The sequence below is a fragment of the Silene latifolia genome, unplaced genomic scaffold, assembly GCF_048544455.1.
Source record: "Silene latifolia isolate original U9 population unplaced genomic scaffold, ASM4854445v1 scaffold_79, whole genome shotgun sequence".
NCBI classification, from domain to species: Eukaryota; Viridiplantae; Streptophyta; class Magnoliopsida; order Caryophyllales; family Caryophyllaceae; genus Silene; species Silene latifolia.
Window position 1 is genome coordinate 2,259,871 of NW_027413701.1, and position 71,402 is coordinate 2,331,272.

At 40.8% G+C, this 71,402-nt stretch overlaps 5 protein-coding genes and 1 long non-coding RNA gene across 11 annotated transcripts; all 6 read right to left on the minus strand.

Annotated features, from left to right (window-relative positions):
* Positions 1–13,078: 13,078 nt before the first annotated feature.
* On the minus strand, positions 13,079–13,849 carry LOC141640424 (uncharacterized). The gene has a single exon (XM_074449228.1). It carries the CDS (start codon positions 13,847–13,849, stop codon positions 13,079–13,081), a length of 771 nt encoding a protein of 256 aa, XP_074305329.1.
* A 913-nt stretch (positions 13,850–14,762) lies between these two features.
* Positions 14,763–17,692, minus strand: LOC141640372 (F-box protein At4g22280-like). The gene is made up of 4 exons (XM_074449177.1): positions 17,533–17,692; positions 15,836–16,814; positions 15,591–15,740; positions 14,763–15,465 (listed from the first exon to the last, which is right to left on the minus strand). Exons 2-4 carry the CDS (start codon positions 16,793–16,795, stop codon positions 15,157–15,159), a joined length of 1,419 nt encoding a protein of 472 aa, XP_074305278.1. The 5' UTR covers positions 16,796–16,814; positions 17,533–17,692; the 3' UTR covers positions 14,763–15,156.
* A 37,158-nt stretch (positions 17,693–54,850) lies between these two features.
* On the minus strand, positions 54,851–58,043 carry LOC141640360 (uncharacterized). 2 transcript variants are annotated; one of them, XR_012542976.1, is made up of 4 exons: positions 57,058–58,043; positions 56,723–56,869; positions 56,079–56,303; positions 54,851–55,243 (listed from the first exon to the last, which is right to left on the minus strand). It is a non-coding gene; the product is annotated as an uncharacterized LOC141640360 (long non-coding RNA). The 2 variants fall into 2 exon arrangements; XR_012542975.1 differs by lacking the exon at positions 54,851–55,243 and having other exon boundaries at positions 55,957–56,303; positions 57,058–58,037.
* Positions 58,044–61,728: 3,685 nt separating this feature from the next.
* LOC141640425 (uncharacterized) lies at positions 61,729–63,454 on the minus strand. The gene is made up of 5 exons (XM_074449229.1): positions 63,350–63,454; positions 62,917–63,169; positions 62,458–62,675; positions 62,057–62,131; positions 61,729–61,770 (listed from the first exon to the last, which is right to left on the minus strand). Exons 1-5 carry the CDS (start codon positions 63,452–63,454, stop codon positions 61,729–61,731), a joined length of 693 nt encoding a protein of 230 aa, XP_074305330.1.
* On the minus strand, positions 62,352–69,402 carry LOC141640396 (F-box/LRR-repeat protein At5g38396-like). 5 transcript variants are annotated; one of them, XM_074449197.1, is made up of 6 exons: positions 69,333–69,363; positions 67,413–68,936; positions 67,021–67,167; positions 64,935–65,153; positions 63,244–64,066; positions 62,353–63,114 (listed from the first exon to the last, which is right to left on the minus strand). In XM_074449197.1, the coding sequence occupies exons 2-5, from the start codon at positions 67,590–67,592 to the stop codon at positions 64,016–64,018; spliced, it is 597 nt and encodes a 198-aa protein (XP_074305298.1). In that variant the 5' UTR covers positions 67,593–68,936; positions 69,333–69,363; the 3' UTR covers positions 62,353–63,114; positions 63,244–64,015. The 5 variants fall into 5 exon arrangements, with proteins under 5 accessions (XP_074305299.1, XP_074305298.1, XP_074305301.1 ...); XM_074449200.1 differs by having other exon boundaries at positions 62,354–63,114; positions 67,656–68,936; positions 69,333–69,402; XM_074449198.1 differs by lacking the exon at positions 69,333–69,363 and having other exon boundaries at positions 62,352–64,066; positions 67,413–67,646.
* On the minus strand, positions 68,169–68,933 carry LOC141640426 (F-box/LRR-repeat protein At3g59200-like). Its single transcript, XM_074449230.1, has one exon. It carries the CDS (start codon positions 68,931–68,933, stop codon positions 68,169–68,171), a length of 765 nt encoding a protein of 254 aa, XP_074305331.1.
* Positions 69,403–71,402: the final 2,000 nt, after the last annotated feature.

A 71,402-nucleotide genomic window follows, 5' to 3' on the forward strand; every position in this document is an offset into this window, starting at 1 on the left:
TGGAGGAGGCCAAAGAGGCGGTGAGGGCGAAGTTGGAGAAGGAGGCGGCCGCGGAGAAAGCCGCTCTTGCTGAGAAGGCTAAGGCGGCCAAGGAGGAAGCCGAAAGGATGAGGGCGGCCGATCTTTGCCGCGAGGCCAAAGCCGAGGAGGCGCTAGAAAAGCTCTTTGGCTGCCCATCGAAGAAGATGCGGCTACCGCTGCTAATGGCAGGCAGCAGCAGGCATAGGAGAGCAAGTTTACAGCAGATCTGCTTCAGCTGTTCGGGGGCCAATTATTAGGCCCTTCCTCCCCGCTACCTTTTGGGTGCTTCAAATGACATAATTGTAGCTTTTGCTTTTCTTTCCGTATTTTGTACAACTTTGGTAGGTTGTGTTTCGGCTTATCCCTGTGGGGACGGCCGTCGTCTGTATTCTTTTTACTTGTAATCTTACTTGTAACTTAGCTTTTAATAAGAGTTCGCTTCTTTCGCCTTCGACCTGGCCGAGGCCTTTATCTCATCTTCGTCCGAGTTGTCTTCCTATATTACTAATTGAGCGCCTCTTTTGTTCCCGCCTTGGCTTGGCCGGGGCAGTTTTAGAGTGCATCTCTTAACTGTGTTTCAACGCTTCCAAGGCACTTCGATCGTTTTTGCGTGTGTAAATCGTGCTGGCCGTTACCGTTGCTTGGTAGAGATTGCCGCTCTTGTCGGTATGACAGTGTGAGCCGGCGTCTGTTTCTTGATAGCGTGTTACGTGGCGTCTACCACTTGGAGTGACTGCGACGGCGTCGAACCTCTGGGGGTGACTGCCGTGGCGTCTACTACTTGGGGTGACTGCGACGGCGCCTGATTCTTCATGGAGACTGCCGTGGCGTCTACCACTTGGAGTGACTGTGCGACGGCGTCAAACCTCCGGGGGTGATTGCCGTGGCGTCTACTACTTGGGGTGACTGCGACGGCGCCGACTCTTCATGGAGGCGTCGCTCTTGTCGGTATGACAGTGTGAGCCGACGTCTGTTTTCTTGATAGCGTGTTACGTGGCGTCTACCACTTGGAGTGACTGCGACGGCGTCAAACCTCTGGGGGTGACTGCCGTGGCGTCTACTACTTGGGGTGACTGCGACGGCGCCTGATTCTTCATGGAGACTGTCGCTCTTGTCGGTATGACAGTGTGAGCCGACGTCTGTTTTCTTGATAGCGTGTTACGTGGCGTCTACCACTTGGAGTGACTGCGACGGCGTCAAACCTGGGGGTGATCGCTGCCGTGGCGTCTACTACTTGGGGTGACTGCGACGGTGCCTGATTCTTCATGGAGACTGTCGCTCTTGTCGGTATGACAGTGTGAGCCGACGTCTGTTTTCTTGATAGCGTGTTACGTGGCGTCTACCACTTGTAGTGACTGCGACGGCGTCAAACCTCTGGGGGTGACTGCCATGGCGTCTACTACTTGGGGTGACTGCGACGGCGCCTGACTCTTCATGGAGACTGTCGCTCTTGTCGGTATGACAGTGTGAGCCGACGTCTGTTTTCTTGATAGCGTGTTACGTGGCGTCTACCACTTGGAGTGACTGCGACGGCGTCAAACCTCTGGGGGTGACTGCCGTGGCGTCTACTACTTGGGGTGACTGCGACGGCGCCTGATTCTTCATGGAGACTGTCGCTCTTGTCGGTATGACAGTGTGAGCCGACGTCTGTTTTCTGATAAAGACGGCCGCTCTTGTCGGTATGACAGTGTGAGTCGGCGTCTGCTGCTTCCTAGTCACTGCGGGAAGAACGGACATTTCGATGGAACTTGATGACTTTTCATTTAGGTAAAAACACGCGTCGGGGTGCCCACAGCTGTTTTGGACACCTCCGTCGCTACATAGAGTATTCCCAAGATTACCAGCGCCCTAATGGCCTATCAAAGGCACCACGTCCTAGTCAGCCGTTAGTTACATCCATGAGGTCGTCCTGTTGTAAGGATAGACTCTTCCCTTTTCTGATTTCTTTGCCACTTTGAGGGATTGCATGTTGCATCCTCTGGCGGCTATCTGGACGTTGACCATCTTGTCATTCTCGTCTTTGGAGACGATCTTATGCGCTTCCCCCCGGTCCGAGACATACATCAGTGTTAGGGCCCGGATGGACATTACTGCGTCAGCCTCGCTCAAGGTGATTCGGCCTATGAGGACATTGTAGGCGGACGAGCCGTCGATGACCACGAACTCAGCTAGGACGTTCTTGGCCGCATTCTTTTTGCCGAATGTCACCGGGAGTCTGATTGATCCCAGTGGTACCAGGCCGGCCCCAGAGAAGCTGTACAGTGGATTCGTGCAGGGGCTCAAGTCCTTGACTTTCAGGCCGAGGCTGAGGAAGCACTCCCGAACATGATGTTCGTGTACGCTTTGTGTCGATCGGGCACCTCTTGACCAGGTGGTTTGATATGTCCAAATTGACTACAAGTGGGTGTTTGTGAGGAGCGATGACTCCTTCGTAGTCCTTCCTTCCAATGGTTATATCGGGGGATGCTTGAAGCGAGGGGGGTTTGTGTTGGGCACAAAGTTGATGGCCTGATATAGCTCGTTCAGGTGCCGTTTATGCCCATGAGCGGACCCTCCATTCTCGTTGCCCCCGATGACAACATGGATCACTCCTATCCGTTCGAAGACGGATTTCTTACCTGAACTGTCGGTGTCAGCCTTTTGGCTTTTGGCAACGTACTTGCTGAGGCTCCCCTTCCGGATCAGCTCTTCGATGGCATTCTTCAGATGCGGCGATCGTTGGTTAAATGGCGGTGTGGCCGTGGTACTCACGATCGCTCGTGTCACCGTCGCTTTTTGGCTTGGGGGTCTCTCCCATTTCGGCCCTCGTCTTTGCTCGGGCGAAGACCTCGGCGGTGACATGACGAGAGGGGTTTTTTCACTATACCGCCTCTGGTAGTACGTTCCTGAACTCCACCCGGCGCCCGCCGAGTCCTGTTTCCTGGAAGATTTGTCCGACCGTGACCTATTGTTCTCACGGCGTCTTTCATCGGACCGTGACCCGTTGTTATCACGGCGTCTTTCATCCGGGTTGTCCTCCCGGTGACTCTTCTTTTCTGAGTGCTCGGCCTCGCTGGGGCCTACCCAGGTTTTGTGATAGTCTTCTACCTTGATGGCTTGATCAGCCAACTTTCTGGCGGCGTCCAGACCCAGGCCTCCGCACTTGATGAGCTCATTTTTTAATTCTCCCCTTGGGAGGCCTTTCATCAAAGCCGCCAATTCGGGATTAATTTCTCGAATCTTTGGACCATTCCGTCGAACCTCTTTACATAGCTTCGTAGGGTCTCTCCCCCTCTGTTTGATAGTTAGGAGGTCGACGTCTCCACGGCCCTCCTCTTGTGCAAGAGTATTGGGCCGGAAGGCGTCCCTTAGGTCGGCGTAATAGTATACCGAGCCGTCGGGGAGCCCCTTGTACCAACTTTGAGCCATCCCATGCAGAGTTGTTAGGAAAACTCGGCACCAGACCTCATCGGGCTGCTCCCATACCGACATGTAAGACTCGAAAGCCTCAGCGTGGTCGGCTGGATCACTATCTCCTTTGTATGATAGAGGTGGTAGCTTGAGCTTGGTTGGCACCTGGATCTCTAGGACGTAGGCGCTGAGGGGCTGTCTGACCACGTGTCGAACTATACGCGGCGACCGGCTCCTCGCATTCCTAATCCGGCTCCTCCCCTCGTTGCGGGAAGGACTCCTTCTTCGACTCGGACTTCTCCTCCAACTCTGCTGAGTCGGACTCCTCTGGCTCCTTTGGGGTAAGCCTCGTTCGTGCGGCGGGGACGCTGTCCTCCCATGAGTACGGGAAGGACTTAGGTCTACCGCGCCCACTTTGGGCTCCCCCGGCGACTTGGCTGGATCAGCTTCTCCTAGCGCTCCGTTCAAATTTCTCGGAGTCACATTTTGGGCCCTGGTCTCCTGGACAGTTTCCGCCGCTCTTGTCGGCGTGACAGTGTGAGCAGGCGTACTACTAATTAGGTCTAGGAGCATTTTCAGCTTTGCTACGTCAACCACGTGTCCCATGATGGTGACCTGGTTGGCTGGCAGCGGCGTGTCGGGTATTGATGGCATCCCGAACTCCGGTTGGATTACACCGCCGGTGGAGGGCTGTATGACTCCGGAGTTGTTGAAAGTGTCATCTTGGTAAAATGCGGTTTCGTCGGTTACGACTGCGTCTTGTTGTTTTGACATTTTCTTAGCTTTTTGGGTGGGTTTTTGTTGTTTTTTTTTTGTTTGGGAATGAATGTGACTAGCTTCTAGTGTCTATCCCCACAGACGGCGCCAATTGTTCCGGGCGTAATTCCGGAGCAGATATTCGTTACCACCCTTGGCTTGTAGAATAATGTCTTTGGTTTGATTCTTCTTGTCTTTATCGTTCCTCTCGGCCTCTCCTGCAACAATGGACAAACTGAGGGCTTGGCTTTGCGCCAAGCGTACTCACTCCGACGCTCAAGTCAGTAAACTTAAAGGATTAAGTTGTATGTTATTTAGAGCGATATATTGTAGAGAGATGAGGAAGATAATACCAGTTTTTTGTGTGATATTAGGTCAAGTTGTGGATTAGTTGGATCCTTTCCTCAATGAAGGTTGAGGAGTATTTATAGACTTTCACCTTTTGTCACGTAGTGGCCAAGTGGCCAAGTGGCTATCAGGTGGAAAGACCGTTGTACCCTCGGCCGATGGACCTATGGCAGGCTGGCCGAGGGTCTTGGATATGAGTACGCGGATATGTGTGTCCCGGCTGGCTGGTTGCCTTGCCGAGACCCAAGTGACAGGCCGGTGGGATGCATCGGCTAGACTGTCTAAGTCGTTGACTTTGCTGTGGATATCTTTGACCTTGCTCAATGTGTTGACTTGGTCAGCGGTGCGAGAACATGCCCCATCAACTATATATATATATATATATATATATATATATATATATATATATATATATATATATATATATATATATATATATATAGTACCATTCCTTTTCTATATAGATCATCTATTATCATTCAGATATCTAGCTATGTCACTTCCGGAACATCCAAATTTCCTTACTCCATAGGAGTACCAACTGCCCAAACTTGTCATTTTCTTATTAATTGAAATATGTGAACCGATATGACTCTCACACTACATTTCATGTGTGGTTATTGTTCAGTTTGACAACTAATTTTCGTTACATCAACTTTCGATGACTAATTTATTGCTCGCTATACCTATAGGGCTATCTATCTATAATTAAATCATAGATTTCAATGTATAGAAATATCACATTTTGACAAGGTGACAAAGTGGTATCATAATACATCTTCATAACCAAATGAATACCATCATTTTTAATTCCATGAACCTCTATTTGATGTATTTCATATTGAAAATAAACCGCTGAACTTCAGGTCCAGTTGGGGATAACATACTTGTTTGTCTTTACCAACTTTTTCTTATCACTCTCCCCCTAAGGTGGTAAAAAATATAACCATCTTAGACCTTAATTTCTCATATATCACCGATGAAAATTTATATGAGAATTTTTGTATAATAACAAAATATTTCGGGGAGTAACATACAATGCAGTTGGATTTTAAATGTGCTGAATCACAATGCCCAATTCGTAGATCAACAATTTCGTATAATAACCAATCTCAGCAGTTTAGTGTCTTGCCTTTAATAAAATTTCTACACGAGAGAATTTCATCACTTATTTTCTTTAAGATAAACTTCAAATTTATCAATACAAGTATATATAATAGGAACTTGGATGACCTCAATTGTCACATATGAAGCATTTCATGTCAACTTTCTTAGTTTGCCCAAAATTCATGGCAATCTTTCATAAACGTTGACAGTGTCTCCATAATACACCGATCACACGCCACATATTTTTTAGTTGACTATATTCAGCATGCTAATCTTATGGTTAGCAATATTTATACCATAAAAATTAAAATTAAAATTTTCTATCAACCAAATAAATAATGATGTGACATAGGACATAACAGGTGTCTCATATATGTTGGCAAGACGTAGTGAATACCACCAATAAACATTAAACCGACATAGATAATAAAAAGATACAAACTCATCCATAAGATCACTTTATACCTTGCCTAGGAGCTGAAAAAACAAACATCGTATATTTAACCAATGATTAGCCAAAATCAAGTAAAGATTAAAAATTGCAATTATTTAAGATACTATGTTATGCGTTCAATGATTATAATTAGCCAATTATTGAATCTAATTTCCAAAATGGAATCAATCATGACAAAGATACCAAACAATCGAGGCACAAAATTGAAAACACAAAGTTGTACAGTAGCAAATAATGTAAAAGAAAACGCAACAGGTAACATGGTATTTTACCATTACATGACAAACAATTATGAGAGGGACAAGTTTTTTAATAGAACGCATCAGGTAACAATGGAATTACCATACATCCTAATATTCTAATAATATATACAATGCCCCTCAAACCATTTCCTTTACTCATATACGCATTAACACATGAAATTGTTAAAGAAAGTAGATTTACATAATAAACCATGTATCGTAAGCAACAATTTAACGTAAGTATACACGTGATTGGCTACATGCATGACCAATATAAAACGAAGCCTTGTTGGTTGGATGTTTTAATCTAAATCTAAATACTTCCTTCATTCAATCGTATATTATTTTTCCTTTTCTTATATCGAACTTTGTGTATCTGAGTGTCACATGAATTTTCACGAGATATTTTTTCCTTTAATAAGATATTTCTTTTATGAGATATTGTCATTTCTTTCAATCAACAAATTTTTGCTCAATAAGGCCACACCATTAAGCTCAGTTAAGGCTTCTTTACTTGGCTCATCAAATGCCACATTATTAGGCTCAATTTAGGCCGCAACATTAGGCTTATCATAATGTCATGTTCTCGATTTCTGTCACCGACAGAGCCTTTATGAGATGTCACATTCACTTCCAGGAATGGATCAAATTTTATATCTCATTATACTGTTCAACATCAAGTGAACAAGAATTAATTCGCAAATAAATTTGTCTTTAAAAACGACCGCTTTAAACTCATTTGCGGTTCAAAAACACAGTTGTGAACTTCTGGTCAATAGTATTTACACGTGGACTTCTCTGGCCACTTGCAGTTATACAATAAGAATATATTGTATTGATGAGACAATGTTAAATTATTACGCACCTTTAAACTTTGAACTTCTGGTCAAAGTTATAATATGGACATATCTGCTCATCTTTATAAAATAAATCTTATGAAGCTTCAGGTCCAAAATTATATGATATGTCCGTTTTTAAAACTTCTTGACCACATATATAAAACTTAGTGTCCAATAAAATACATAATGATAAAAATTTTATATATACACCATAAATATAATTATACGTAAATAAAAACTGTCAAATAAATATCATACTTGCAAAATTACAAGATTGCTTGCAAACGGACATGGTTTACTATGCTGATTTCGTTGACTTTAATGGCTGTTGTTCTTTATTTTTTTCTTTTCAATAATGCCGTGTTCACAATTGTTCTTACTTAATTTGCTTTATTTATGTGTAAATTAGATCATATCTTTGTACATCTCAATAAATAATTATGGAGTATAACGGAAATGTACCTTAATTAGCGGAATAAAATAATTTTAGATTTGATATGAACCTCCTTATTATCAGATCTAGTATGAACAAATTAAGACTATTTGTAATACCACTGTTTTCTAAGTCTGTTACTCGGCCGAATATGGCTTACTCAGCCGAGTAAGTGTGTTGTGTGTTTCTGGACAGTCTACTGCCCAGGAATACTCGGCCGAGTAGAGGATACTCGGTCGAGTATACTCTATAATCGACCGAGTATCCAGTCTGACGGGTATTAGTTCCGCGGTTTGACTTAGAAAGAATTAGAGTTATTTAAGACGCGATTTATAGTTTCTAATCATTTTAACAAACCTAAGCAAACAATGTAACTCTAATCCTCTCCAAATTTATCTCTCAAGTGCGTGGATCGTTCGTGAGTCTAGTTCATCTTTCCTTGCGTCGATTGTGTCGGTAAGCCTTTGATTTCATAAGTTCCATTGATTTCTCTTCTAGGGGTTTTGCCCTAATTTGTGATTTGGAGGAAAGGGGTTTTTGCATATGGTAATTGGAATTATGTAATTGTTCTTAGGTGGAGAATTCGTAGAGGAGCCTCTCGAGCTTGCGTGATTGTCTCATTGCAGTTTGTGTTAAGGTAGGGTTTTCCTACTCGGTCTACTGTTAATTTATTTAAGATTGTATTATGATTGTTGTACGATTGATATTGTGATTATCTGTTGTTGTTGGATTAGAGTTGGGTGTTGGAGTTGTGATGGTTGATGGTGATGTTCGCGAGGTGCATCCTCGGCTGAGTGGAGTCACTTGCGGGAGTGGCTTCACGCCCTATTTTTGCCCTCTGTGGAACCCGCCATAGGAGGGGATGTACACATTAATGAATAGGGTTATCGCGGGGCTTAGGTGGGTACGACTGCACTCCCCCACTGGCAGGGCTACATACTTTAGTGTGTAGTCAGTTACATGTTGTGATTGGGAGTTGGAGGTGGATGATGATCAGCTGTTTATCTTTTCATAATTGTCTTATGTTGATTATGCAGTAAACTGACTCGTTGTTGTTTTGTAAATCTGTGGTGATCCATTCGGGGATGGTGAGAAGATTGTAACAGGTGATGATGATCATTAGCTTTGGGGCGAGATGGGGAGTCATCACTCGAGTCTAGCTTCCGATGTCATGAGATTTATCATTCAGTTTTAGTTGTTGAACATTAGTAACCTTTATTTTGGTTTTGGATTTTGGAACATGTAAACATTAATCAGTTATACTTTAATAATTGTTGTTTTGGAATGGTAACTTTGATATACTAACCTCGGGAAACCGAGATGGTGAAGGTCTCTCATGCTAGGGTAGTCCTGGTAAGGCACCTTGGTATATATGTGAGAGTGTCACACTATTAATTCCTCTTCACTCAGTTGGTCAAGACTCGTGCTGATAACGTGTTGTTAAATAAAGATAGTAGAGAATTATAGAGAGAAGTTAGAGAGAAAATAAGGGAGACATAATTGTATTCTTATTGCATTAGGAGGGGGTATATATACACATACAATACGGGTAGAGTTTTCATAAAATAATATACTCTAAAATATTCTAAGATATGGACATCTATATAATAATATTTCATAACAAGAGGCAAATTTTCCATACTATTATTGTGAGCTTTGTTTTCTGTAAATACTTCAATCCAGGGGCGTTTTTGGTGGAGTTCATGGGGTGCAATTGAACCTCATTGATCTTTAGGAACAAATATTATGAAAGACAAGTAGGAGCATAAACTTGAGAGTGGACTAGTGGTTAGAGTATGACTACATGAATCAGTGTTTATGACTTCGAATCTCATCGTGGATAAGTTTTTGCTCTCCTCTTAGTAGCCTCGTTTGAAGCCTCCGACATTAAATATTGTGAGTTAAATTCAATTAATGTCTAAGCTTCTATTTTTCAAGGGAAAATATACAGAATGTACTAGTTAAAGTTTTCTTGTGGTTTTTAAAAATAAAAATTAAAGGCTGAGACAGTCTATCTTTATACAATTTTTATTGTTACGAAATTAGTTTTCATGAGAAATTTAATCTTACAATTTTTATCAAATAGATATTTGTATAAACACGTTAGTATTACCGGTATAATGAATATTGTATCGTTGAAAAAAAATTGTTTATAAACTTGAACCCCCATTGTTAAGGAAATATGAGGGGAACGATAATCTATTAGCTTTGGTTTGAATGGCCTTATATAGTTACATCATACGATAACAATATCCCGCAAATTAGGCTAGGATATCGCTATGACTACCATAATAATAGCAACAATAAGATTACAGAATAATATAAATCATATATTCCTAATACCCCCCTCAAGCTGGAGAATGGAGATCAAGAGTGCCCAACTTGCGAAGAAGAGTAAGAAATTGTGAGGCGCCCAATGCTTTGGTAAGAATTTTTGCGAGTTGATCTTTAGTAGAGACATGTGATGTAACGATAAGGCCCTCGGTAATGGCATCGCGCACGAAATGACAGTCAATTTCAATGTGTTTCGTGCGCTCATGAAAGACCGGATTACTTGCAAGTTGAAGGGCGGATTGGCTATCGGAGAAAACGGCCATAGGCCGAGACAATGTAACCCCGAGAGCTGTAAGGAGCTCTTTCAACCACTTCAATTCGCTAACAATATTTGCCATAGAACGATATTCAGCCTCCGCGGATGACAAAGAGACTATGTGTTGTTTGCGGGTCTTCCACGAAATAGGGGAGCCACCTAAAAAAATATACCACCCTGTAACGGACCATCGGGACAGCGAGCAAGCACCCCAATCGGAGTCACACCAGCCGGTAATGGTGAAGTCACTATCGGCCCGTAGCAAAATTCCTTGACCCAGACTGCTCTTGAGATAGCGAACGACGCGTAATGCGCCATCTATATGCTCAGCATGAGGACGATGCATGAAGCGCGAGAGAATGTGAACGGCATAAGATAAGTCGGTACGAGTGACCGAGAGATAAACTAACCGACCCACGAGACGGCGATAGGATTCGGCATCCTGGAGAAGCTCACCAGTAGGCTCATCTAACTTGTGGTGTTGCTCGATCGGTGTAGTAGCGGGTTTGGACCCAAGTAATCCCGTTTCGGAGATAATGTCAAGAGCATATTTGCGCTGAGAGACATAAATACCCTCAGTGCTGTGAGATACCTCAAGCCCCAAAAAATACTTCAACACTCCCTGATCCTTCATATGAAAACAAGTCCCCAAATATTCCTTAAATTTTACAACAGCGGAAGAATCATTACCAGCAATGACTAAGTCGTCAACATAAATAAGAATGAATAGATGAACTTCGCCTTGCAGGTAAGAAAATAATGAATAGTCGGAGTAAGACTGGGTGAAACCATAAGATTGAGAGCAGAAGTGAGTTTAGCAAACCAGCATCATGGAGCTTGTCGAAGGCCATAAAGTGACTTCTTGAGACGACAAAACTTACCTTCCTTACCTCGACTGAAACCAGGGGCAAGCGCATATAAACTTCTTCAGCCAAATCGTCGTGTAAAAAGGCATTATGAACATCCATCTGGTGTAGCTCCCATTTATTAATAGCTGCAACAGCGAGAAAGGCACGAATTGTACCCATTTTGACGACCTGAGGATGACTTTGGAGAACTAGGTGTGCTTGAGGACGGGGACGAACTGTTGACGGTGTCGAGCACATAACCGCTCAGACGGGAATTAGGAAATTTTAACTGGCGCCCTCTACCCATTTCGGCAGCTGAGGAAGTGGAGGAAGCAGCTGTGGTGTCGATTGTATCAGTAGCAGAAGACGGGTTAGTGGCGGTAGTGGCTGAACCCGTACCCGTGACATCTGCGGGAATGACTACGGAGTCATCCGACCCATTAAAAGGCTCATCGGTGAGAGGCGGAGCACTGGCCGAACCGGTTTCGGGGTGGGTCGAAGGAGCATCATCAGTAAATGGAAAAATACCTTCATGAAAAATGACATCACGCGACACATAGAAAGTCTTGGTATCGAGGTCATAGAGCTTCCAACCTTTCTTATTACTCGGATAGCCAACGAAAATACTTTTCCGACTCCGTTTCTCAAATTTGTCGCCATTGGTGTTTTGATTGTGGGCATAAGCTAAGCACCCGAAAATTCGCAAATTGTCATATGAAGGGGCAACACCATAAAGGCACTCATACGGTGTCAAATTATTTAGCAAGTGAGACGGTGTCCTATTAATCAAATAGGCAGCAGATAAGGCACATTCGCCCCAAAACATTTTAGGTAAATTAGCTTGGAAACAAAGGGCCCGGGCGACATTCAAAACATGACGATGTTTACGTTCGACCCGCCTATTTTGCTGTGGTGTACCGACACATGAAGTTTCAAATTTAATGCCATGTTGGAAAAAATAACTAGCCATGCTATGGAATTCTGTGCCATTATCACTCCGAACATTTTTAAGAGACTTGGAAAATTGAGTTTGAACCATATGAATAAAACTCATGAACATGTCGGTGACCTCAGTTTTATCAAGTAATAAATAGACCCATGTTGCACGAGAGTAGTCATCCAATATTGTCAAAAATATTTTGGACCACATGAGGAAGCAATACGATATGGCCCCCAAAGGTCACAATGAATTAATTCAAAGAAATCCGATGCACGCTTATTATTCAAAACAAAACTGTCACGATGTTGTTTAGCCAAATGACAGGCATCACAAACTGTATCTTTATTAGAAATTAAACTACTAAAAGAGGGAATAGTCTTGACCACTTTTTGTGACGGATGCCCAAGGCGCCTATGCCAAAGATCAAAAGTCTCCTTTCCCGACACCGTTTGAACCGCTAGTGGTTTCTCCTCCGCTTTAATCCAAAACAGTCCGTCCTGTAGCTCACCTGCTCCAATCGTCCTTCTCGAAGAAGGGTCCTGAATGAGACAGGAAGTCTTAGCAAATGTAAAGGACACATTAGCATCCAAAATAAGTTGAGAAAAAGATATCAAATTGCATGTTAAATTAGGAACAAATAAAACACAGCCGAGAGTAAGAGACTCGTTAATATAAACCGAGCCCATTACGGAGGACACGACTTGTTGGCCGTTAGGAAGCCCAACAGTTCGTCCCGTTATTTGTGTCTGATTCTCCAAAAGCGATAAAGTACCAGTAACATGATTCGAGGCTCCCGTATCAATTATCCAACTACACATACCGCTTAGACGATCTGAGGCAAGCAAAGAATGAGCAGATGCATTAGTTATGACCGAATTCGCATGGACAACCGATTCAGCATTGGAACCGGTAATATTCGAACCCAAGGAACCCGAGCTTCCACCTTGTGACGAACTCGAGCCGCGAGCCTGTCTAGCCCTATACCGATTGTATTCAGCCAGAGTTTGGGGTCTATCCCCCCACCAGTCTGGGAAACGCATAGTTTTAAAGAAGCACTTCGAGATTTCATGGCCACGGGTTTCACAGGACGAGCAAAACAGTGCACGTCTTTCAGTCCGCTCTTTGTCGCGAAGGGAACGCGTGAGGGGTAGCAAAGATGGCGACCTTAGACACATTGGGTTGTGTCTCAAGGCGCAAGCGTTCCTCTTGAAGAACGAGATTATAAGCACGACTAAGTGCGGGTAAGGGGTCCAATTGCAATTGAGAGGAGCGGATATTACCGCAAAGTGTATGATCGAGACCCATAAAGAATTGGTGCAGTCGCTCATTGTCCTGACGTTGAATAGCAGAAGGGTTGATGTTGCACTCACACTTACCACAGCGACAAGTAAACGGCGGCTTGTGTTTAGCAATAGCGTCCCAGAGCATCTTTAATTTACCGAAATATGTGGTGACATCCATTCCTTTTGTTTGAGTGCAATTATTTAACTGAGTTTTAAGACTATGAATCATCGTACCATCGACAACGGCGTATTGAGCCTTAATTTCCGACCACAAAACAGACGCGTAGTCGGGGTAGGAGATGTTATCGAGCAGCGTGGGATCAATCATATTTCGTATCCACTGAACGAGGGTACAATTAACAACGACCCAATTGTCGAGTTCGAATGCATCGGAGGGTTTCTTGATAGTACCATCGATGAATCCGAACTTGCGGCGAGCTTTTAGTGAAAAAGTCATGGAACGTTGCCAATCGTCGTAATTGTCACGACAAAGAACGATATTTGAAATTTTTGCACCCGGAACGTCATATGAACCGAGATAGTAAGGGCTAAGAGGATCGATTTTTTGTGTAAGGGAAGTGTCGACTTCGCCAGACATGGCGGCGTAGCGTAAGATTTTCGTGGTGGCTGATTAATTAGGGTAAAAAAAACAGTAAGTGGATTATACATCCGATGTACTACCACAAGTTTTATACTTTCTGAGCATTATAATAAAGTTTTTGAGCTTTGTTTTAAAAATTATGAGTCTTACTATAAAGTTTTTGAGTTCATTCACTACAACATTAAGCACAAAAAAATTACAATAAAACTCAAAAATATTACATACAAACTTACTTAAATTTGAGTTTTGACGGAAAAAAAAATTAAAATCTAACTTATAAATTTTAATAAACTCAGAAAAAATACACATATGCTCAAAAACAAATAAAGTTTGAGGTAATAAACTCAGAAAAAATACAAAAATGCTCAAAAACAAGTAAAACCTGAGGTAATACATCTGATGTATGTTCCTTTTTCTCTAAAAAAAATGATGAAAAGAGAGAGATCCATGATACCATGTTAAGGAAATATGAGGGGAATGATAATCTATTAGCTTTGGCTTGAATGACCTTATATAGTTACATCATACGATAACAATATCCCGCAAATAGTTAGTCTTGCTGAAGACGGGTCGGAGCAAGTGACGGGTAATGTCACTCACAAAACGGATAGGGGGGACAAGGTGGGGCACCCCATGTGCTTTCCTCTCTCCTCTATTTGGATCATTTGTGAGAGGAAATGGTATCCGTCACTCCAAAGTGACGGATACGTACTGTCTTCAATGAGATTTTGTGTCCCGCAAATTAGGCTAGGATATCGCTATGACTACCATAATAATAGCAACAATAAGATTACAGAATAATATAAAACATATATTCCTAATACCCATACATGAAGTCCTAGAAACGCCACTGATTCAATCAAAGAATAAACTCATTTGAAACCCAAGATATTTGTACAGTATACTGCGCAAAGATTAAGCCCATTATATGTTGTAAAGATATTTATTTGTACAGTTCTTTTACTTGAGGTAATTCTTACACACTTACATAATCCAAATATCCAATCATACAGCATGTCCATCTATCTATGCATTAAGAAAACAAAGAACTTGGCACAATGGATGGAAAATTCCAGTAATTGACTTTCAAACAATAGACGAGAATCTTGCCAACTTAAGAGAGGTAGCGAGGAGTGAAGTGTGTGTGTGTGTGTGTGGGGGGAGGGGGGGGGGCTGCTTCCGGATTCTTTGGTGTGAAGACAGGTTATTAAAGGCTAGCATAGTTGCATTATAGGAATGAGTACAGGATCCCGAGGGAAAAGAGGAGTCGAACAAGTCGATTTAAGTTGATTAATACTCAAACTCTACTGCATTTCAAGACAGCAGTCTTTTGAAGCCCTTGGAAGCATCAACAGTTCCTGACTGATCTTCAAATCAAAATCGTCGTCATCATAAGGTGTATGAAGGATCAACCTCTTCAGAACACTCGCGTTTTTAAGAAGATGCCCTGTGAGTGACAGCGAACCCTTATGTGTACAAAACTCGTGCACTTCAATCACTTGGGCCTGACATGAAAAAGGATCCAAAGGTATATCTGAAGGTGACAGTGAGTCACAGTAGCAGTCATCGTCCTCCTCACAGTAGTGATTTGGGCAAGAGCAACAACGAAAGCCCTGGAAAATAATATTCATAAAGTGAGAATAATACCTGAATAGGAAAACAGAAACAATCTGTTTTACACAAATTTCTAAAGCGGTCACACCATACGAATTTGGGATAGGTTTGAATTGATGTTCACCTTTTCAAAAATGAGAGTTTCAAGTTGAGGAGATTTGTCAAGCAAACTTGTCACATATTCCCATGCCGTATAAGGAAAGTTATCAAGTTCTAATCTTGTCAGGTTACTGAAATCAGGCATTTGCTCATCGTCATCTAGCTTAAGAAGAACCTGTACCATGAACAAGATATTAGTAATATACACATCTACCGAGTAAATGAGTAATATGTGGATAATACATACGAAGTACTCGTATATGTATATACCTCTACTGAGTCCATTTCAAAACATAATTCCGTGACTTTATAGGCAGCGGCTTTTAGAAGTTCACGTTCATACTCGACTGAATCTTCATTAGTGTCAGACTCATCATCATCATATGCACTGCACTTGAAAATTAGCCTTGCCTTGATAAAAGAGCCGGAGGACTTCCAAGACGGAACAATTTTCACACCAATATTTGAACTGTAAGATAAATATGCGAGATGAGGGGCGTCAATCTCAAATGTACCAAACGAATAAGAGCAACGTTCTATTGTAAGAACTCTGAGTAATCCACCATGATAAATAACATGACCGTCACTATCACAGTCACAAGCTTTGAGAGTCAGTTCTTCAAGCAATTCACAACTTGAAAACAATCTTTCCATCGAATCAAAATCAGTGAACATGATGCGATCCAGATGAAGGATCTTCAGTTTTGGCAACCAGGCCGATAGAGGAATTTCAAATTTGTTGTATCCGTGACCTATCATTTTCAATTTCAAAAGTGTTTCACACGAGAAGAAGCCATCAGGCACACAATGAACGCTGTCAGGAGGCTCGTAATGCAGCTCTTGAACATCCTTTCGTAGCGCAATACTAAGCCATCGATTCAAATCTGAATTATCCTCGTCTCGACAAAGTAGGCTAAATTTCTTGATGGGTGAGATTTGGTGCAACTCCAAAGTTTTATTAACAAAATCCTTAAACCTTTGAGTTGCTTCTATTCTCTCATTTTCTTCCACATAATGAAAACATGGTGCGTCATCAAAAGAAAGACAAGACGTTAATGTAAAAAGGTATCGCCATCTGGTTGATAAAATGCTTGTGCTCACAGCACCCTTTGTTGGCAGAAAAGAAAGTATGTGACCAAGAAGTTCATCAGGTAAACTGCTGATCTTATCCCAACAATCCCCACTTATTGGATCTTCTACATGTTTACCAAGTTTCGTCGTTGTCCTCATGGTCACTACAGGACTCTACCTGTAATGTAATGTAATGCAGATTGAATTGAGGGATAACCAAGCTCGTAATGTACATTAACGTTTAGAGAACCGCTAGATGGAGGGTTTATTACTCATTCTCTACACGAAACATCCCTTTCACTAAAGTCGAGATCATGTGTCACACCCTTTTCTCTTACGAGATACTCCCCCCGTCCCGGTCATTTGTTTACCTTTGGTTTTGGCACAAAGATTAAGGAAAGAGAAGTGGAATAATTATTGGATGTCAAGTGGACCAAATTGAAGGTAGAGGATCAAGTTACTCATCAAATGCATTACTAAAATAAAAAAGTAAACAATTGACTAAAACACCCAAATATGGAATAGGTAAACAATTGATCGGGGACGGAGGAAATATAATTTATCACTTAGATATTTATTTGAGGAATGATGCACAAAATGAATAACAGGATCTTAATAACATTGCCATCCGCCAACTTTAGACTTTTGCGATACAGTATGAATTAAACAAATAAGTCAATAACTAATTCACAGTCTATTGCTAAGCAACCCATATGGTGATATGGATCAATTAAACTTCCAGAGGATTGAATAATATTCAACAATAAAAAGACATAAACAAAATGAAAAATGTTGCTCTTTTGGTCCTAATAATTTGTTTTAACTTTGAATAAAATACCCTTAAAAAGGTAACAAATGATCGAGAGTCGAGACGAAGGGCGGAACATGGATGTTACCTGCATATATACGTAGAGAAGGTGGCTTCAGTATTGAGATTGAGATCCCTCTTCCTCCTTGATTCTTATGATGTTTGACCAAAACACTGATTGCATTATATGGAGAATAGTCAGGACTCAGGATACATACCAATTACCATGAGTCCATGATGCTCCTTTAATTGGCACATGCATAACATGCATTGCTGTCGTTGACTTTTATAAAATTAATTCCTTTAATACTAAACTTCATTTTCTACCTCCGTTCCCATCATTTACTTATCTTTGGTTTTGACATAAAGACAACAAAATAATAAGAGTAGACTAATTATTATTGGATGACAAACGAATCACATTGAGCGTTTCTCATCAAAGTATCAAATTACTCATCAAGTTACTCATAAAATAGAAAGATAAATAAGGTAACTAATTGACAGAGGCAACCAAAAATGAAATAGATAAACAATTGTGCGGAACGGGAGGAGTAATATAGAAAGATCGAAGAAATAGAAAAGGAAGACGAAAAAGAAAATTATGGTCGATCAACCAAGTCAAACACATGAATAGTTGGAAAAAATCATTAACCGAGACAGTTATCGTGTATAAATACGCTACTCGTACTATTTACATGAAATGAGGCTATGAGAAAATGTGAGTCGGATTATAATTGGTAATTATGTGAGTCAGATTATACTTCGTATAGGTCTTGACACGGTAACACAGATTATGATGGGAAAGAATAAGCACACAACAAGAGGTAGAAAGTAAAACCTAAATCACAATTATAAATAGTTAGTTCAAGCTACTCAGGGGATATAGCAAGCCTATATAAAAGAAAGACGGGTTCTTTTCTGCAGCGACAGGTTACTAAGGCTAGCCTAGTTGCATTACGCGAAATGACTTCAGTATTCATCATCAAGTACCTGTGGTGCATAATAATTTAATCAATAAAATTACACGAGATAAGGCACGGGGCTTCGTAAGGCCAGGCGATGAATGGTGCTTCAAGTGTCGCTAGTTAAACAGTTGATGTGGTTATTTCAATTCTATAGTACAGTTTGTTGAAGGCTTAGGTAACATCAGCAATTCCTTCAACACTCGTGATTCTGTCTCCGTCTTCATATACCTATATTTGTATATGTTGAGTTTATGGATTCAAGTACCTAAGAGGAGGATGAAGTGAATTAGGTACTATTTAAAAATTTGGGTTATTTAATGCGAATACTCTATACTATTAGGATGCTTCTCAAAATACTCTATGCTATAAATTAACTACCAATATAACCAACTATAACACCCTTTCCCATCTTATAGAATTGCTCCCTTTTTAACCTGAAGCAGCAGGTAAAATATTAGGTGAGACCCACTTTCTTCCTTATTCCCAACTTCATCTTCATCTCCTTCCCCTTCCCCTTCCAATAATAAGGTATACCTGCAATTTTTTCAATTCAAATTCTCTCTCTCTCCCCTCTCACCCTCTTCTGTCTTCTTTTATATTCCTCCATTATCCAACAAAAAAGCGCTTCAGTCTTAAATCAACATCAGCTACTTCATCTTTTATTCAATTTATTCCCAACTTCATCTCCTAATAAACATTAACTTACTTTAGTCTTATAGATTAGTCAACCCAAAAGCTCATAGTTATCGCAACTACGCATCAAATGTGCATCAGATCTAACAGAGGAAGAAAGTTAATTGAATAATAGAAAATGTAACCATTAAAAGAATGATTGGGCAATTGAACAAAGTAGCAGATTAATTAACACACAATGACAAGCTGTCAAGCTCTACAAAAAGAATAAGACGAAAGACAATGCACCACTGGTTTGCAATAGCAAGACACAATGTTACTAAGAAGTGTCGATGCCTTTTGAATAATTGAATCAATGATTCGCAAAACATCAGTCATCTGTGGGTTAATTTCTTCAAACACCATGTCTTTCTCAACTACTGTAGCAGTTTAAACTTTTTTGCTGAATAATACGGTTTCCATACTGATCGGCACTTTAATGGCGTCTTGGAGAATGAGGTAGCATCATCAATGGTGTTAGAAAAATAAGGTTAAAAATAAGGTAGAATGAATGAAGTCAGAAAAAGAAGGGTAAAAGATGATAAAACCGGTGGAACAGGTAACCCTTCCACCCGTTTCATTCAATGGGAAGGGGGTGATAGTTGGTTATATTGGTAGTTAATTTAAAGTACGTAGTATTTTGAGAAGCACCCTAATAGTTTAGAGTATTCCTATTAAATAACCCTAAAAATTTTAACTTCAACTTTATTAATTTAAAGTGAGTTGTAGGATGATAAAAGACATGAGAATACTTCGAATAATATAGAGAGATTAAACGAGTATTAAAATGAATGTTTGCTGAAGTATGAAAGAAGCAATCGTTTCGATTTAGTATTATATTTGTCTCGATTTATAGATGCATGGCAGACCAAATGTGAAGATATGAGGAATCTGTTATTTGAAAGTTAAGCAAAGCAAAGCAAACGAAATAAAGAGCAGCGGAATAAAACAAAGAAAATCAAACACGAGATTTTTGAATTGGTTCGGCAAGAACTCAAATGCCTACTCCAATCTACTGTTTATTGATTAATTTTAGTGATCTACTCCGACTACTAAAAACCCGTACAATAAAAAGACAACAACCTACTCCGGTTGTGACACAAGTTCAAGAACTACTCCGTTCTAGAACAAGCCAACTCGCAACCTACTCCGGTTGCCAAAGAGTTGAAGACTACTCCGTCCTAAACTCTACACACAAACTTAGAATGTTATAAGGATCAAGTTTCCACTAACTTATTCTTAAAAAAGAATTGAGATAGACAACTTTTACAAGATCAACAATTCATAAGTGAGAGAGTCTAGTATGTTAAAGTAACAGTAGCCATGATTGTAACACTTGAAGACTTTTAAAAGTTTTGCAAAGTAAAGACTCGGTTTTTAAGCTTTTGAAAAACAATTTGCAAACTTAGATTAAATCTCAGGAAAAAGTCTTAGAGTTTTGAGAGAATGAGGCACGCCTTTTATAGAGAGGATGAGCAAGGGGGTTGTTAGGGTTTTGAGGGTCAAAGACCATCACATGTGATGAGTCTCACCAACTTTCCAAACTTGCACAAAAGAGGGTTCTTATTCAAAAGGCAAATGAGAGAAAGAGTGTTTGAAATTATCCAAAAGAGATCATACAATTTCAGAAAACAAAGAAGGGAAAACAAGTCACATGATGACAAGCTTTCACAAAAATGGCAAAAAGCAATCTCTATTTTATGAAAGACAAAAGGGTCAAATTTGCACAAAGAGGAAACAATTTGAAATGATAATTATTCAAACCACTTTTTCTAGAAGGCCAAATCCTTGTAAAAATCTGAAAGTTATCTTTCAAAATATAAGACACTAAATGACTTTTGAAAGATAAGAAAGTGTTCAAGTGTTACGAATTGAGGCAACAGTCCAGGCTGCTGTTACTTGTGAAAGTAACAGTGGTCTTGACTGTTTCTATTACTTTAAAATACTTAACTTTCTAACTTGTACATTAGATGACGCCTAGGACTCAATACAATTGGGTGATCACTGATTCAACACTTCTTAATCCAAGCTTGATTTAACCATAAATCCTGAAAAGGTAAACTAAGAAGGCACACATTAAATGGGCATGTTATCATCAATCAAAGGAACCCAACAAATTCCCCCTTTGATGATGACAAGCCCTAAAACGAATGTAAACACCTTATTTCAAGATTTTAATCAAGCAAGATCATATGAGAGAAGGGACTATATTACCTTATAGAGCAAGAACTTAGATCAAACTTACCATGACAAGTTTACATTGCCCCAAAACAAGAGCAAAAGATGTGAAGGTTAGGCCTAGTTTATGGGTTAACCAATATGCAAAGAGATTAAGAGCATGAGTTTACCTTTTCCCCCTCTTGACATCATCAAAAAAGGGCAGGGATGTCAAAAGCATTCAAGAGCAAACACACATAAGAAAACACAAAAGACACACATAAGCGTGACAAGATAACAAGGTCAACACAAACATACGGTTTAACATAGTCTAACCATAGTTCACCACGGCTAAAAGTAGTTTAACATACACCACCAAGCAAAATATTAAGAGTGAAAAAAGTTTGAAAAAGGGCGCAACAAGGTGGGACAAAAGCAAGGATAATATGGGAAGGGGAGTATGTTTAAGGGGAGGAGGCTTGGTCACCATCCGACTCTTCACCCAAGGGATCCTCGTCCAACGGGTCAGTTACACCATCGTCACCGTGCTCCTTGGTTGAGACAAGAGTGGAAATGATATCCACTTCTCCATGTGGACAGCGAGGGGCCCACGGGGGCGCTTGGGAGGAAAAGAGAAACAAGCGTTTGCATTTTTGTATGGAGTCGCCACCAATTTTTATGGGAAATTGGAACCGTTCGAATACCTCGTGTCATGTCAAGACACAAAGTAAAGACATGAACACTAAGCAATCGTTACCCTTAGCATTCTATGTCTAGAATGACTCTCGTGGATGCCAATGAACACGGGTGTTCACAGATATCTGGAGTAAGGGGTGAGGGTACGTATTAGGAAGCTCTTTTGATCGAACACCTAATCCCCCCCGCCTCGATAGCGGCCTCTACTAATGATTAGGGAAGTTATTCGTACTTGATATATCGTCGGCTATATGCATGCAATGCAACATCCAAGTTTTAATCCTAGCATGTGAGAATTAATACTAAGTCGGTGAAACACGTAATTAGCAAACAATTGGGTCGAAGTAGGATTTAATGTTCAATTACATGTGAAAACATACAAACAATAAAAGAAATACAATAATTATGAATTACAATAATGAAAATTACATTAATTACAAAGGAATAGGCGATTTATGTCGAAAATACCTTTAAAACGGATAATTTGAGAAAAAGAATAAAAGAATAAATTAACGACCAGAACAGAAGGTGATAATACGAATAATAGTCAATTAATACGTAAACTAATTATATTAGGTCAAGGCAAAAACGGAGTTCAGGGACAGAATTCAACCCGGAACAGGCGCAGCAGAGCTGCGTCCTTTGGAATAGGCGCAGCAGACGCTGCGTCTGTTCCAGACCTGAATTCTGGCTGTGAAGCCGGAATTGCGTGTTGTTAATGCTCGTTGGTGAATTTAATGATTGATTAAAATTATTTACTCGGATGGAAATGATTAATAGGTTATTTACATGTGATTAAGGGTCATAAAACAACAAAACATGGATGAGACGGAATTAAACGAATTAATATAAGATGGATTAATTACAGGAGTGAAAGATATTAACAAACTAAACAAATTAAATCAATTGATTAAGTTAAATACAACGGATTAATGACGAATATGTGATAAATATGACAAAGGACAGATGAAAACTATATCAAAGACGAATTCCAGAAACCCAATATTGATGAATTGAATCTCTATAACCCGGAATTGAATTTAATGACGAAAACCCGCAAATATTGGTTATAAGGGATCTAAGTCGGATTTGTGATGATTTAAAACATGTTAATGATGAATAATAAATATACATGTGAATTATATGTTATTATGATGAAGAATTAACAAACAAACGAAACAAATAAAAGAACTTTGACGAACAACAGAGGACGAACGAAGAAGAAAGGAAGCAGGAACTGCGGCAGCCTCACGAAGAGGCGCAGCAGGTACTGCGCTCCTTCGAAGAGCGCGCGATTCTTTGCGTCCTTTCTCGACTTGATTTATCTGGAAATCCGTAAAAAGAGGTTTTAAAACATGGTTTTAGAAATCGGTTTTAATGGTATTTTCGACATAAACCTTACAATTGATGATACAATAAATAAAAGAGAGATTACACCCTCAGACTTACATGTTGACGAAACGAGAAGGACTAAGATATCGATTAGTGATGCTCGACGCGAATGCAAAGAAAGTGCCCTCGTAAGAGGAAAACGATTAGATTAATTAAGTTGATTAGTTGTGGAGTTGGTCAAATTGGTCGGTCATGCAAACGAGGCTGGTACTCAGAAGGATCCGAGCTTACGTGGTCGAATGTTCAAGCACGTAGACGCCAAAAAGTAAGAACAAAGTCTAGAATGCAAAGGGAGAAGAGAAGGGCGGACACTCGCGTCAGAAATATGAGGAGCGAAGGCTCCTATTTATACTAATCACGTGGAGGAATTAGGGTTTCGGAAACTCTTTGGAAGTGAATCTCGGAAAGATATGAAAAAGATACGAAATACGCGAGAAAAGGGCTCTGGGAAGAGGCGCAAAGAAGAACCGCGTCTCTTGGAAGAGGCGCAGCACCTGTTGCGTCTGTTCCCAAGGGGTTTCCTCCTGCGGAAGAAAGATTTCCGTGTTTGAGTTATGGTAGGACGGAAATAATTCGGTTTTCCTTAATATCTTATGTGAATATTACGGGAAATTGTTTACCAAAAGATAAAATTTATGAAATATGGAATAGAAATATCCGGAACATTCCAGAACATTCTGACTCGGGATTTAACGGTTATCAGAAAATGAAGACGGTTTTAGGCCCGGACTCCAAATGTACTCTAATTACTGTCAAAACGACCGTATCGGCACGTAGATGACAACTAAGAGGTAGATATTAATATTTGAGCAATCACTTGACGATAATCTTACGAATTGTCACAAATCGTTCCGCGTACCAAACATGCGGCCCAATCATCACCGGGTGGTTTGCGAGAGGTGCAGAAATGAGGTATCTACAGAGCCCCCACTTTGACTGAGGCTTGGACAAGGCGAAAGTCAAAGTATAGCCATCAGGTCAATCGAAGATTACAACCTGAAGACTATGGCGACGCGAGGCGGCTCAAGGGGTCTGAACCAAGGACCTGTCGTCGGGAACATTTTAGAGTCTGCCGACTATCGGGGAGGGTCGTTTAAAGTCCATTAGACTACGTAAGGAAGCTCGCCAGCCATAAGAAGAGATCATACCTGAGACTTCTTCTCGAGATGCTTCCGGGGTGCATAGGAGCTAAGGGTAAGCGTAGGAGCTAGGGTTAGGACCTAAAGGATATGTAAAGGATTGTGCTAGGGTGTGGGACCCTAAAGGAAGCATTGATGGGAAGGAGGCCAAATACTTAAGGGTAACTAAAGCTTGGGTATAGGAACTCTATTGGTTTGGGAACTTCTGGAGAACGACCCCTTTGTCGAACTCCGCGAGGAAACACGAAATATTGTGAGTAGCATGACACAGGCGGGAGCTGCTGAGAGAAAACTGCTTGGGCAGATGTTAATCCTCACGTCTTGAGAGGGACAATACGTCCGCTTACTCTCGCTGGAGACATGATTGGGAATTATTCTTCTTGTCATGAGAGGGAAAGTATATCCGCTTACTCTCGCTGGAGACATAATGAAGATGTGTCGAATTCTGTGAAGGAATAAATGCTCGTTGCGACAGGCAAAAGGTTTTGGAAGGAATAAATAACGTGCGACAGTCTGCTGCTGGCTTGGAAATGCGGGCCGGAACGAAAGAAAATCGTTAAACGGACCAAAAGGATAAAATAGCATCGGGGAAGAGGCGCACCAAAGATGGGCCCACAAATAACGAATTCATAACGAATTTTTGAAAATCCGTATGGAGGGAACACAAAGAAGAGGCGCAGCAAGAGCTGCGTCTCTTGGAAGAGGCGCAGCAAGAGCTGCGTCTCTTGGAAGAGGCGCAGCGCCTGCTGCGTCTATTCCCCAAAGTGTTATTTCTGCGTAAAAACGCGATAATCAGAGGTTTATGTTCATTATTTCGAAACACAAATCACGCAATTTCTCTCTCAAATCTTCACCATTCCCGCCAAGGTTTGATCCAAAAGCTTGCATTAATCATGACTAATCGAGGTATGTGTCTCATTCTTGCATTAATCGTCTACATTTACTCAATTTTGAGCCGAAAAAATTAGGGTTTATGACCCATTTGATCGGAATTTTGGGGCTTTTCCCCCAAACGCATTTGCCTTGTCAAATTGACATTAGAAATGGATTATAGGTAATATTAGGAACATAACCATGTATTTGTCTCGAATTTTTGTCGAGTTTTGAGCCTTTGAGTGAAATTTGAGACGGTTCCACAGCTAAACCGTAAATTGCTTCGAAAATAGCCTTAGGATTGCCCATTTGCGATGAAGCTTGATATTTGGGATCCTCGAATGATGGGTAAACTTTCTACCATCTCGGAATTTTGGTTTGTGACAGCTTTTTCAGGACACTTTTCCAGGGCATAACCGCCGTTATAACGAAATGCTGCCGAAATTTCGGCTCGAATCCGGAATCAGGCTTCAAATTAGGCCTGACTTGACCCAAATTACCACATGAGTGATCGGGTAGGTGGGAATATGGCCAAGGATGGCAAGAAAAGAGCGAATTGATCATGGCTTTGAAGGCTCGAAAATCCTTTAACCAAGGCTTGTCGTCACGTGACGCGGCCTAAATTTGCTTTAATGTTGCAGGTGATGAGGCTTCTACTTCTGGGAGAGCTCCCATGGAGATAGACGTTGCTACTGTCAAGGAGGATTTGGAGCAGGCCTTCACCGCCGCGGTGATGGCTGCTGGGGACGAGGTCCATGAGGAGGAGGCTGTCGAGGAGGAGGAGGCCCCAAGACGGGCCAACGTCGGACGAGGAGGTCGTCAGCTGAGAGGAGCTCCTGCGTGGGCTAAGACTTGGGAGAGCAGGCACCTGCTGTGGGCTGCAGAGGGTCACCTGTCCTACAGGACGGTGAAGAGTTTGGTAAATAGGAATTCACTACTCATTACTCATCCTCTTTCATTCATTTGTTCAAATTCCTTTCAAATTTTATTCAAAACTAAAGATAGCTTTTGTTTCAAATCACAATAGGAGACCGAGAACATCAGGTCGTTCTCGGGTTACACGACAGCGATGGAGCACTACGAGCGGCTGTCGGCGGAGGAGCGGGCCATGATCGAGCGTGGAGCGTTCGGTCCTTTGGTGCAGGTCTGGAGGGACATCGCGAAGAGGAAGCTGCGGGCTAACCTTAGCCTGGTCCGCGCTTTCTTGGACCGATTCAGGGACACGACTTCCACGTTCCACATGCCTTTCGGTGAGGTGGGAGTCACTCTGAAGGACTACGGCATGATTTCTGGTCTGTCGTGCGGGACCGAGGAGGTGGAGTGGCCAGAGACTGCCATGAGGGTGGACTCGGCCGAGGCGAGGAGATTGATCGGCTGGAACTTGTCGCCGAAGGTCTATTCTGATCGGGTTTGATACCAGTTCCTACGTTCGAGACTACTTTGCGGGAAAGACCCCGGCGCCGGTGACGATTGACGGAGGGAGACGGGCCGCTCCTCCCCGTATGGTGAGCAGAGGGCTCGTTTGTGGCTCTGGTGGTTTCTGTCTTCGATTTACCTTGGAGACAAGGGCGAGAGGCTATCGACGAAGCTTCTTCCCTTCCTTTATGACCTGAGTTCCCTAGGGCGTTGGGACTGGGTCACTGTTGGTTTTGCGGTCCTCATCCGCTTCATGAGGGCCATGGTTCATCCGGAGTTGATGGAGAAGGGGACTTCTCCTGGTGCTGTCGGACCTGGACTACTGTTGGAGGTATTAACCTTCCTTTAGACCAAAGTAAATTCCCTTTCTTTATCAAATCACGAAAGATCGTCATTGATTATTCTGCTTTACAGGCGTGGGTGTACTCCTACTTCCCGAGCCTCGCGCCCAAGAGGACGGAGCCGCTGGAGAAGGCCTATCCCGTTGTGAGGGATTGGGTGATGTGCCGGACGAAGAGAAAGCGTTCTTCTCACAACGTCTACCGGCGGGACGTGAACGCTCTTCAGCTGGACAGCGTGAGTATCTCACTTATATTCACTCGTGCTTCTTATATTTACTTTTAATTGATCATAGGAATGATCCTTTCTTTATCTCGTCACAGTGGGTGCCCAGACCTTGGGCGGAGTACGCTGGAGCGCCTCCTTTCGTAGCTGAGGTCCTTCGGCCTAGGAGCCCGAGCCGACTACTGTTGAGGACGTCGATGGGTCCTGTGTGGTACTTGGGCGAGCGCTTGGCTCGTCGATTTTCGGGACGTGTTGACGATTCCGTCGATCCTCCCAGACGATGTTTAGGGAGCCTTCCCGAGGCCGAGAGGGAGGCGGACTTGGCTGGTGCGGTGGTGACGCCCTCCTTCGCTGGCGAGGACTACTCGGCATTCCTCTACGGGAGGTTGGCGTGCGGCGGTAGTGGTGAGCATCTTTTATTTTTCCTCTTGATTTGATTTTGAGATTTATGATGAAAGATCATCGATTAGTGAGAACCATTTGACTTTGCAGGAGGTCGAGGCGGCGGGCATCGAGCCCCCAGAGTACCCCGAGACCCTCGAGTACACTGACGCGACTGGGAGGACGACGATCTCCGAGCTGCGTGACTTTGACGTAGCTGTGACGGATGCTGGCCTGGACGATTGGCAGCATCTGATTCGGAGGGTGAGCCTCTAACTTGTATAACTTTTGTGTAAGAACACACTTGATTGAGTTTGTTCAATTGTTGAGAATTTCTTTTTGAAAATGCAGGTTGCACCGTCTCGGTTTGTGGCGTTGTGGAGGGTGGCCAACCGGCTGCGAGCTACTGCCGTCGAGGCACTTGTCGGCGGTCGAGGTCGTCAGGTATGAACCTTATGCCTATTTCATTTTTGATTTTTGATTTTCCGATTTTGCTTGAATCGATTGACATGAGCCGATTTATTGTTTACAGGGTGACCGCGAGCTGGAGCGAGAGTTGACCCAGTCTCGGGAGAAGACAACTCGCTTGTTGAGGGAGCTCGAGGTTCGGGACGCCGAGATCGTCGTTCTTGCGGCGAGAGTTGCAGAGTTGGAGGGCGCCCAACAGTAGTTTTGTGTAGTTTTTTGCCGTATTTTGCACATTTGGACATTTGGACACTGATTTTGAACATTTTTGGACTTTGTTTGGGGCTCGAGCCCCCAGTTTGTTGTACATTTCCTTTGTTTAGTGTATATAAGACGGCCTGAGTGCCTTTGCTGCTGGGTTGTGTTGCTTGTATCTGCAGGTTAGTTTTGAACAGGTTTGGTAGATGACGGTTTACGCCGTCATGCTGCCGAAATTTACATAGAAAACACGCAAAGCATACATTTATATATACATATGGCCTTAATTAGCGCAAAACGAGTGACTCAAAAGAATGCAAAAAAAATGCAAAAATTTTGCCGGAAATGACCGGACGGTAGGGAGGGTTACCCCCTAAAAAAAGAAAAAAAAGAAATCTATAAGTTAGAAATGCAGAAATGAAATTAAGAAATTGAAAGTAATATAGAAATGTTGAGATTCGGTAAAATAAATGAATTAAATGAGAAATATTAAAACGAAAATTATTCTCTAAAATGATGAATTAAAATGAAAATTACTTCCTAAAATGAAAATATACAAGTGTGATAAAATGGCAAAAATGTCGATGTTGCCTCGAAATACGTGCCCGCGAAATTAGGAAACCTGAAACATGGTAATCTTCTCGTATTTACCAAAATAATAACCCGTAGGAATAGGAAATTATTCGTCATGGAATTAGGAAAGATCCAACGTGGAAATCACAGAAGTGAAGCGGAGGAAGAGGCGCAGCATGAGCTGCGTCCCTTTGAAGAGGCGCAGCAGGTGCTGCGCCTGTTCGTAAGGTGTTCTGCTCTGACGGATTTTTGGAAACAGAAATTAGTATAAATAGAGACGTCGATGGAGCTTTTATTCACATAATTCTTCCGTCTCTTCTTCGTCTACTTACATAAAATTCTCAAAATAAATTCTTTCGTCATGAATACTTTGGAGATCCGCTTGAAGGAATGGACCAACGAATTTTCGAATATGGAGAAGCATGATATGGGTGCTTATAATTTTGGGTCTTTGTTGAGTTTAAAACTCATCAAGGTTGTTAAACCGTTCTTGGATGCTTGCCTTGACTATTGGGACCCGAATTACCATGTTTTTGCGTTCCCCGGAGGTGATATCCGCCCATTTCTGAAGAAATTTCTTTGCTATTGGTGGGTGGGATCCCGAACATTTGCCTGCCATTCCTTCTACTTCGCAAGGGTACAAGAGCAAATTTAGAGACTTGCTTGGATTGACTAGACTTGAGGTGGACCGTCTAGTTACCTCGAAAGGCGTGAGAATGCTGGACTTCATAGATCGATTCATCAACAGAGCCGACCCCACCATTTCTCATGTTGCTAGGCGGAGGGCATTTGGCTTTTGCTTGTTGCATGTGTATGTCTTCCAAGGGCATGTTGATGAAGACTTGAGAGGTGATCCCCGTCTTCCGGGCCTTGTTGAGCGGATGGAGTCGCGCAGAGCCCAGCTTGCTTATGCTTAGGAGAGATTATTTTGGGCTTGGATAGTAGAAAATCCAACCGCGATCTACCGTATTTGGGAAGCCCCGTCCTTCTGCAGGTAAAAGACTTTTTTTTTTTTTTTTTTTTTTTTTTCTTCGTTTTTTTTTTTTTTTTTTTTATATGATGTCTAATACCCGCTTTTGGTAGGTTTGGCTTATGGAACGGCTCCGATTGATCGAGCCCCCAGTTCATGTGCTTTCCTATCATGCCCGCTCGATTGCGATGAGGACGAGGTTGTACATGGTGGACTTCACTCGGGTATGTGATTACTGGAAGAACAAGCTGAAGAGCGACGATGGCCCGTTGATTAGGTGGGTCGTACCGTGGTGGCACCTCAAATCCGTCACTGGAGTGTCTTCTTTGGATCCCACTAGGTCCGTGCGCATTCCTGGATTGGAGTTTATGGTGTGCATCTTCCGGAAAGGTCGATGAGACAAGTTGGGCTGAAACAGACGATCCCGAGGCTTGACACCGTCCCCGCAGATCGCTATGGCGCTTACTACAGAGAGCCGAAGAGAGTGGGCCATTAAATGGGCCCAAAGAAACATGTGGTTCTTGAATTTCTCTGCCAATGCCTTGTGGGTGTCGGATTCTTATCTGAGATGGAGAAAGGTTACTACTCCGGAAGAGCGCGAGAGACTGAGGAAGCGCGAGCCCGTTGACTACAAGGTGCGCGAGGTAGAGAAAGAGAGGCACCTGACAGAGGGAGAAGAAGAAGCCGGGTTTCAAGTTGTTCATCCTTCGAAGAGACCAAAGACTACTCCTGTCGCGGAAATGGTGATTGGCAAGAATGGAAAGTCTAGGCCTCGAGAAAGACCGTTGGTGATTAGGTCTGAAGTGGCGCAAGAGCGTCCGGCTCGAGGTCGTGACAAGAAATATGACAAGAACGACAAGGGCAAGGGGAAGATGGAGGAATAGCCCGAGTCTTTATTTATTATTTGATTATTATTATTATTTGTTGTTGTAATAAAAAAGGTGGGGTTTTTAGAATCCTAGCCTATTCTATTTTTATTATGTAGCGTACTATTATTATCATAAAATGAATGAAATAAAAAGGTTAAATGGTTATGAAACCGTTGTGATTTTCTATTTATTATTCTTGTCGAATTTCAAATGCAATGCAAATGTCCTCCTATTTACATTTTAGATATAACGGGTTGAATCCTGTGAAGGATTGCCTACGTATTCACTTAAAAAAATGAAATCAAACCCTTGCGCGTAGTTCGAGTAAATGTAAAAGAATAATTGTTCTAAGGAAGAGCTTGTAACGAACTGAGAAAATAAGCATGAGCTTTTGCTTACTCTGAAGGTGCGAATTTAGTTTATTTGATGATATGAGGATGACAAATTTGCCAAAATGCAAGAGCACAGTGACATTAGCTTATTTCAGCTTGGCCAGGGGCCGGTTATTTAGTGCCACAAGAGCGACGTGGGGTTACGTGAGGCGCGTTTTCGTTCTTATTCTAGGCGTAGTATTGTTTTAGTTGGTCAAGGTTTGTTGTGTTTGAAAACTCATTCCCATCTAGGTCTATTATTCTAACCGCACCTCCTGGGAGTATGGATTTGACTAGAAATGGTCCGGCCCAATTAGGTTTGAATTTTCCCCGTGGGTCAACAGGTAAAAGAGCTCTAACCGATTTAAGTACTAAGTCTCCTTCTTTGATGTTTCTTGGCCTAACCCTTTTGTTGAAAGCTCGTTTGATACGTGCTTGATATGTTTGGACATTATGCAAGGCGCGTAGCCTACGTTCATCCAGGAGGATGAGTTCTTCATATCTATCCCTCTTCCAATCGGCTTCGGGGATTTGACTTTCTAGTAAAATACGCAAGGATGGTATTTCTAGCTCGACTGGTTGTACAGCTTCCATGCCGTATGTCAAATAGAAAGAAGTAGCCCAGTGGGCGTCCTAACAGATGTACGATATCCCCACAAAGCAAAGGTTATCTTGCTTGGCCAATCTCTATAGTTGTCAATCATTTTCTCGAGAATCGTGACAACATTCTTATTTGCCGCCTCTACCGCGCCGTTAGTCTGTGGCCTATATGGCGAAGAGTGGTGATGCTTAATCTTGTATTTGGCTAGCAATTGCTCGGTCTCAGCTTGGAAGTGTGATCCATTATCACTAATGATTTCATGTGGGCAACCATATCGACAGATGATGTTGTTTTGTATGAACTTTGCCACATTTTTAGCTGTAAGACTAGTGTAGGAAGCCGCTTCTACCCATTTGGTGAAATAGTCAATTGCTACTAGAATGAAACAAAGTGACCTCTGTTCGGCTGGGGTTATCTTCCCGATTATGTCAATTCCCCATGCAGAAAATGGCCAAGGGGATGTCATTGTATAGAGTAATGAAGGAGGGACGTGTTGTACATTCCCGAAGATTTGGCAATTGTGACAATGTCTTACGTATTTGATGCAATCGGATTCCAATGTGGTCCAATAATACCCCAGACGTGTGATTTTCTTTGCCATCATAGGCCCACTCATGTGAGGACCGCATTCTCCGTCGTGGACTTCTTCCATCACCTTTCGTGCCTGTGAATGATCAAGGCAACGTAGGATTATACCAAGAGGTGTTCTTTTGTATAATTCTCCTTGCATGAGAACGTATTGGGAAGCTAGTAGGCGTATAGCACGTTGTCCCCTCTTGTCCATATCCGGTGGATAGGTACCATTAAGCTTAAAATTCAGGATTGCTTGGAACCAGGGTTCCTGCGCGATCTCTTCTTCATCGGTGATTTGGTGGACATAAGCGGCTCGACCGTCGTTCGATGCACAAAGGCATTTCCATCATGTGATCCGGCATATTAATCAGAGATGCAAGTTTCGCAAGAGCGTCTGCAAATTGATTTTCTTCCCGAGGTAGGAGTAGGTAGGTTACGTGATCAAAGAATTGAGCGACTTGGTCTATTCTAGCCTGATAAGGTGCGAGGCTTTCGCTTAGGATTTTCCAAGATCCTGTAACTTGGTTGATGATCAGTGATGAATCCCCATGTACTCGGAGGTTTTTAATGCCTAAGCTCACTGCCGCTTGCGGCCCAATGAGACAAGCTTCAGATTCTCGCAAAGATTGTTTGTCACCTCGAAGTCGAGTTTGACAACAATTGGTATATGCTCGCCTTCAGGAGAAATGAGCAACACTCCTATCCCGAATCCTCTTAAGTTCGATGCTCCATCAAAGTACAGGTCCCAGGAGTCTACATCAGTTTGGAGTATATCCTCGTCTGGAAATGACCAAGTATCTATTGTTTGTGCGTCATTGATAGGATTTTCTGCGAAAAATTCGGCGACGGCGCGACCTTTTATAACTTTCAGTGGTACGTATTTGAGGTCGAATTCTGAGAGCATCAGGGTCCATCTTGCTAGACGTCCGTTGAGGACGGGTTTCTCGAAGAGGTATTTGACTGGATCCATTTTGGAGTATATTTTGACGGAGTAGCTAAGCATGTAATGGCGTAGCTTCTTCGTTTCCCACACAAGAGCGAGGCATGTCTTTTCTAGTTGTGAGTATTTGCACTCGTACTCCAAGAACTTCTTACTAAGATAGTAGATAGCTCTTTCTTCACTTCCTACAGTTTGAGCCAGCATGGCACCCATGGCTGTTTCGGTTACTGTGAGATATAAACCAAGAGGTTGATCTCGCTGTGGTGGCATGAGCACTGGTGGTTTAGCCAATATCTCCTTGATCCGGTCAAACGCCTTTTGACAATCATCATCCCACATGGTGTGGTCTGTTTTCTTGAGTTTCTTGAAGATAGGCTCACAAATCATCGTAAGTTTCGATATGAATCGACTTATATATTGTACTTTTCCCAGGAATCCTCTGACTTCTTTTTCTGTTTGAGATTGTGGCATTTCGATCAGAGCTTTGATTTTGGAAGGATCTATCTCTATACCTCGTTGGCTAACAACGTATCCCAGGAGTTTGCCAGATGTTACCCCGAATGTGCATTTCTGAGGATTGAGCCTCATGTTGTACTTTCGTAGCCTTGCGAAGAACTTGCGAAGGTTCGCAATATGTCCCTCTCTTTCTTTGGATTTGACAATCATGTCATCTACGTATAACTCAACTTCTTTTTGCATCATGTCATGTAGGAGTGTAGTTGCGGTGCGTTGATATGTAGCTCCGGCGTTGATCAATCCAAACGGCATTACCGTATAGCAATAGGTTCCCCATTGGGTGACAAAGGCGGTCTTATGCATATCTTCCATGGCCATTTTGATTTGATTATAACCCGCATACCCATCCATGAAGGATAGTAACGCGTGGTCTGCAGTATTGTCCACCAATATGTCGATGTGAGGTAGACGGAAGTCATCTTTTGGACTTGCTTTGTTTAAGTCCCTAAAGTCAACACAAACACGGATTCTTCCATCCTTTTTGGGTACGGGTACTATGTTAGCTACCCAGTCAGAATACTCGGAAACTTTGATGAACCCGGCTTTGAATTGTTTGTCAACTTCTTCCTTAATCTTTAGAGCCCATTCTGTTCTCATTCGTCGAAGCTTCGTTTTCTGGTTTGAAACACGGCTTAATCGGAATCCTGTGTTCGGCGATATCCCTGTCGATCCCTGGCATGTCTTTGTAGGACCAAGCGAAAACGTCTTTGAATTCATTTAGGAGGTCTATGAAATCGGCCCTTTCGGTAGAGCTCAAGGTAGTCCATATCCTAAGTTTTGGGGGTTCTAGTTCGGTTCCTACATTGATGGGTTCGGTGTCCTCTATTACTGGTCCCCCTTCCCCTTCCTGTAGTATTTCTTTGGCTACGTAGGGAGGTATTTCGATCGAGTCCGGGTCTTGGTCATCCTCAGTATCATCGTAAACAGAATTGCACTCAAGATAACGCAAAGAGTAAGCAGAACCTGATTTATTCATATTAAAATTTGAGTAAAGTTGAAACAAAGAAGCCAACTGATCCATGGTCAGTGGCGGCAAAGGGACGATGGTTGGGGCATTTCCGAACTACTCGTGACTACTCGAGGCTAAGCTAGGAGAAACAAAGGGAGTGGGGATGACGACAGGAGTAGACTCTCTAATGACTTCTCTAGACTCCGACTCTGACTCCGACTCGAACTCATCGTCTTCTGGTTCTCCTTTGAACATCTCTCCTTCTCCAGTGGTGAGCTTGAAGAGTCTTCCTTGATTGTTGGTCCATTTGATTGATTTTCTCCATCCTTTTTGCTGTCTTGCGTTGGTTTCTGTGATTAACGCGGTGGGGTTGAAGCGATCGTCTTGAAGTATCATGGTAATGATCTCATCCTGCGCGGCCCTAACGAATCGATCTTCTCCAAACAATAGGCTAACAGCTTGTTCGTCTAAGCAAGGTGCTTGACGGGTTTTGACGGTAGGAACCGTTTCTGGAGGGATAAAGTAGCAATCGTGAAAGATCTCGATTCCGGCTAGCTTCCTCTCGAGATAATGCCGAGGTTCGGGAAATCCGTGAAAGAGTTCTAGACTTCCTTCTTGAACAAAGTACCCATTTAAAGTAGGGAGATAGGGTCGCATTTGGACTCCTACGTGCTTACGGTTTTGGACTTGGGCAAGCATTTCGAGAACCTCCTCTTTTGTGGGTTTGTACCCTAGTCCAAGTGCACTACTACAGATACAGGCTATAACAACGGTCAAAAACCGTTGTTATATAAAAAAGCGGACGTTGTTAAAGCGGACGTATTAGAAGGTTTTAACAACGGTTAGTTTTCTTAAGGGAACCGTTGTTAAAAATATTAACAACGGTTTTATGTATAAAAACCCGTTGTGGAAAGTGTGACTCAATTTTGGGGGGAAAGTTATAACAACGGGTTTTAATATACAAAACCGTTGTTATAACTAAAGACAACGGGTTGTTTTAAAATAACCGTTGTTGTTTGTTCTTAAAAAATAAAAAAAAATTAAATTAAATATTACTAGATGCATGCATAATTACGGCCCGTTAGAATTCCGATGCATGCATTATTACCGACATCCTTTGTACATATGAACGGATAATATGGAATGAGAAGGGTTAGTAATAAGATTTGAAGCAGCATTATTGAGAGATATGATGATGATGATGGCACAACTTCCTAACATATATATTAATTAAAAAGCAACTCAACCCACACATTGCTTAGTATAAATACATTGCATTATCTCAACTAACATTTCCATTATCTCAATATATTCATCTCCAAACCCTAACTGCTAAAACAAACTCTACTTAATCTTTCAAAACAAACTCAAAAAACTCCAACAAAATGAATGATTTCATCCTTAAGACTCTTACCATGATCGAGAACAACAACAACTTCATCCGCCGGTTCCTCCATATTGAGGAAAGTTTCAGGAGCTACCTTGCGGATGCTCGATCCGCACTGAAGCACGCCAAAGAAGATGGCTTGACGGAGGAGCGATTAGTTGCGGCTATATGACGATATAGCAACTGCTGAACGGAACCTCCAAATAGCCAAGGAGGAGAGGACGGATACGATAGAGCAGAATAAGATCCTCTATGAAAATATAAGAATTGCATTTTTACATATGTAATTTTTTTTTAATTTATGTATTTATAAATATATATATATATATTAATTATGTTTATCTTACTTCTTCATCTTGCTTCTTCATTGTTTTACTAACTAATTATGCGAACAATACTTAAACAAATAACATAATGGTCGATAAAAACACATACATGCAAAAGAAATAAATAGAAAAAAAAAATAATGACGATGAAACTAACAGTGACGGCGAGATTTACCTGATAAATACAGAACGTAATAGACGATGAAATCACAGTGACGGCGAGAAGATAAAGCGACGATGAGAAAGAGAGAAAGAGAGAAAGAGAGAAAGAGAGTGTGTATGTGTTTTGTGTTTGTTTCTCTGCTGTGTTTGTGTTTGTGTATTAATAAGGGTTGTGTTTTGTGGCTGCAGCAGACTTCTGTTTGTGTGGTTTATAGTATGGAAGGTATTGACAACGGTTATTAAACAACAACCGTTGTGAAATATGTTTTAACAACGGTTGTAAAAAACACCCGTTGTTAAATAAGTTTTAACAACGGGTTTCAAAAATAACCGTTGTGATTACTTTTCACTAACTTTGCGCCAATTTTGCGCCAAATTATTAACAACGGTTGTGCATGTGTAACCCGTTGTTAAAACTAATAACAACGGTTTTTATAACCATACCCGTTGTAATTTATTTTAGTAAAATTCGCGCCATACATTCTACAACGTCTATTGTGATTTTCGTGAATAATCGTTGTTAAAGGGGCGTTGTAGTTGCCTGGATTTGTAGTAGTGGTGGTATCCTCTTTGAGTTGCCTTCCTTGTATGGTGCGAAGGTGTTTCTTCGAGTAGGGTTTAAAGGCATTCCAGGGAAGTATCCCTGGGTTTTGAGTATGTGGTTGACCACCAAGTTGGAGTAGGTATCATAGTATAAGGGTGCCAACTCACTTTCTATGACACTTACACTTTGGAAGCCCCCAAGTTCATATACGGGATCCGCAAGGACTTGGTTGTTCGACTGTTTTTCGATTATTGCCTTGATGGGTGACGAAGTGATCGTCACTACTTTGCCATTTAGTGGGATCTTGATCTTTTGATGAAGGGTGGATGTTACCGCTTTGGAAGCGTGAATCCACGGCCTTCCCAGAAGTATGTTGAAGGAAGCTTCGATGTCCACTATTTGGAAGTTAACCTTTCGTTCGATTGGCCCTGTGGCTATGGTTAGGTTAACAAGTCCAACCACCTTTCGTCGTGTACCGTCATACGCACGCACACCTTCATTGGTAGGGGTCCAATCTTACTCTTTCATGCCTAGCTTGTATGCCGTTTTGAGGGGTATGACGTTGACTGCAGAGCCATCGTCTACCAAGGTCATTGGCACATTCTTCTTTAGACAAATGACAGTGATGCATAGAGCAAGGTTGTGACTAGCGCCAAAAGGTGGCAAATCTTCGTCCGAGAAAGTAATAGGATTACTTAGCTTCGGTGAGTCTTGGAAGACCAAGTTGACTACATCTTCAGGAGTGGAGTTATGTGCTACATTTAGTTTGGCCAAAGCTTGCAGTAAAGCTTGGCGATGTGGGAATGAGCTTGCTACTAATTGCCAGACTGAAAGATCAGCCTTGGTCTTCTGTAATTGCTTGAGCAAATGATCAGTGGAGTCATCTTCGTTGTCACTTGGTGTGATGACGTTGGTTGGACCATTTTGAGTAGTGCTTTGATATGGACGACCCGAACGAGTTAAATGGTCCACATCTTGGTCTTCACCATTTTGGACTACTTCTTTGACTAGGGAGTTTTCAGTGAGATACTCGTCCTCGTCGGCCCAAACTCTATTGATTGCAGTTAGCTTTCTCATTCTCATGACATCACCTTCTAGTCGTATGATTTGATCAACTAGTTTATCAACCACGGTAACTACTTCTTGCATAGTAGCATTTTGAGAGAAGATCAGTGGCACATGTTCTTCGGGTGTTGCGTTTGGATCATGTAGAGTTGTCACCACGTTTTCTAATTCCCAAACTTGTCTATCCACACTCCTTGCCCATGTGATGAAGTCGGAAATGGTAGGGGAGATAGTAGAGTAGAGCCCTTCATTCTCGATTGCATAAATTTCATTTTCGCATGGAGAAATGAGGTGTGAGCAATTTAAGGTAGATTCATCACTTGTGATCACTAGAACTCCAAGAGGATTCTCAGTGTTGTTGGGCTTACCTCCCAGTGATATTGGTAGTCGGCCATCTTAAATCATGTCTTGAAGCACGTTTTTCAACTTGTAGCATTTTTCTGTGTCGTGCCCCTTGCCCCTATGGTATTCACAGTACGAGTTCTCGTCCCAGAATTTGGATTTCCTTTCGGGTTCGGGAGTAGGTCCGATGGGTTGGAGTTTACCTTGCTTCATTAACCTTTTTAGAGCGTTGGAGTAAGTGTCCCCAAGATTTGTGAATTTCCTTGGTGGGGTGCTTTTCTTGGATGGCTCGAGAAGGTTAACTTCGTCGGTCTTGCTAGTAGAGCCGTATGAACGACTTGTGGACCCTTGATATCCTCGACCTACCGTTTTGGACAAGAGTCCTTTACGGATGTCATCTTCAATCCTTGTCCCTAGTACGGTTAAGTCCTTGAAAGTTTTGATGTTTTGGTATCTCAAATGATTTGCATAGATGGGTTTGAGATTATCCACAAACTTCTCCACAAGGGTAGCTTCATCCGGGGGTTCAACTAGTTGGGTGCTAGTCTTCCTCCACCTACTTAGGAAGTCGGTGAATCCTTCTTTGTCATTTTGGGTAAGAACCTCTAGAGTACGCATGTTTACTTGGATCTCAGCATTATCCGCATATTGTTTAGAGAACTCGATTGCGGCATCTTCCCAAGTAGCGACCTTCTTGTGATCTAAGGAGTAGAACCATTGCTTTGGGATAGTGTCAAGAGATGAAGGAAAGATCCTTAAGAACATCTCAGGTTTGATGCCTTTGATAGACATGTAATCCTTGAAGGCACGGATGTGGTTTAAGGGGTTCTCGTGTCCCTTGAATTTAGGGATATCCGTCATATTGAAGTTAGTTGGCAATTTGGAATTGACGGCCTCATATTTGCGTTTGTTCTCCCTATAAATGTCATCCCCCTTAAGGTACATCAATTGCTCCTCTAAGTATTGGAGTCTTTTCTCAGCTACAGTCATCCCCATAAGAGGATTTTCATCCTTGGATTCATTATCAGAGTCACCTATTACTTCACTTTCATGAGGGGGCAACCTTCCCTCTACGGCATAGATACGGCCCTCAATGAGTTCAAGGCGGTCATAGACTTGGTCATGGGTGACTTGCATTTGGGCTAGCGCGGCTAGGATTCGATCATTACCATCTTGAAGTTGGTGGAGATTTGTTTCGCTGGATCCAGGCATCTTGAAAACTGGATAAGAGATCGGCGATGAATCAAAACACGATCGACCATTCTAACACACTTGCTAAAAGAAAGAAATGTTTTGACTCGTGAAGTGGGTGTGTGCCACTTGTGTTGAGTGAGCTTTGAAGAAAGGCAAGGTTTTTGAAAATGTGTGTCCTAGTCAACTATAGTGTTGTTGTAGGAGTGGACTCGAAGTGAGGTTTTGAAATGGGCTTGCGGCCCGAATTTTGACACGACAAACGGACAGAGTTTTGACCGGATTTTGCGCTAATTGAAAGCCTATTTCGAAATTTTGTTTGAAAATGGGTTTTGATTTTTTAAAAATCGTCATGGTTTTGTTTAGAAGTGGTGATCACGTAAGGTACAAACATTTATACAAGCATTATAACGGGATGCTGAGTGCATTTAGAAGGGTTTTGGTTTAAAGGGTGGGTTGCCATACCGAACCATCAAACCCGAAGTCTGTGGAGAGGCTCGTACCAAACAAGAGTAAGGCCGATTCCTAGTCCATTTCCTCAAGTAGTGAAGGCCCTTGATACAAACAAGAGTAAGCATCATGGTATGGATGACGTCAATCGCTATCCATCCTTACGCCCAAATAAGAATTAGGACCGTTTAGACGGGACGATTGGTCGAATGGGTTGGGTTGGGCCTAGGAAGGCCGAATAAAACGATCTAGGAAGACCGAGTTATGAAAACCGACAATTGTCTTATACAAACTATTCCCTAACCTTGTTCAAGTTTCACCCTTGCTACACGTAAGTGTATTATCCCCAGAGGAGTCGCCAAACTGTGGACAGCGGGGGTCCACGGGGGCGCTTGGGAGGAAAAGAGAAACAAGCGTTTGCATTTTTGTATGGAGTCGCCACCAATTTTTATGGGAAATTGGAACCGTTCGAATACCTCGTGTCATGTCAAGACACAAAGTAAAGACATGAACACTAAGCAATCGTTACCCTTAGCATTCTATGTCTAGAATGACTCTCGTGGATGCCAATGAACACGGGTGTTCACAGATATCTGGAGTAAGGGGTGAGGGTACGTATTAGGAAGCTCTTTTGATCGAACACCTAATCCCCCCCGCCTCGATAGCGGCCTCTACTAATGATTAGGGAAGTTATTCGTACTTGATATATCGTCGGCTATATGCATGCAATGCAACATCCAAGTTTTAATCCTAGCATGTGAGAATTAATACTAAGTCGGTGAAACACGTAATTAGCAAACAATTGGGTCGAAGTAGGATTTAATGTTCAATTACATGTGAAAACATACAAACAATAAAAGAAATACAATAATTATGAATTACAATAATGAAAATTACATTAATTACAAAGGAATAGGCGATTTATGTCGAAAATACCTTTAAAACGGATAATTTGAGAAAAAGAATAAAAGAATAAATTAACGACGAGAAACGAGAAGGTGATAATACGAATAATAGTCAATTAATACGTAAACTAATTATATTAGGTCAAGGCAAAAACGGAGTTCGGGGACGAGAATTCAACCGGAAACGTGCAGCAGACTGCGTCCTTTGGAATAGGCGCAGCAGACGCTGCGTCTGTTTCTGACCTGAATTCTGGCTGTGAAGCCGGAATTGCGTGTTGTTAATGCTCGTTGGTGAATTTAATGATTGATTAAAATTATTTACTCGGATGGAAATGATTAATAGGTTATTTACATGTGATTAAGGGTCATAAAACAACAAAACATGGATGACACGGAATTAAACGAATTAATATAAGATGGATTAATTACAGGAGTGAAAGATATTAACAAACTAAACAAATTAAATCAATTGATTAAGTTAAATACAACGGATTAATGACGAATATGTGATAAATATGACAAAGGACAGATGAAAACTATATCAAAGACGAATTCCAGAAACCCAATATTGATGAATTGAATCTCTATAACCCGGAATTGAATTTAATGACGAAAACCCGCAAATATTGGTTATAAGGGATCTAAGTCGGATTTGTGATGATTTAAAACATGTTAATGATGAATAATAAATATACATGTGAATTATATGCTATTATGATGAAGAATTAACAAACAAACGAAACAAATAAAAGAACTTTGACGAACAACGAGAGGACTAACGAAGAAGAAAGGAAGCGAGAAGCTGCGGCGGCCTCACGAAGAGGCGCGCAGTATGCTGCGCTCCTTCAAGAGGCGCAGCGATTCTTTGCGTCCTTTCTCGACGGTTATCTACTGGAAATCCGTAAAAAGAGGTTTTAAAGCATGGTTTTAGAAATCGGTTTTAATGATATTTTCGACATAAACCTTACAATTGATGATACAATAAATAAAAGAGAGATTACACCCTCAGACTTACATGTTGACGAAACGAGAAGGACTAAGATATCGATTAGTGATGCTCGACGCGAATGCAAAGAAAGTGCCCTCGTAAGAGGAAAACGATTAGATTAATTAAGTTGATTAGTTGTGGAGTTGGTCAAATTGGTCGGTCATGCAAACGAGGCTGGTACTCAGAAGGATCCGAGCTTACGTGGTCGAATGTTCAAGCACGTAGACGCCAAAAAGTAAGAACAAAGTCTAGAATGCAAAGGGAGAAGAGAAGGGCGGACACTCGCGTCAGAAATATGTGGAGCGAAGGCTCCTATTTATACTAATCACGTGGAGGAATTAGGGTTTCGGAAACTCTTTGGAAGTGAATCTCGGAAAGATATGAAAAAGATACGAGAAATACGCAGAAAAGGGCTGGGAAGAGCGCGCGAAGAATCGCGTCTCTTGGAAGAGGCGCAGACTGCCGCGTCTGTTCCCAAGGGGTTTCCTCCTGCGGAAGAAAGATTTCCGTGTTTGAGTTATGGTAGGACGGAAATAATTCGGTTTTCCTTAATATCTTATGTGAATATTACGGGAAATTGTTTACCAAAAGATAAAATTTATGAAATATGGAATAGAAATATCCGGAACATTCCAGAACATTCTGACTCGGGATTTAACGGTTATCAGAAAATGAAGACGGTTTTAGGCCCGGACTCCAAATGTACTCTAATTACTGTCAAAACGACCGTATCGGCACGTAGATGACAACTAAGAGGTATATATTAATATTTGAGCAATCACTTGACGATAATCTTACGAATTGTCACAAATCGTTCCGCGTACCAAACATGCGGCCCAATTATCACCGGGTGGTTTGCGAGAGGTGCAGAAATGAGGTATCTACACTACACGAATCATGTACACGGTGGAGGCAAGAGCCGAGATAGCCGCATCCTTTTTAAGCGCATCTTGCTTCACCCAAGCACTCAAATCCGCAATGGCTTGAAGTACTTCACTCAAACTACCCGTGCCAACATGACTAGAAGACCCACCCTCCGGATCCGTTTTGATTTTCACCGAAATAAGTTCATCATTTTCAACCTTAATCAACATTTTTCCCATTTGCCCGTCACTCATCGTGTCACACATGTCCAAAGATCCCACACTAGAGCTAATAAGGGACTCCTTGTGCCTTAAGCACCACCGACAACCACATACCATAGGGAAGATGAAGGACATTTTTTGAGTTTAGCCGAGATGAGGGCAAAGCGTTTGAACATTAGCCCAATTAGATTGACCTTTTTGTGAGTGGCTATGTGATAGATGAGGTATTGTTGAGCTATGGATAATTTACCCCGATCACCCGAAGGGTAAAGGGAGCGACACAGAATGTTGAAAATTAGGCGAAGAGAAGGGGGTATAGTGGTGTTACTCACGGATCCACATGTTACAGCTTTGGGATACACGACTTTTGCAACTGATAAAGGGGAGGCATATGGTAAGGGAACCCAAGACTCGGCTGGGAGATTGTCATAACCTCCGGGTGGAATATTTAGAGCAGTGGCAAAATCAGATTGAAAGAGTTTAAGAGGTTTACCATTTACTTTAGCCGTGAGGAAATCACCGGACTTGTCCACATGCACGGTCGCGAAAAACTGAACCACTTCACTTACAAACACAGGTTCACGTATTTCCAGAAGATTTTCCCAACCTTGAGCAGCAACCATATCTCGGACGGAATGAAAAGCAGGAGATTCGTACCAAGATTGATGATAAACTCGAGGGGAGTGAATAGCTTGTTGGGGCTGGTGTCCTTTACAGTTAGTGCAAGGACTTATAAATCTCTAAAAGGATCAAAGGGTATACTTTTGTATTATAATCAGTTGGTCCACGTTTATCAATAACGGTTGGCTTGCTAGATAAGTTTGACGTTATTGTCATACAGATGGCGGTGATCAACTGGTCCCTAAAAGTCACACCTATAGGATACGTTTGAGAGATGTGACGGTATGAAAATACAGTCATGTTGATGCCAGAAAATTGATTAAGCAGTTAGTCCGAGTTATTTGACTAGTAATTAGTCAAAATGCGATGTTGAGATATTTTATTTAATACGGATTAAATAATAATGGCTAAGGCGAATTAAGCAGTTAATTCGTAAATTAAATATAAACGATTATATTTAATTAATGTATATTGAATATAATTATACAATATCGTCATTGTCGGACAAGTATTAATATATCGACTGAGTCATGTTACTAGTTGATATTTTTAATAACCGATAACCGAAGACGATTTATAATAAAATCGTGTCATATACATTTAGCGAATTTCGAGTCGGAGCACGAGTTAAATGAGGAGAAAATGGAAAGCCCATTTCCCCCCCTATGCTCACGGTTTGCCGAGTGAGGAACAAAAGGAGAGCTCCTCTCCTTTTGTGACCTAATTCATTTTGCAAAAGAAATTAGGGTTTTGAGAAACATTTTCTCTCAAAACTTTAGATCTCACATCTAGCCAAAACTCACACAACAAATTCTCTCAATATTGCAAGGCAATTAGAGAATTCATTTCTAGCACAAGGGCATAGTCTCAGACGGTCTTGGGTGTATCGATTAGGAGGAAATCTACTTTGATTTCTGTTCTTAGGCCACATCTTAAAGGACCCGAGGTTATTTCTAATGCTTTATCGTTTCTTTATTGTATTTTCGTTTTATGACCATAATCACATATAAAATTTGCGTTATAGTCCTAATTTTTAAGGGTATTATACGGATATTACCCCTCATAGCTTTGGGGTTCATCAATTTTTCACAGTTTTTGTAGATGGAGGTAGGGAGATCCAAGTTTTCAAGTTGTTGCCAAACACTAGCCATATCCCATTTGGAAATTAAGGACACAGAATCTGAAGGTGAGAGGTATACTAATTTTTTCTTTGAGGGTTTTGATTTTTTGGAAGGGGGTTCAAGAGATGATTCGACAGGAGGATCAATTGGTGCGGTTTCAACTTCACTTTGTTCGACACTTTCATTATAGGAGGTAGGGAAGATGGAGTAGCTTTCTCCTTTCTTTTATTTACTTTCTTTGTCGGAGTCGGAGTGGGATCGGCATACATAGTCGGATTCTCAGTTGTACTAGCCGGAGTTTCTTCATTTTCATCGATATCCACAGTCACAGTTTCGATGGAGGAGCTTGAGACCGTAGTATTCTTTTTGCGACCACCTCGGGTTTGACGCCCAACCATGGTGGAGATTGGAACGTCGTCAGATGGGACCGTAGTTAGGGGAATAGTGGCGAGAGGTGTTGGATGAGGGTTTACAGGTTCTGGGTTAGGGGTTGATGATGGATTTGTGGATGGGTTTTGATGTCGAGGAAAGGCATAGGAGTCTTTTTGAGTTGGCATAGTTTGTGAGGTGGGTGGTTGGTCTGATGTGATGGATGGGGTAGTCATTTTTACGGTTTTGATGGGTATAGTGGTATTAAACGAGGTTTTGACCATGGTGGGTAAAAGGAGGGTTTAATGGGTAGGTGAGATGGAGGGAGTGGAAGGTGAAGGTTTTGTGGGTTGAGGGAGTTTGGGCGGTGGGTTAAGGGAGTAAATGGCCCAAACAATAAATGAGGCAAGTGGAGGTGGTTGGCCCAATTAATTAAATTGATCACTCGAAATAAAAAGCAAGATAGCATAATATAAACGTAAATTTAGATATGAGGTTGAGTGATTATCGATTCACGAATATGGTGTCAATTTTCAGTCTAAAAATGATATGAATGCACTTAGAACACTTCAAACATATGTCCATTTTAGTTTAATTAATTAGAGAAATTAGTAAAACTCACACTAGAAATCACAAGCAATTAATTAACCCAATTTCTAGTCTAAATTTCTCAAAATGTTCTCTTGCAAGTGGCTTAGTGAAAATGTCGGCAATTTGATTTTCGGTTTTGCAAAAGATAAGTCTAACATGTCCTTTCTCCACATGATCACGAATGAAATGGTGACGAATATCAATATGTTTGGTTTTAGAGTGTTGAATAGGATTTTTGGAAAGATTTATTGCACTCGTATTATCACACATTATGGGAACGGAGTCAAAAATAATACCAAAATCCAAGAGTTGTTGTCTTACCCAAAGGAGTTGAGAACAACAATGTGCGGCACTAACATACTCGCTTTCGGCCGTTGAAAGAGCTACCGTGTTTTGTTTCTTTGAGCCCCATGAAATCAAGCAAGGACCCAAGAATGTTGCAATTCCGGAGGTGCTCTTTCTATCGACCGTGCACCCCGCATAGTCCGCATCCAAAAAGCCTATGAGATCAAAAGGACAATGTAAGGGATACCATAAGTAGAGATCTTGTGTTCCAATCAAATACCGAAGAATTCGTTTAACGGCTTTAAAATGGGATTCTTTCGGATTTGCTTGGAACCTAGCACATAAACAAACACTAAAGAGAATGTCGGGACGACTTGCGGTCAAGTAGAGAAGTGAGCCTATCATACCTCTATACACCTTTTCACTAACATTCTTACCGAGTTCATCTTTGTCTAATTTGGACCCGGCTACCATAGATGTATCGTGAGACCTACCATTTGTCATCTCAAATTTCTTAAGCATTTTCTTAATGTACTTTTGTTGATGAATCATGATTTCATCCTTTGATTGTTTAATTTGGAGCCCAAGGAAAAATCCTAGCTATATAAGCAAAGGAGTTCATTTGTTGCACCAAATATAATGTCATCAACATATACTTGTACAACCAACAGTTCGTCTGACTGTGACTTTAAGAACAATGTTTTGTTAACGAAGCCTCTTTTAAAACCATTTTCAATAAGAAACTTAGACAATCTATCGTACCAACACCTAGGTGCTTGTTTTAAAACATAAAGAGCTTTGTCTAATTTGAAAACATGGTTTTTTTTTTTTTTTTTTTTTTGGTGAAAGGTTAGCTTCTCATTAAAACCAAATAACAAACAATTTACAACTACCAACTAATGGTACAATTTCAAGGCAATGAATAATTATAATTAGGAGCTAATCATAACTATCCATTCCTTATCTCTAGTAGACATTACATTTTGAAGCCAAAAAGTACAACGAATTTTCATCATGCTAACTATATCATGGACAACCCTATTCGGATGAGCTAGGGTGCCATCCACAAAGACTTTGTTTCTCTGAATCCAAACCATGTAGTATGCCGCCTAAATCCAAGCAATAGTAACCTTCTTTTTAATCTTCGACCATGGCTTGCTATGAACCCAAGCCAAGGTACCAGTGAGGGGAAGACTAACATGAAGCTTTGCACTGAGCATCCCCATAATTCTTCTGATGAAATGGCACTGATGGAAGAGGTGTAAATGAGTCTCATCAGCCAATCCACAAACCAAACATAAAGCATCCTGACCGATGCCCAACAAAAATAGTTTATCCTTCAGACGCAGGGCCTCTCTGACTATTAACCAATTAATAAAGGTGTGCTTAGGCACACTCCAGACATTCCAAGTGTATTTGGACCAAGGGACCCGTGGGTAGTGAGTCCTGATCAACTCATAACCACTGGAAACAGAATACCCAGGAGGGGTGGTACTCCATACACCAGTAGAGAAAACCAAAGGGAACTTAGCTTTAAGTTTGCAAATAGACCTCCAACTCCAAGCAACATCTGGTTTAGGGGAGTAAGAAGCCCAAGGAGCACCCTTCATATAAATGTGATTGACCCACCTAACCCAAAGAGCATCAGGCTTGGAATGAATCCACCAAACAAGCTTACCCACAGCAGCTGCATTCCAATAATAACTGTTTCTAACACCCAATCCTCCTTCAGTTTTTGGCACACTCAATTTCTCCCAGCTGACTGGAGGGGACCTCAGAAATTCAGTAGAACTATCCCAAAGATAGTTCCTACACAAGGTATCAATTCTTCTGAGTACACCCTTAGGAATCATAAAAATATTGGCCTAGTAGCTATACAAGGAAGTCAGGACTGCATTCACCAAGGTTAACCTGCCACAATAAGAGAGTTTCCTGGAACCAAACCCTCTAATTCTGGCTGTTACTTTATCAATCAAAACAGCACAGTGATTAACTGAAAGCCTGCCAGACACAATAGGTACACCTAGATATTTGAAAGGCAAAGTACCTTCCACAAACCCAGATACTTCAATGATATCAGCTTTCACAGAATGATGGACTCCATTAAAATAGATATTAGATTTTATAGAATTCATTTGTAACCCAGTAGCAATGGAGAATGTGGCAAAAGCTCTTAGTAAGATCATAATTGAATGAGTGTCACCCTTAGAAAATAGGAGCAAGTCATCAGCAAATAAGAGGTGAGATAATTGAAGCCTACCACATAAAGGATGGAATTTGAAAGACATGGTAGTGGTCACATGATCCAAAATCCTGCTCAAATACTCCATAGTGATAGTGAACAGAAGAGGGGATAGGGGGTCCCCCTGCCTCAAACCTTTAGCCCCCTTAAAATATCCAAAGTTCATGCCATTCAACACTAAAGAATAAGAGGCAGTCTTGACACAGGTCATTAGTAAATGAGTAAAAGGAGGAGGAAACTGCAAGGCCTCAAGCATTTGTTCTAAGAAACTCCAATTGACAGAATCATAGGCCTTCTTGAGGTCAACCTTCATCAAGCATCTAGGTGACACAGATTTCCTATTATACAACCTCACAAGATCTTGACAAATTAAAATATTCTCAATAATGGTCCTTCCCTTAACAAAACCCCCTTGATTAGGGCTAATAATATCAGGGAGAACCTTAGACAATCTAGTAGCAAGAATTTTTGAGATGGCCTTGTAAAGAACATTACAACAAGCAATAGGCCTATATTGTGTGACATTTTGAGGAAGATCAACTTTAGGAAGGAGAGTAATAAAAGTATGGTTCACCTGTTGAAGTAATTTGCCAGAGGTGAAAAAATCTAGAACAGCATTGCACACCTCATCCCCAATAATGAGACCATGAATCTTTAAAAAAGCACTGGAAAACCCATCGGGGCGGGTGCCTTGTGATTTGGAATGGAAAAAATTGCATTTTTAACTTCATTTTTACTGACAGGATGCAAAAGAATATCCCAATGCTCAGAAGAACAAACCTTCCCCAGCTGAACCACAGACTGACTAACAGGGGTAACAGAAGAAGTAGTTCCAAGCAACTGGTGATAATAATTGAGGAAAGCTTGCTGAATTTTATCCCCATCAGTGTGAGTATGGCCATCAATATCAGTTATCTTGAAAATTTTGGACTGAACATGCCTATTTTTAAGAACACTATGAAAGTACTTAGTATTATTATCTCCTTGATTAACCCAAATGGCCTTAGTCTTCTGAATAAGGAAACTATCACAGGCAGACTGAAGCTCTCCATAAGTTTTAAGAGCCTCTCTTTCCTGAGCAATAAGAACAGCATCAGTGGGATTGTTATGAACAGCAGTTTGAATAGCTTCTAAAACCTTCCAAGCATGAGTTGTACTGTTTTCAATATCAGCAAAGAGCAACTTGTTCAAATTTTTCAAGGGTTGCTTCAAGCTCTTCATTTTCATTACCACTTGAAACATTTTAGTTCCCTGCCTATGAGTATTCCAAGCTTGCTGAACACAGGGTATAAACTCAGGCACTTTACTCCACATGTTGAAAAATTTAAAACTCTTCCTCCCAGTAAAAGAAATGGCAGAATCATGAATGATACAGGGAGAATGATCAAAATAGCCTTCATTTAAAAAATTTGCATAGGCATCAGGTTTGGCAAGTAGCCATTCCTGATTCACCAACACTCTATCCAAACGAGAGTAAACCCTAGTAGATGGCTCTTGCTTATTGTTCCAGGTGTAGAAGGAACCTGTGGCAGGACTGTCTAGAAGGGAGCAATGATCCACACAAGCTTTAAAATCTTCCATCTCCTCAATAGTAGTGTGACCCCCAAGTCTTTCAGTAGGAGTAAGCACACAGTTGAAGTCTCCACACAAAAGCCAAGGACCAATAACATTAGTAGAATAAGTAGAGACATCAGTCCAGAGAACCTTCCTATCCATGGTGTCATTGAAAGCATATACCATAGTGAGATGAAATTGGAAAGCAGTACTAATCTCAGTAATCCTCATATGCATTGCCTGGGCACTATAGTGAAGAAAATTAACTTGATATATATTAGGTTTCCAAAGCACCCAAATTCTACCTCCAGGATGGCAAGAAGTATTGGTAGAAATAGACCATCCATCACACAAATTATTTCTTATGGCATTTAGAGACAAAGGCTTTACCTTTGTCTCAAGGAGACCAAACAAATCTACCTGATGAGTATGTAAGAACCACTTAATATGCTTTTGCTTAGATAGTTTGTTCAGCCCCCTAACATTCCAAAATCCAAACCTAGGCATTACTCCCAGGGGGGAGTAATGCACTACCATTAGTACCTATGCCAACTTTAGGGGTAGCATTGTTCAGAGCATTAATGAATGTATACTCCCTGAAATTGGATGTAGCTTTACCAGCAGTAATGATATCCCTCCTACTAATAGCAAGGGGTTTGGCTGGTGTATTTCTTTGGTCTTTGGAGTAGGGACTTGCCGATAAGTTCCATTTTTATTCCATGTCACCGAAGTTTATCTTTGAATCTCTTGAGGAGTAGTAGCAACACCGGAAGAGATGACAAGCCCAATGAGCGGGGGACACGGGTTTAGGTGTAGACACTGGAACAGGCTGAATGATAGGGTCATACCTAATAGGATTGACAGGTGGGATGGGGTCAATCCTAATAGAAACAGGAGGTTGAGACACAGCCTTTGGAATTACAGATTTCTTTTGGACCCATTGCTGCTGTGGTTGAGCTGAAGGTTTCTGATTTTTGGACTTTGGTTTCCTGCAGTGTTCAGTAGCATGACCAGTCCCTCCACACACACCACACAAAATGGGTTGCCATTCACATTCAACATTCAACTTAACAACATGACCATCCTCATCCAAAAATTTGACATAATTAGGTAAGCTTTCACCAAAGGGGACCTCTAGCAAAACCCTAGCAAAACCTAATCGTGTTTTCCCCTCAGTGGACTGGTCACATCGTAAAAATTTACCTAATAAGCCTGCAATTCGAGGTAAACATTTACCCCAATATTTCAGAGGTAAATCCATGATTCTCACCCAAACAGGCACCTTCTTAACATCGTCCTTATTAAGCTGAACATGAGACTCCCAACTTCTAACTATAAGCGGCTTATTATCAAACAAAAAGTGCCCTTGCTTAAGAACAGCCAACTTACTAGCCTCAGAAGAGAAACGAACCAAAAAGATACCATTTGGCAGGAAAGATACCTTGTCAATTGGATAATTTGTCCAGATTCGTCGAACAAACCCCTCAATAATTTCCCAGGGAGGGTTAGCACCCAGGATGAAACAATAGACCGAAGATTTCCAGTAGTTAAGCTCTTCCTGTACATCTTGGTGGTAAATTGCATCAAACCCTCAGGCTCCTCGTCAATTCGTTCCAAGACAGCTTTCTTTTTGCCTTGAACATACCATCCTTCCCCAGATTCATCAATTTCAATAGAATCCAAATTAAAAGGAGCAACACCAGTAATCTCATTCACATTTTTCGTCTTCCCAGTATCCGTATCAGAAGGTTTATTAAATTGCGTAGCAGAAGATGATGAACCAACATTTTTTTTGAGAATTTGTGGTGATTTGGTGACAGTACGATGAATAGTCGATGAAGATCGAGCAACAATCACCATGACTGCGCACACAAATCTAGGGTTATTGTTTTTTCTCTTTTTTTTTCTTTTTCTTTTTGATTAATTTCAGAGCTTTTCTCTCTCTAGATTCTCTCTCATGTTTTCACACAATTTTCACAATTTGAAGACATGGTTAGGCAAATCATTGTTCTCAAAACCCGGTGGTTGCTCTACAAAGACATCTTCTTCCAAATATCCATTTAAAAAAGCGGTTTTAACATCCATTTGGAAGAGTTTAATGCCTTTGTGAGCCGCAAAAACTATAAGTAATCGTATGGCTTCAAGTCTAGCTACCGGTGCATAGGTCTCATCATAGTCAATACCCTCTTGTTGGTTATAACCTTGCACCACTAGCCTAGCCTTGTTCCTTACAATTTCTCCCGAGTCATCAAGCTTATTGCGAAAGACCCACCTAGTACTAATGACGGTATGATTAGGCGGTCTAGGGACTAAGTGTCATACCTCGTTTCTCTTGAATTGATTGAGTTCTTCTTGCATGACAAGCAACCAGTCTGCATCAGTCAGAGCGACTGTTACATTTGAGGGTTCAATTTGAGAAAGGAAGGCATTGTGGGCACAATATTCGTTGAGATGAGCGAGATTGTTGAGGGATGATCTTGTTCGAATTCCCGAGTTGAGATCACTTGTGAGATTAGAGAGTGGATGAGAGCTTTGATGTTTCCACCTCTTTGGAACAACGGTTTCTTGTTCCCCTTCAGCAGCATCAGTCACAGTGACTGATGCTTCGTCACAGTGACTGATGCTACACTACGCAGTTATTGTTCAATGTATATGGCAATAAACACGCTATGATGAATCGTATACAAATAATTAGATCAAAAGTTACTTCTTTATCTAGTGAGATGAACAATTATCGATTCAACAACTAGGATAACCATATATTGAAGTATGAAAAGAATAATTAGCTACTTCCATCAAACCATATAACAATCATCATATCAAGCATAGAGAAAAGACTATAGTGAAATAATAAAAGGAATTAACCTTGAATAATTGTCTTGTAAAAATCTTAAGTTTTTGCTTCTTCGAAAATTGATACGTACGCCGTGATAGAAGATTGATAAAGTTTCTTTACCTTTCATTGTTGGGCCATTGATAACCTTAATTAGTGGACCATTGAATTTCCGTTTCTTTTTGGGTCTGAATAAATGATTAAAATAATAAAAGTACTCTTTAACATCAGTAATTTTTCTATAAGACCGTCTTATAACATAAGACGGGTCTAATAGGAGAGATTAGCCCATGGATAAAATTAAAAAAAATATATAAAACAATCACTACCCATTTCAAGCCACGTCCTACTCCTATGTCCTATCCATCTTCGTTGATGTCCTCCTCAACTCCTCAGTCCTCACTACCCTAACTTCTCCATCTCCGTTGCAAACTTGCAGCCCACATCCTGACCGCCACCACCTCCTCCTCCACGGCCATGAAAAGTCCCGTCCTCATCTCTCCATCAATCAATCAAAACTCAAAGTAAAAATCTCAATAATCATTGCCGACGGCTCCTCGAACGCCAACAATTGACAACTAGGTTTCGTATTTGATTTCGATATTCGAGTTTCTAAAGTTGAATACTTGTGTGTTTTAAATGAAAAACTTTGGGTTGTAAGTTGAAAATTATGGGCTTAATTGAATTTCTTTAGCTTTCTATATATTTAACTTCAAATTTCACAATTTTAATTTGAAAACTTCTTGTGATTAGATTAAGACTCAAGGCTTTCAATTTTGTCAAAAAAACTTAGTACTGCTTTATTAATGTTAAGTGAGATTTTAGTTTAATAACTACTAAATTTAGTTTGAAAACTTTAGGTTGTAAGTTGAAAATTTATTGGTTTGAATTAAGCATTTGTGTAGAAGTGTATAGTCGGTCGTGTATCGTCGCATATGAGGCTGGTATAATTATGATGAGAAGTCAAGTTATTTTGTTCCTTTTTGTTAAGAGTATATTTTAGTTTGAAAACCGAATGTTTTAAGTAGGAAATTCATGGCTTTAAGATGAGTATTCGTGTGGAGTTATGCGAGGAGGGTCGGCGTTTGAGGCTGGAAGTTGAGATGGTATCAATGGTGGGGATGGCGTAACAGGAGATCAAACACATAGAGGAGAGTGAAGTTGAAGAGCAAGTATAGACGTGGATGGAACGGTTTCTTTGATATTCATGACTTCATGTGTTTTTTAGGTTTTTTTCAATAAATATTGGACTTTTTACTAAATGGGCTGGTCTTATGCTAAAAGACCGCCCTATACAACAATTTGTGCTTTAACACTCATGTTAGGGGTGTTCATTCGCGGTTCGGTTCACCGAACCTCTAATTTAATTCGGTTCGCACACGGTTCGGTTCGGCAAAACTCCGAACCTAAACCGCACCGTGAAACGGTTATAAACGGTTCGGTTAACCACTTTAAATGGTTATTAGCGGTTCGGTTACCGGTTAACCGATAATCGTTCTATATTACTTTTTTTTTCAGTTTTCGTTATTCTAATAGTTTAATTAAATTTTCATTATATTTTATACCCAACAATAAAGTTAATAAACTAAACTTTAGCATTAATCAATTTAAGAAATTTAAAATTTGGATACACTAAGAAAATTAAACGAAAGAACAGTTTTTTATATAATAATTTAATTTTTTGCTTACTTTTTTGTGAAACGGTTCTGTTCGCGGTTAACCGGTTATCTAAAATGGCGAACCTTAACCGAACCTTTTCCATAATAAAGTTAACGGTTCGGTTCAACGAACCGCTTTGTCGAAACGGTTCGGTTAATCGAACCTTAAAAATGGACGGTTTTTCGGTTTTGCGGTTCGGTTATTGCGGTTCGGTTTATTTTGAACACCCCTACTCATGTATGTAAGGTTCTATAAATCCGTACTAAAATTATCCATAAAAAACCTTCCTCATATAAAAAGGTAGACAAATGACCAAGACACCCTGAAATAATATAGGTAAACAAATGACATGGACGAAAGGAGTATGTATTTAACTATTTATCCACCATTTTCACACCACCTACAAGATTCTTCATTTCAATGTCAAATAGTCGGGTCATTTCAAAAGCTACTCTGTATTATCTAGGCTGGAGTTGGTGACCTTGCTACTGATGCCAAGAACACAACCATCCCAAAGTTTAGCAGTGATCTCCCAAACACGGAAAAAACAATCGATACTCCTCTTCAGATGAGAATTTTGCAAACCCGGGGACCCGAAATCTCCCACAACTTTTTCCCAATAAACGCAAGACATTCCGGAGGAATCCTCTTCTTGACGTCGATCCTTCAATTTTCTCTATGATGTGACTTCAGAGCTTCCGTGTAGCCACTTTTTGCATTTACCTTCCAAATAACGCTTTTGTATGGAACGTCCAACACATGCTCAAGCGCACAATAAGCGGTAATGGAAGGAGAAGACCTGTATATCCCAATATCCCATAAGTAGAACAACATCAGAAGACCAGTCAATCCCAGTTTACAGGATTGGAACATAACACCATCTTTTACCTATTTAATATTCCAGGTACCTAAAGACGAGGTCCAATTCACATAAATTATACTCGTAGTAACAACTTCACACATCATTCATTAGAATTAACTCCCGGGATCATTCATGGTAGAAGGAAGAATAGAGAATGGATTCCTTCTCCATCACTTTTCTTACATAGGATGAACTCTAATTACCAACAACATTACCCCAGTGCCTCAATGGCTCCCGCAAATTGCGGGGTAAGGTAGGATCGGATGTACGCAACCTTACCCTTGTGTTAACAACACAAAGAGGCTGTTTCCGAATGACCCAAAATGAAAATTGCGTCGAGAACTGCATCGAATGACCGCTACTTCACAAAAGAAAAAAGCGCAGCCACTTTAGTGAGCCATTTTGATTTATTTCATTATAATCCATAACCAAAGAGTAATAGTGAACTCTAATCACCAAAGAAAAAAAAATTGAAGATTATTTGGAATTTGAAAGCGTGGAGAAAAAAAAAAGATGACATTAAGCACGATTCAAATGCACACTCTTCCCCAAGGACAAACAAGAAAAAGAAAGATTGGAGTGCACAAAAAAATTAGCATAATTATACAAATCATCAACATTAAGCACGATTCAAATGCATACACTATTCACTTATTTTTGAAGGATTAAAAAGACGTTCGTCTGACACAACTTGGTTAAGAGACGGGGGTATTTCAATTCTATAGTACAATGTGTCGAAGTTTTGGGCAACATCAGCAATTCACTTGCTCACCTGTAATTCCTTCTCCATCGTCATAGAGCCAGATTTATATAGAATCAAGTTCATCAATACCCCCGCATTGTCAAGTGGATAGTTTAGAAGTACCAGCTCCATTTTCCAGCCCCCAAATTGATGAACTTCAATAGTTTTGACATTAGATGAAAATGGAGCAAGTTTCATACTCGGATGCCACTCATGCTCCTGCTCTGTACCACATGCAGCGGCATTAAGAAGGCCCTGACAAAAAAGTTCATAATTCGTAAGGACAGACAATATGTTTGCTTATTGATTGATTTATGCAAGCAAGTGTAAGGGGGTATGAGTTTTGGTAGACGGTGTCAGAAGGATAATAGATAGTAATAATAGAGGAGTCGAGAAGACGTACAATATATTTGCTTATAGACCGGGTTTATACAAGCCAGTGTAAACAACATATGAGTATTAATAGACGGTGTCGGTAGAATAATAAAGAGTAATAATAGAGGAGTTCACTGAATCATCGGGCACATGGATGCTACTCAGAAAAATTTAGGATGGTGTTTATAACACAAATAACTTTCCTAAATGGGAAAACGTAAACAAAAAATTTCGAGGGATACTTCGTAGCAGTATTCAAAGATTCGAAGTCGAATTAAATTCTTTAGTAATTTCCTTACCTCATTAAAGACAATGGTCACCAGCTGAGGTGAGTTTGCTAGCCAAAATGTCACATACTTCCATGTATCACAGGAACAATAATCAAGATACAGGCTTTCCAGCTTAGAGTATGTAGGTATCCGGGTATCATCAAGCCTGGTAAGAAGCTTCACAAAAGAAAAGCACAAATACTAAAAGGAGATTGTCATACGTGTGAGACAACCCGAAGAATGATATACCTAAATAAGGAATATGTAAGTATCTCAGTTGTACTTGCAACAACAACATTATCCCAGTGCGTCAAGAGCTCCCGTAAATTGGGAGGTAAGAGGGGGTCGGGTGTAAGCAACATTACCCTTATGTTTGCAACACAAAGAGGTTGTTTCCGAATGAGCTAAGATGAAAATTGCATCAAGAAATGCATCAATGACAGCCGCCTGACAATTAAAAGAAGTGCAACCATTTAAGTGAGCCATTTTACTAAATTCCAAAGAATAATGACTCTTGGCTCCATTGAAATTAAAGTGGTTAAGTAGCAACAACCAAAAAGAATTCAGGGAGTAGGACAAACAACAAACCTTGAGAGCGTTAAACATCAGAAATAACTATGAGTTAAGAAGGCTTGAGCTAATCAAATACATTCCCATGGTTAAAGACATTGCCATTGAATTGGACGATGCTTCTTGCCACAATCTATAACTTTTGTGATGATTAACTCGCCTTCAATTGGGAACAGAAATGTTAGCTTCATGTTCCCATAACAATCCGTCAACAATGCAATTAATCCCCTACTCGCTACTACTGTCATGGGTCACAACACTCGTAATCCCATTCAAAATGATATTTATTTGACCCGTCTTAAACAAGAATTTAAACAAGACGAGATAAGTACCTACAAGCAGCTTCCTACAGAAACTCCACCACAAATAGTCACCTCAGGTACTTTACACAGACCTAAGTACACCAGCTATTTTGCTAACCATACTCATAGTCTATCTTGGTTTTGCTTATGTCATTCAATATAGTGCTCCAATATAGTAAACTGTGGGTGGCATACAGCCGAGCCCCCATCGACTAGTCAATCGCATCCCATACAACATTGCTAACTAGACACTTGCCTCATTATGGAGTACATAATAAGCATTCAGTAGCTGCACTCACAAGTCACACCCCACTGATAAAAAGGGGCTCCGGTGAGGAGTTTGTTCTGGACACCAAGCCAAGAGAAGAAGCAGTGTTCACGACTTCACGCACACTAGCCCTGCACCGAATCCATATAGTACATTTAACATTAGGGCCACAATCACGTTTGAGACAAGCATAAGGTTTTTTTTACTTCATATCTCCAACAACAACAACAACAACATCAGAGCCTTAATCCCAAAATGATTTGGGGTCGGCTGACATGAATCATCCTTTCGAACCGTCAATGGGTGAACGCACGCCTCAAAATGCGAATGAAAAAGGGAAGATGAAAAACAAAAGGAAGAACGAAAATGTAATGAAAAGTCAAGGTAAACTTAGGAGTTTTAAAATCGAATTCCGTCTTTCTTTTATAAAAACTTAAAATTTAAATCGAGAGAAAAGATTAAAACGATTTTTAAAAACCGAAATAGAGTTAAGGATCCGGAATGAACCAGGTAAAATCTATAAGAAAGGTAAAATCTATAAGAAAGTGGTTTGTAAAAAAGTGTAATAAAGGAGAGAAGAATAAAATCTGTCAAAAAACATCAAATACTAAAAATCCACGTGTATCCTTTCCCTCCATTGTGCCCTCTCCGTCACCATACTCTCCTCAAGCCCCAGAACTCTCATATCGTGCTCTATCACTCTCAACCATGTCTGTCTCGGTCTTCCTCGACCTCTAGGGACCTTTTTTGTTCTCCAAGTCTCCGGCCTCCTGGCCGGGTGCGTCCATAGGTCTCCTTCTCACATGGCCAAACCATCTTAGTCGGTTTTCCATCATCTTGTCCTCTATTGGCGCCACTTTTACCTTTTCCCTAATCACCTCATTCCTTAACCGATCTTTCCTTGTATGTCCGCACATCCACCTCAACATGCGCATCTCCGCCACACTCATCTTTTGAATGTGACAATGCTTCACGGCCCAACACTCGGAGCGTAAAGTAGAGGCGAGGCCTAATTGCCGTGCGATAAAATTTTCCCTTTAATCTTTGGGGCATATCTTTATCGCATAGAAACCCTGAAGCACTCTTCCATTTCAACCATCCCGCTTTAATTACGTGAGCCACATCTCTGTCTAACTCCTCTTCTTTTTGAATAATAGATCCTAGATATCTGAAGAAATCCGAACCCTCAACAACATTCCCATCGAAAATAATACTCCCCGCCTCTGTCGATCTCAATCCCGCCACCTTAGTGAACTGACACCTCAAATACTCAGTCTTACTCCGCTTCGGTCCGAACCCACGAGTCTCTAAAGTCTGCCTCCACAATTCCAACTTTCTCTCCACCCCCTCTTTTGTCTCATCAATCAACACAATATCATCAGCAAACATCATACACCAAGGGATGTCGTCCTGAATATCCCTTGTCAACTCATCCATAACTATAGCAAAGAGAAAAGGACTAAGTGCGGAACCTTGATGCACCCCGATGGTAATAGGAAATTCTTCCGTTCGCCCAACATTAGTGCGAACACTTGCACTAGCCCCCTCATACATGTCCTTTATGAGGTCAATATATTTTCGCGACACACCCTTTCTCGCCAAAGCCCACCAAAGTACTTCTCTTGGTACCCTATCATATGCCTTTTCCAAGTCAATAAAAACCATATGTAAGTTCTTCTTCTTGTCCCGATGGTATTCCATCAACTGTCTCATGATAAAAATCGCATCCATAGTCGATCTCCGGGGCATAAATCCAAATTGGTTATCCGAGATGTCTACACACCTCCTAAGCCTTTGCTCGATTACCCGCTCCCATAACTTCATCGTATGACTCATAAGTTTAATTCCCCGATAATTGGAACACTCTTGAACATCACCTTTGTTCTTGTACAAAGGGACAAGAGTGCTTCTCCTCCAAGCCGATGACATCTTGTTGCTCCTCCAAATCTTGTTGAAGAGCATGGTTACCCATTCGATCCCTTTCTCCCCGAAGCACCTCCAAACTTCTATGGGTATACCATCCGGTCCCTCTGCTTTCTTTGACCCCATCTTCCTTAACGCCTTTCTAACTTCACTCTTTTGTATTCTACGCACAAATTCCCGATTAACCATGCTTGGTGTTACCTCTACATCCCCAAAACCTTGTTCTTGATGTCCATTGAATAAATTATCAAAGTAAGAACTCCATCTAGCCTTTATTTCGTTATCACGAACGAGAACCTTGTCATCCATATCTTTCACACACCTAACTCTCCCAATATCTCTCGTCTTTCGGTCTCGTATGCGAGCCAGTTTATAGATATCCTTCTCTCCTTCTCTCGTGTCCAACCTGGCATACACTTCTTGGTTAACTTTTGCCCTCGCATCCCGTACGGCCTTTTTAGCGGCTCGTGTAGCCTCCTTGTACTTTTCAAAGTTCTCATCACTCATGCATTTCCCCAGAACCTTATAGCATTCACGTTTAGTCTTTATCGCTTGTCTCACCACATCGTTCCACCAAGATGTGTCCTTACTTGATGGTCTATTCCCTTTAGATTCCCCTAACACCTCCCTCGCCAAATCCTTTACAACATGCTCCAATTTATCCCACGTTGCATCAATATCTTTCTCCTCGCAATCCGACCAAATATCGCTACTTCCAACCTTATCCAAAAACGCTTGTTGGTTTCCCCTTGTAGCTTCCACCACTTGATCCGTGCCTCACCGATTATCTTTCTCTTCCTCAAGTCTCTCTTACCCCGAAAATCAAGAACCACTAGTCTATGTTGTGTTGCGGCACTTTCCCGGGTATGACCTTTTGCAATCGGTGTACTCTTTCCTCCACACATTCCTTACCAAAAGGAAGTCAATTTGACTAGCATTACCTCCACTTCTATAAGTCACCAAATGAGAATGTCTTTTCTCGAACCAAGTGTTCATTATACCCAAGTCATATGCCAAAGCAAAATCCAATATGTCACTTCCTGCTTCATTTCTCTCCCCGAACCCAAAACCCCCATGAATGTTCTCAAAGCCAACTCGACTAGTACCCACATGCCCATTGAGGTCACCACCAATGATCAAATTCTCTCCAATAGGGACTCGTTCTACAACCTCTTCCAAATCTTCCCAGAAGGCTCGTCGAAAAGAAGCATCCAAACCTACTTGAGGTGCGTAAGCACTTATAACCGTCACCACCTCATCCCCGACTACAAGCTTAATGCTCATAATCCTATCACTCTTTCTCGATACTTCTACCACATCATCAATGTAATCTTTATCAATGACAATACCCACTCCATTACGACTTTTGTCTTTACCCGTGTACCAAAGCTTATAACCCCAAGGCGCTATCACCCTTGCTTTATCTCCGACCCACTTTGTCTCTTGTAGACACATTATATGCACTCTCCTTCTTTTCATAACCTCCCCTACCTCAGCTAATCTCCCTGTCAAAGAGCCAACATTCCAAGTACCAAAACGTAACCTACTACCCTTCCTAAAGTCATGTCCTGAATTCTTTACCCGCTCTTGACCATGCTTCCTAGATCCAAACCTATTTGACACCACACCCATACTTCGAGGTGGCGCGCCGCTTTTGGGCGACGACCTAACAACCCTTGCATATTTTTCACTACACCCGGGTCTGGAAGATGTAGCGCACCCTTGCCTATTTGACACCACCCCCAGGTGTAAAGATGGCGCGTCGCTTCCGGGCAACGACCTAGCAACCCTCACATACTTTTCACTACACCCGGGTCTAAGAAGTGCGGCGCTTCGAGGAGACGCCCAACGATGTTCAAATTCCGATTCATGTCCATAAAATGTGACTAAGTTTTTATGCTGGCTGCCACAGACCTACCGCAACCCTCCTCCTTTATCCGGGCTTGGGACCGGCAGCGAATGCCCGAAAACACTCACAGGCGGAGTGATTTTGCAGATTTGTTTCCATAATCAACCTGCAGTAGTAGGACATACTATAGCATTTATCTGTTTTAGCAAAGAGTATCTCTGTTCTTACTCACACAATCACATATTCACACCCCACACATACTTCCCTATTAAAGCGTAGTTTCACACCATATGGTCATTTATGATCAACCCTCCCTTGCTCTTTGGCCTACAAACCAAATTTCATGAACAAGAGGAGTTTTGTCTGTCACAGCCTTGCCTTCCCAAATAAAATGTCTACAAATGGCTTGAATGTTGCGGAGAACACGGGAAGGTTAGATAAAAATAAAGGACCAGTAAGAGCGAATTGCCATCAGCATAGAGCGCATCATCTAACTTCACTGCTGAAAACCTTTCTTGTATTGTATACTATAAGGAAGTAAAAACATCAGTTTAGGAGTTAGTTAAAGGGATCCCATTGTCGCTAACAATGCATAGGATATAAGCAATGCAAACAGGCTTTGAAAAGAAGTTAAATTATGTTATGTTTAGCCCTAAGATAAAGGGTAAGAAGAAGATGGTAAGTCGTCCCCTGGTCTAGGTTTCTTTTTATCTTCTCTTTTTAAGTTAATGGGTAAAGACATTCTAATGTAGTCAATTAAACCTTCCAATAAGCTGCGCCCTTCCTGCATAAGAAAGAGGTCTTGACTCCCACGATATTATCCTTGCTGTAATTTTATCCACCAGCACAACACAATCCAGTTTATTAAGGTTTCTTGGCAGAAATTGATACTCCTACATATCGAAAAGTCATAGCCCTCCAGCTGAAATCCTGATATTTGTAGTAATCTTTGTAACTCAGACTGCACTACATTACTGGTATAAATGTTTGGTTTTGACAAGTCCCGAGGATCTCGGAATGTGGCAAATGCTCTAAGTATGAGAAACACAGACTTGTAATTTGTAATCACCTCTGCAAAACATAGTTAAATCATCTGCAAAACAGAGATGATTTAATCTCACCGCGACACAATGTTGATTAAAACTGAAGTCAGTTTCTGCCCTATATAATTCAGTAACCGAGAAAGATACTCCATGCGGAGCACGAACATGAGGGGGGACATCGGATCTCCTTGTCTAAGCCCCTCTCCCAAGGAAATATCTATGTAACATTCCGTTACTATTAAGGGATAGCTAGGAGTAGTCACACAAACCCATCATCCATTGCGTAAACTTGGTAGGAAAATTAGGCTTAGATCGCATGTCTTGAATGAAGCTCCATTTAATCGTGTCACAAGGCTTCGTAAGATCAATCTTCATTAAGCACTTTGGGGGAGAACTCTTACGGACGTTACAGTTATACTTCCTGAAAATGTCTTGACGTATCATAATGTTATGTACTATATTCCTCCCTGCAACAAACACCTCTTGATTTTCAGAGATTAAGTCATTAGTATCAGTTTCAGCCTAGCACACAACATTTTAGAAATGAACTTGTAAACTGTAAGCCAGTGTGTCTAGTAAAGAGAGATAGTATTGACCTTTGCCCTAAATCAGTAATATGCTGCATAAACAAAAGCATTATGAACTGCATCCTGGGAAATGTGTAACTGGCCATCCAGATCTTCAGTGTAGTATACACTATACCGCATTCTGCTCATTTCTCTTCTTAATATTCTTATGAAAGAACTCAGTGTTTAAATCGCCTTGATGAATCCATTGAGCTTTCCATTTCTGGTGGAGGAACATCATGTATTTATTCGCAACAATTCTCCGTTCAGCATCTGCTAATAGGGGATCATATGAGTTGGCATGTAAGCCCTTCGAGCATTCTCAAGCTGGCTAGCTCACTTTTTTACTTCTATAGAATATCACTGAACTCTTCATAATTCAGAGCTTAAGGATACTCTTCATAATTCAGCAGCTTAATAAGGCATCTCAGAATGTGGCACATTCTTGTAGGATAATAGGGGAGTGGTCAAAAATACCCCCCGGAGCAAAGAATGCAGTAGCTTGGGAAAACAGATATCATCCATTAAAAATTTGCCATGGCCCTATCAATTTGAAAACTCCAAGAACTTTCCTTTCTATTGTAAAAACAACCCATCGGACTAATCCCTGCAACCGAACACTTCAAACACATAATCTTTGAGTCTCGGCATTTGTTTCTTAACCTTATTTAGACCCGACACTCCGCACTGCTATATTATCCATGTATCGGAGGAGGATCCTACTCCTCGTGATCAGTAGCATTTCCAACCGCACCAAACCTCATACTTGGGTTCTGAGTATCATTCCTAATCATGCTACTGTTTAGATTATCAGGACAACCGGACCTATCTCAGGAGTCCCCGCAGCAGTTCCCTGTAGCAATGAGAAGCCATTTAGAGTGGAACACTCGAAACAGGCTTGCTAGTACTCTTACTGGCACTCGGCTTCTTCCCTTGGACTATATGAAAACCTTGGGTATCCATATCATTGAATTACCAGCTTAATATTGAGTAATTAGATGCCCAAATTTTCTGGCACTTGGCTTCTTCTCTTGGACTATATGAAAATTACTTGGTTTCATAATTGCGATATTGTGTAGAACTTCTAGTTCAAACTTGATAGTTTTAACAAACTAAGCAAAGTCGTGAGAGATGGTACTCATGACCTAGATTCAAACCCCGTTAGCAATATAAATGTCCTTGTGGCTCCCTTTGCACCAAAAAACAAAAAAAAACAAAAAACAAAGTGCACAAAAGGTCCAACACAAGTGAGTCATCCTACATGTCAGAACAATTATAAACATTCGGTTTCCTTTACGCATGAACAAATTATATGTTAAAATCAAGTTGAGCTAAAAACCGATTGTCATAAATTGATAAACATAATATAAGAAAAATATTGTTGCTCTAAAAAAAGGGGCCCGTAGAGGGTATTATGGTCAACAACTACTTGACCATTTTGGTTTCTATGAGAGGGAGCATTTACGTGTTTTTATGCCCAGCCTAAAAGCCTGCCACGGGATCAAGCATAGTCCTTGCCTTGAAAACCGATGTGCATAACAACAATATTTGAATCGAATTCCACATGAACTCATTTGCTTCCAAATAGTTACGACTCAACCCATTTATGTTTTTAAGGATTAAAAGAAAAAGGCATGCGCCATTGTTAATAGAGACAGCTATTTCAATTCTATAGTACAGTATGTTGAAGTCTTGGGCAACATCAACAATTCTTTGCTCACCTCTAATTCCTCCTCCATTGTCATAGTGCCACATTTATATAGAATCAATCTCTTCAATACTCCAGCATTCTCAAGCAGATAGTTTAAAAGTAGCAGCTCCATTTTCCCGCCCTCAAATCGATGAACTTCAATAGTTTTGACATTAGATGAAAATGGAGCAAGTTCCATACTCGGGCGCCACTCGTGCTCGTGCTCTGTACGACATGTATCAGCAATGCCCTAACAATCAATTTCATAATTCGTAAGGATAGACAATATGTTTGCTTATGGGCAAGTGTAAGGGGTATGAGTGTTGGTAAACAGTGTCGGAAGTATAGAGAAGTAGAGAGAAATAATAAAGGAGTCGAGGAGACAAACAATATGTTTGCTTATAGACCGGTTTATACAAGGAAGTGTAAGCAACATATAATATACTCCCTCCTAGTCGCTCATTTCTTCCCCCTTCCATTTTGCACAAGAAATAAGGAAATGATTTTAAGGCATTCCAGATTCTTAATTCTATTTCGGTTTTCAAAATCGTTTTAATATTTTCTCTCGATTTAAATTTTAAGTTTTTATAAAAGAAATCCGAAATTCGATTTTTAAAACCTCTAAGTTTACCTTGACTTTCCACTACATTTTCGCTCTCCCTTTTGTTTGTCATTTTCCCTTTTCTATTCGCATTTTGAGGTGTGCGTTCACCCATGAACGGGTCTAAAGGATGATTCATGTCAGCCGACCCCAAATCATTTTGAGATTAAGGCTTTGATGTTGTTGTTGTTGTTTACAAAACTAAATAACTTCCGTAAATAGAAAACGAAACAAAAAACTTAGAGGGATAACCAACGAATGTCTAAAGAAATACTTCGTAGCTGACAAGGATAGTAATAGTCAACAAAATCTCGCACTATTCAAAGACTCAAAGTCCTATTAAATCCTTTAGTAATTTCCTTACCTCATTAAAGACCATGGTCACAAGTAGAGGTGGCAATCGGTCACTCGGGTCTGTTAGAGGTCGGGTCAAAGCGGGTCGTGTACGGGTTATATCAGGTCAGTGGCTGGTTCGGGTCGGTTCGGTGCATGTCGGGCCATCAACGGGTGGCAAACTAGGTCGGTCATTAGCGAATCAGTGTCGGGTCAAGTTATGAGCATATATTTTATCTTATATATTTAGTTTTAGATGGTAATTTTATGTTTAAACAAAGGGTAGGTGTATTAATTGTAGTTTAAAGTGAAAATAATTAAGATGAATATCAATTTGGTTTTATTTAAACCATTATTAAACTAGTTCATTATCGGGTCATCTATCGGATTGAGAAAATATCGGGTCTCGGTCACGGGTCGGGTCGGGTCGGTTCGGGTCGGGTTGGGAAAAATGAGGCTAAAATGAGGCTGCTATCGGTTATCGGAACGGGTCGGATCGATTTCGGTTCACCCAATTTTCGGGTCGAGTTTCGGGTGGGTAGGGTCTGATCTTGCCGGCTCTAGACTCACAAGTGTAAGCGGGATATGAGTATTCATAGAGAGTGACACTAGAATAATAAAGAGTACATATTTACATAATCCTCCCTCCAATTCCATAATTTCTTCCCATTGTTTGTGGGCACGGGTATTAAGGAGAGGAATAAAATAAGAGTAAAAGAGTTGGGTGGGGTTTGGTGATATGAGAGAGGTATGAATAATTAAGAATTAAATAAGGAATTGTGGGCCAAAACATTAAGGAAAGTAATAAAATATGAGTAAAAGAGTTGGGTGGAGTTTAGTGATAGGAGAGGCATGAATAAAATAAGAGTAAAAGTTTCCAAAATAAAAAAGGGGAAAAAAACCTTCCGTTTTAGGAAATAGGGAAGAATATATAGAATATGAGGGAGTAATAGAGAAGCTCACCAGGCACATGAATGCAACATTGCAACTCAGAAAAATTACGGGCTAAACGGTGTTTATAACAAGAAAAACTTCCCTAAAAAACGTAAACAAGTAACTTAAGAGGTATAACACGGAATGACTAAACAAATACTCCGTAGCTGACAAGGTTAGTAATAGCAAACAAAATCTCGCACTTTTCAAAAACTCAGAGTCCTATTAAATCCTTTAGTAATTTCCTTACCTCATTAAAGACAATGGTCTCAAGTTGAGGTGACTTCGTTAGCCAGGATGTCACATACTTCCATGTATTACAGCAACAAGAATCAAGGTGCAGGCTTTTCAGCTTAGAGTATGTAGGTATTCGGGTATCATCAAGCCTGGTAAGAAGCTTCACAAAAAAGAAGCACAAATACAATAATGAGATTGTTGATAAAACTCCAAAAAAGCATTTTCCTTTGACCCTTACATACGAGACAGACCAACTAACGATATACCTAACTACCTAAGTAAGGAATATGTAACTATGTAAGTATCTCAGTTGTACTCGCAAGTCGCAACAACAACATTACTCCAGCGGCTCAAGGGCTCCGGTAAATTGGGAGGTAAGACGGGGTCGGATATACGGAGCCTTACCCTTGTGTTTGCAACACAAAGAGGTTGTTTCCAAATAACCAAAGATGAAAATTGCGTCCAGAAGTGCATCAATGACAGCCACCTCAACAAAAGGAAACGCAACCATTTAAGTGAGCCATTTTGTTGTATTCCATCATAAATCATAATACATGACCAAAAATGACGACTCTTTGACTCCATTGGAATTGAAAGTAGTTATAGTAGCAACAACCAAAAAGAATTCAGGGAGTAAGACGTACAAACCTTTAGAGCGTTAAACGTCAGAATTAACTCTCTGGCATTTTGGGCACCTCTAATAAGATCAAGGACATATTCAGCGAGAGGGCCATGAAATTCATAGGAATGAAAACCTATTTCAACCCTAGAAGGAGAGCATGATTTCTTCAACAACAAGGTCATATCCACATCCACATCAGACCATGAGCACAAGTATGATACAACAACAACAACAACAACATCAGAGCCTTAATCCCAAAATGATTTGGGGTCGGCTGACATGAATCATCCTTTCGAACCGTCCATGGGTGAACGCACGCCTCAAAATGCGAATAAAAAAAGGGAAGATAAAAAACAAAAGGGAGAACGAAAATGTAATGGAAAGTCAAGGTGAACTTAGGGGTTTTAAAATCGAATTCCGTCTTTCTTTTATAAAAACTTAAAATTTAAATCGAGAGAAAAGGTTAAAACGATTTTTAAAAACCGAAATAGAGTTAAGGATCCGGAATGAACCAGGTAAAATCTATAAGAAGTATACCGTCAGTTCTTCAAGTATGATAAACTTGCCAAATTAGGGGCATCAAACTCGACATGACCTCGACAGAAGTATACCGTCAGTTCTTCAAGTGCTAAAGTAGAAATGCGAACATGATCTCTACCCAATCCACAGTCGATAAGAACCAACTCTTTCAGCCGTGAACAACCAACACAAAACCTTTTAACGGACTCTGCGTTCATGAATGTTACTTGGATGAGTTTAAGAAACCTGAGGCTTGGCAAGGAGACTAAGCTAGGGACTTTCAAGTCCACTTTGTGTCTAACCGAGTGAATTTCTAGTGACACCAAAGTTTGAGAACTGAGGATACAGTTAGGCAAAGAGATTTGTTGGTAAAAAATGTACAGATCTAGATGCCGAACTCCCTTTAGTATTGCAGCACTAATCCACAAAAGGAGATGTGAACTAGCATATTCGCGGTCGCGTTTAAGTTTCAGACTGAACTTCTGAATTGATGTTACTCTATGCAACACGAGTACTCCAGAAACAAACATCTCAAAACCCGTATTGAGAGTTTCATTTCCATGTGAGCTTAGCTCATAATATTCTCGATCGTCAAAAGAAAGGCTAGTTGTTAATGTGAAAAGATACCGCCATCTAGTTGACAACAAACTCGTCTGCAGTGCAGTCAATGTTGGGAGGAATGAAAGAATGTGACCAAGTAACTCATCAGGTAAGCTACTAATCCTGTCCAAACTACCTTCATCTCTTATTTCCGAAACTTTACGACGCTTTGTAGAACGAATCATCACCTGATATCAAACCCAATAACGATAACAGTGTGAATCATGAAATGTTATCTAAAAATTCAACCTTTATGCTTCTCTTTTTATAGGATGAAAATCAATTGCTAATGCTACAAAGTCATATTTTCAATTACATGAGAAAAATGGTGGGTAATGTTGAAATTATCAAATCAATTTGTCTTCCATTTTCAGTGCTAGATGCATATTGTGAGAAATGATAGATACCAAATTACCAAAACAATAAATAAACTTAAAATTATGAAAACCCCATGAAACCCTAATTGAAAACCCCTAAATAAAATAAACACATAGATTAACGCAACTTTAAAGGAAAATCAGCAAGATTTCGTGAATTAATACAAGGAAAAAGAGGAATTACGAGAGATCAATGTATATACATACCTGCTTTAGTGCTCTGATTCAATTCGTAAGTGTGTGCTAGTTTGAGTGGAATGCGACCATCTTACGCCATGTTCTTTTGGACTTAATTTCGATTTAATAAGTTGATTGATTCGAACTTCATTCGATTGATTGATTGATTCGATTGATTAGTTGATTGATTGATTCAATTCATATTAGTTTATTTTAACATTACTATTATTATTCTTATTGATATCATTATTATTATTATTATATTAATGTATTTACTATAGTTATTATTATATTATTTTTTTGATTATTATATTACTATTATATTTATTAATAATTAATTCGTATTGTTTATATTATTATATTTATATTTAATATATTTATTATTATTATTATTATTATTATTATTATTATTATTATTATTATTATTATCATCATCATCATTATTATTATTATTATATTATATTTATTATTTTATTAATATATTCATTATTATTAATATTATTCATAAAATATTTATTATTATTATTATTATTATTATTATTATTATTATTATAATAATAAGTTATTATATTATATTTATTATTTTATTAATATACTCATTATTATTAATATTATTAATCACATATTTATTATTATTATATTTAATATTATTATATTAATAAGTTATAATATTAGACCTATTATTATTATATTATTATTTATTTTTTAGTTATTAATATTAATATATTATATTATTATTAATAATTTTATCATTTATATTACTAATATTATTATTATTATTATTATTTTTTAAAAGATGCGCGCAGCTTTCATTAAAATAAAAATAAAAGGTTTACATGAAATTGGTGGGGAGCCGAGAGACAATCTGGGCTCCCACACCCTTAGCAATAGTAAAGCTAAGACGAGTAAAAATGTAAGCGGCTACCCGAGCCCCAAAGATCCGAGATACCGAGAATTTCGGATCCGCTGAGCAAGGCAACAAAGATCCGAACTCGCCTCCCCGGTGAAGATAAAGAGAAAGGTAGAAAACCATAACCGCTACCGCGCACAAATCCCCATACTTAGCACACTTTTTCGAAAGCAAAGATCGGCCGACAACCGGCCCGCACAAAATCGCAACCAGTCGAGTCAAAGGTGAAGAACCCGTCGGGTCGACACACACATCACGCCCCCGTCCCAAGAATAAAGCAATAAATCCGCGGGACGAAGAGAGCCACCATGCCCATCAACCAAACCGATATCAACCTCCTTCCCCGCGTAAATACCGGATCTATAGCGGATGTCAAAAAGAGTGTCCGGACAAAGTTATGCCGATGTTTAACGCCCACAGTACTAGTACAAGAAACAGCGTGGTCCCCAAAAACATCTCCAGCAAAAACCCGAGAGAAAGCAGGACATGGCCTAGATACCGTGAATAACGGAACACCCAGACGATACCCCAGCACACTCCGGTAAGTCCTCCCGTTCATAGTCTGCCCCAACCCTAAGATAGGAACCGCACGTAACCAATTGGAGGAGTGAGAACCTTTGAGGCGCATAAAGCAAGTGGCGCGATGTCAAAGAGAAAGACTACGAGGGCGAAGAAAGAATCGTGAAATAAATGTACGCCAATTTCTTCATAAGTTTGGGGGCGCAATTTCACTAGGGTGACCTAAAATATCGAGAACCTCGTAGTCGCATGAGAAACACTGCGCAAAGCATCATCAAAAAAGGGGCCAACAGACTCTACAACACGAAGGAAGGGCCGAGGAGCTTAGCCTCAGTAAACCTTGATGGCGCAAGCGGGACGCAATAAAAGCATAAAATAAAACATCTCCCGCCGCATAGACACCAAGTCCACCAAGATAAAAAGGGAATGTAGCAAGGCGCCACTGCCAATCCCCAAATCCCGGCCCTGACGCGGTGACAATACGTTCCAAGCTAGAACACAGAGCGGTATCAAAAGGAAGATGGACAGACCCAAAAACACTAGGGGAGCAAGTACGAAGGGAGAAGTAGAGCTTAGAAATACCAGTACAAGCTCGAAGAAGAAGCAACTCATATTGCGGGTCCTCAATCCTCGCAACCAAGTCCATTAGCTCAATGGTCTTAGTTACTCTC

Excerpts from the sequence above, each read along its gene's own strand:
- LOC141640424 (XM_074449228.1), bottom strand. The coding sequence starts at position 13,849 with ATGTCTGGCGAAGTCGACACTTCCCTTACACAAAAAATCGATCCTCTT.
- LOC141640372 (XM_074449177.1), bottom strand. The coding sequence starts at position 16,795 with ATGAGGACAACGACGAAACTTGGTAAACATGTAGAAGATCCAATAAGT. Across the intron at positions 15,741-15,835 it reads TTGAAATGGACTCAGTAGAG|GTTCTTCTTAAGCTAGATGA; the intron begins GTATATACATAT and ends TTCATGGTACAG. Across the intron at positions 15,466-15,590 it reads AAACTCTCATTTTTGAAAAG|GGCTTTCGTTGTTGCTCTTG; the intron begins GTGAACATCAAT and ends ATTATTTTCCAG.
- LOC141640425 (XM_074449229.1), bottom strand. The coding sequence starts at position 63,454 with ATGATGTTCCTCCACCAGAAATGGAAAGCTCAATGGATTCATCAAGGC. Across the intron at positions 62,676-62,916 it reads GTTTACGCAATGGATGATGG|AGGTGATTACAAATTACAAG; the intron begins GTTTGTGTGACT and ends TATGTTTTGCAG. Across the intron at positions 61,771-62,056 it reads ATGGCAATTCGCTCTTACTG|GTTGATTATGGAAACAAATC; the intron begins GTCCTTTATTTT and ends CTACTACTGCAG.
- LOC141640396 (XM_074449196.1), bottom strand. The coding sequence starts at position 67,592 with ATGGAGTCAAAGAGTCGTCATTTTTGGTCATGTATTATGATTTATGAT. Across the intron at positions 67,168-67,412 it reads TTTGTGTTGCAAACACAAGG|CTTCTTACCAGGCTTGATGA; the intron begins GTAAGGCTCCGT and ends TTTTTTGTGAAG. Across the intron at positions 65,154-67,020 it reads AGACCATTGTCTTTAATGAG|GGCATTGCTGATACATGTCG; the intron begins GTAAGGAAATTA and ends ATTGATTGTTAG.
- LOC141640426 (XM_074449230.1), bottom strand. The coding sequence starts at position 68,933 with ATGATTCGTTCTACAAAGCGTCGTAAAGTTTCGGAAATAAGAGATGAA.